General features: G+C 36.0%; 1 protein-coding gene across 3 annotated transcripts; it reads left to right on the top strand.

Moving 5' to 3' along the window:
* Nucleotides 1-20,844: 20,844 nt before the first annotated feature.
* On the top strand, nucleotides 20,845-54,637 carry LOC114721274 (protein SMG9). Of its 3 annotated transcripts, XM_028907105.1 has the most exons (8): nucleotides 20,848-21,168; nucleotides 21,800-21,908; nucleotides 24,038-24,153; nucleotides 39,974-40,093; nucleotides 40,188-40,277; nucleotides 48,078-48,220; nucleotides 53,908-54,133; nucleotides 54,237-54,637. In XM_028907105.1, exons 1-8 carry the CDS (start codon nucleotides 20,959-20,961, stop codon nucleotides 54,387-54,389), a joined length of 1,167 nt encoding a protein of 388 aa, XP_028762938.1. In that variant the 5' UTR covers nucleotides 20,848-20,958; the 3' UTR covers nucleotides 54,390-54,637. The 3 variants fall into 3 exon arrangements, with proteins under 3 accessions (XP_028762940.1, XP_028762939.1, XP_028762938.1); XM_028907106.1 differs by lacking the exon at nucleotides 40,188-40,277 and having other exon boundaries at nucleotides 20,846-21,168; XM_028907107.1 differs by lacking the exons at nucleotides 39,974-40,093; nucleotides 40,188-40,277 and having other exon boundaries at nucleotides 20,845-21,168.
* The last annotated feature ends 17,452 nt before the right edge of the window (nucleotides 54,638-72,089 follow it).

The raw sequence follows: 72,089 nt of genomic DNA, 5'->3' as shown, positions 1-72,089 counted from the left end.
CATATACCTTTGTTGTTGATTAGACCAAGTTCAATTCTATTTTAGTCAACAAGGAAAAGAAAGAGCGGTACAAGTAAAAAAGAATTAAGAGCTGTAAGTTCTGAACATTGTATATTTAGGCAAGCTAAGTATGAAATGAGAGAAAAGGTAGTGAGCCCTCTGATTTAAAGCTGTCAAGGGTGAGAAAAATGGAATAGATACACCCGAGATAGAACAAGAAGGGTCTATGATAACGAGATACGGGAAGTATCTAGTAAGGGTATAGAAAGGGAAACTCGAAATGCCATATGAGAAGGAAAACATGGTGTGAATGCACGACTATAGATAAATATGCCTAAAGAACCAAAAGTATGCTTGTAAACATGGTTTATACCCATGTACATACCCGAGAGACACGAAGAGCCATGCCATAGAAGAATAGAACCCAGAATTAGAATATAGCCAAAAGAAGTGGAAGCAAAATTAGAGCACCAAAACTAAGTATTAAAAAGGATATTCTCCCTAAGAAACCCCTCAAAAAGAGTTGAGCCGGGGTTTAATCTTGAAATTTTGAGGATGAAATTTTTTTTAAGAGGGGAAAATTGTAACATCCTGAATTTTGGACTCTAAAGTACAGGAAGTAGTCTAAGCCAGGAAGGCTATTTGATTCCTTTTGGCAGGACTTCCAAAAGTTCTCTAGAAGGACAAGAGGATTCCTAGGGACCAAACTACAAAGTAAGAACTTTTTAGAATCATGAAGCAGATAAGTTAGAGACCCCAGTGAAGTCTTAAGGACCTGAGTATAGGAATTGGAGATGATTAAGGGCCAAAGGTTATACTGAGAACCTTAGTGAGATGATTCCTAAGGTTAAACTCGAGTAGGGACCTAATAGTAAATTCAGAAAGTTTCAAGCTGAAAAGGGTAGTGATGGAAAGTATGCCCGAAAATGTCAGAAAAATAGGAAATGAGGCTCTAAGGCCTGTATAGGGTTAAAAATGACAAAATACCCTTAGAGCAATTTGATGAAATTCCTAGGGTTTTGGCTAGTTATGAATATTAGCCGAAGTTGAATTACCTAAAATACAAAGAGACCTCAAATAATTAGAGGAAAATAGGGGAAAAAATACTTGAGGAATTATCACAGGTTTTAAAAATAATTTTATCCCTAGAAAGCAAAAAGGTTAGCTTTAACGGAATTTAAAGCCTATTTACACATTATCCAGGAAAGTCAAAATAAACTGTCTAGAGGTTGACTTTTGACTTAAGAAAAATTAAAGAAATTTCCCATGATAAAAAGATAGTATAGACCGATAGAGAGAATTCGATCAAGTTTACTCTGAAATAAATATTATTAAATATTTTAAAGGAAGAATAAGGGAAGAGTATCATGCAATTCTTAGGCATGCTATATAATGCCATATAAGGTTAATTGTGATGGAAAAAGGGTACTAGAATATGTCCTAAGGTTACCGAGTAAGTTAAGACCTGAAAAAGTACCCAATACGACATAAAATTGGAAAATAGGTGGAGGAATGGCCAAGGGTATAATTATACTCAGATTTTCCTTTATTTTCCTCCCTATTTTAGTGCCAAAATGATAAAGGGACATGGATAAAATAATACAAATTGTTAAGGGGCATGCTTTGAAAAAAAATAGAATTATGTAATAAAATATTGCTAATGATCACATATAGGATTATGTGTCCCTTGAGGTGGTACTTATATTGAATAAAGGAGACACTGTAGAGGGTTAGGTGGCAAGAATCAAGATGACAAGGGAAACATGGCAAAGCTATTAAATGGATGGTAATGGCCAATATCAAGCCACACATACGTAAGATCAAGGGTTAGGATTTGAGCAAAATTTTTATAAACACCTCCCCCCCATTTAGACCAAGTTTCGGCCAACATAGAGAAAGGAGAGGGAGAGATTGAAATTGAAGAGGAAGAAGGAGAAGAGAAAGAGCAAGGAAAATGAAGCATGATCAAGCTCCAAGACAAAATATGTTCATGGTTTTTGATGTAGTTTCTATTACCTTTGTTGTTATCAAGCTTGGTAATAGGTTTTGATAAAATTTTAAAGCTTGAAATCCTAGGCTATGATACTGCACAAAATTAACAAGTTTAAGAAAAGATGAAATTGATGATAGAATAAAGCTTAAGAGGTAGAAAAGAGCTATAATAAAGTGGTTGTGTCGAATTTGCAAAAAATCCAACTTCCTCTAACTTGTGTGAATTTTGGCCAGACTTAGAGTTTAAGTTAGGGTTGAATTTCGATGATTTTGATGCTTTCAATGAGTTTATAATGAAAAATTGTGTGGGATAAAGGTAAGAAGGCAAGTTTAGAAGCATTAAAATTGAAAATGAAAATTTTGCCCTAAAACCCTATAGTGTTCGAACAAGTTGAGTTAGGGGAAGGAGTTGGATTTTGTTTAATTTGAGCTTGGAAATGAATTCTATATGTAAAAATTACGAAGGAATAGCATATGGGATAAAATTTAGAAAAATTGGAAACCAAGTTTAAAAGTTAGAAATTAATGTGAAGTTAAAAAGGATTAGGTATGAATGTGCTGATTGGGGTTGTGATTAAGCATGCCTTACTAAATGTTTGATACGCATTTGGCTTTGTCAAGGAGAGAACTCCGAGAGCAAAGGAAGGAGGCAAGAGTTAAGGCTTCAAAGAGGTAGCAAGAACCTATAATTGATATTGACTTGCTTTGTATGTTGTTTGCTATTTATGTTATACCATGAGGTGGTTGAGTTAGATGTGTTATGGTGTGTGAAACTCCTTGCATTTGATGCCTTGGCAATATGCATAGTTGTGAAATGGAATGGTATGATGGCATGCTTCCTTTTCACGGCATGATAATTGTCACACTTGACTTTTGTACCTCATTTTCAAATCATTTGGAACCATTTGGAATCATTTCTTATAGCCTTAAATTGGGAAAACTTGAACTTTAAAATTTCTTAAATTCAAGTTACTATTCATTATAATCCTTACAAAGGCCAAATTTGAAAATTTATAACTAATTCTAGAAAAATCAAAATGAGATGGTTCTAAGTTTTATGAAAAACTATTGACATGCTCTTTAAAGGAAAAATACTCATTGGCATCCAAAACTCATCCATCAATCCCAGATTTTGCTCAAAGTGGTATTATTCATTTGGTCATTTTTTAATTTTCTAGGATTTATGCCTAATTTTGGAAGAGCATAACTTTCTATACAAAACTCCAAATTTAATGAAATAAAACTTGTTTTAAAGATACAAATATGATCTACAAGCCTGTCAAAGTTTAGCTCAAAACTCAACCAATTGCACAAAATTTTATTGGTCAAACTTGATCCTTAAAAAAATCAACTTTTATCCCCTTTCTGCCATTTTTTTCTTTTCTTTTCTTTTCCTTTCACATATCCTTTGTAATTACATAACACATACTTAAACATGATTCTTTGACCATATGCTCACATGTAAATTATCCTTAATTATTAATATAATATTCCAACATAATTCATAAATATACATGACAATACATAATAAATCACATAACATGACTTTAATGGCATCAACCTCAATCTTCTTCCAAAGTGAATTTCTTTCCTTTCTCCTCGCTTGATCCACTCCCTAATTAGTACATAATTTAACATAAGAAGGAATGAGATTTCATAAAAATCTCATTAGCAATGAATCATAGTCATCATGTTAATCAAGCTTTGCATAATGTATTATCTTACAATACTTCCAAGACATCCTCAAATCACATGTCATGCATTATGCCATGAAATAAAGCAAGCTCATAATCATGGTGGCATATCATTATGCATTTAGCCAAAGCATATCAAGCATCATAAAATCAAACATTACCATGACATAATTCAACCATCACAAAACAAGCAACATAAACACATTAAGCAAACAAGAAAAATAATCAAATTATAGATTCAATGCTACCTCTTATACTTAAACCAATTTGGTTTCTTGAAGGTTTCGTGTTCTCCTTGGTTCTTCTCCACAAAACCTATCAATTCAAGTATAATTACAAGCCACATTAACAACCATTCAAGCTTAAACACAAACACTTAACCTTAAACCTACTTAAATCCCCTTTTCTTTTGATTTTTGACATAATTATTTCTCTTTTGATTCTAACAATCTCTTAGCTCATTCCTATATGATTTTTTTAATGTAGAATCCAAATATCAATTCAGACTTAGCAAAATCACACTCTTTCCCTTCCATTTACACTTGGCCGAATAAGGGTAGTATATTTTTCAAAAATTCTATTTTTGATCTCAATGATTTTAAACACTTTTTCTTAGTGTCCCTTTACACAAAAACACCTTTTAAACTCATTGAAATCATCAAATCACATCAAAACAAACTCCTACCTTAAGAACTCCTCTTGGACGAATTGAATGCATTAGGTCCCTAACATGGTTTTCTTCCAAAAATCAATCCAAACACCACTTTAACATGATAATTCCAACTCATTTTTAAGGCTTCTATCCTTCCGTAATGCATATTCATTCCAACCAAAATATGGCAGCAACTTCATCTTGAATTATAATTCAAACTTCTAACCAAAACAAGCATAAATCTTAACCAAAGTAAAGCCCAAACTTACCTTGATGAATCCTTAACCAAAGTTTGGTAATTCCTCCTTCAAATGCACTAATTAAGACTCACTTTCAAGTTTAAGAAATTAGTTTGGCAGCACCTCCCCACTTTTGTCAATTTTTGGCCATTTTAGTGTAATTAGGGGGTATTTATAGAGCAAGAAATCTGAACACTCCCCCTCCATTTAGGCATGTGATTTGGCCACCTAAGAGGCCACTTGGCTGCCATCAAATGCTCCAAATCTCTTGACCATACCATGTGTAAAATTTCAAAAATATTCCATTGATTTTTATGTGAAAATTAGGCTTAATTTCCTCTACATATTTGGGCCAGGTTTTGCACAAATTTTTGGGCTTTCTTGGCCCAATGTAAGGCCCACTTTTGGGCTAAAATAGTCTAAAAAGGGTAGCCCATCATTTAGATATCAATTCCAACCAATATGAAAGTTTATCGGTTACTATTTACTTGTAACTTTTTATAATTTTTTTAGGCCTCCAAAATCATATTTTTCTCTATGAAAAATCCTATTTTAATACAAGAATTCAATCTGAAAAATTTTAGAATTTTTCTCTACCTCTAACTATTTATTTTGAATTTCCTCTAAACCGGGCTTTATTGGTAAGACTTCTAAAAATAAATTTTCTAAAATTAATTTCTGTGCTTTCAGGGCCTAAAATCAATTTTATAAATTCAATCAAAAATTTAGATAATCATTTCACATTTTTTCTGGAATTATTGAGGCCTCAACATATTTAAAATAATTATTTTTCTCCTCAATTTCTATTATTTTTTCTGAAAAACCTCTGTTTTTAGGAAATTCTGTAAATAGCTATTTTCATACCATTTTCACTTTTAGAGCCTCCATTGAGATTCTAAAACCTCTAATTTACCTTTTTACCATGTTTTTAGAATTTTTTTCAAATTTTTCCATTTTGCCCTTCTTAGACCTATAATTTCAAAAATATCGATCCAAACTCTATTCAGATTTTGTCATGCCTGGCTTTGTCAGCCAGTCTACCTTCTATATTGGCTCTTAACTTAATTTTTCATATCCATTGCTAGGGTTAATTTTTACGGGATGTGACAATAATGAAATGATATGCATGAGATATGCATAGTGTATATAATGATGCATAAGATGTGCATTGATAACATGACATGCAATGCATTGTTGACATTTTGTTGTGCTTCATTGCTGTTGAGATTGCTAAGAAATATCACCTCTTTTATATTTAAATTACAATATTTAGGGATTGACTTATCAAGAGGCATGGAAAAGAAAATGGAGTTGGCATGAGAACTGCTTTGATGATGATGAATTATGTACTTGGGACTTGTTTGTCCATTATGAATAGTTATGTATGAATGATCTAATGGCTCTATAGTGATGCAAGCTATGGCTAAGTTATTTTATATGCCATTATGTTTGAGTTATGATTATATTATTTGAGAAAAGCAAGAATATCCAAGAAATGACATAATAAGGGGTAAAAATGACCTAGTAAGGGCCTAATTTGGTCGCCACATAGATCAAGGCAAATCGCGGAGTTGGATCACGAATTTTGGCAAGCTAGTAGAGCTCATTTTGAGTTTTAAAATGATTGGTAATTTGTTAAAATTAGAGTTTTGTGCAAAAAGTTATACAAATCCAAAGTTAGGCTTAAATTCTGAAATATTGAAAAATGACCAAATAAACAATACCATTTTGACTTCAAACCGAAACAGAATGGTGAGATAATGACACCAATGAGTATTTTTCTCATATATATAATTGATAGATCTTCAAATAAAACTTAGAACCATTATTTTTTGATTTTTTTATAATTAGTTATGATTTTTTGAAGTTGGCTAAAATTTTAAGAGTTGTCATGAATAGTAACCCGAGAACAAAATTTTTGAAAACTTGATTTTCTAATCTTATGGTCAACAAATGTGATTCCAAATGCTTCCATTTGATTTGTTATATGGTACAAATATAAGGTGTTACAACTTGCATCTAGGATGCGTGTCACATCCATTTACAAAATCTTGGACATCCTTATGCAGATTCTTCCACCAAAACAATATCTTTACCCTTTAGTAGGTGCCTTGAATTCTAGACTGGCCACTCTAAGGACTTGAATGCAACCATTCAAGCAATTATTGACTCATGGTAGGATTATTTCCCACCACTAATTTGTCTTTCTTCCTTAAGTGATGACAATCTAAAGTATAAGCACCCAGCTTGCCATTTTTGCCCCCTACCTGAATTATTAAGTTTGCTAAGTGCTGATCCTCATTCCAACTTTGCTTAATCTGATCTAACATCTCTGGAGAAATAGTGTTTAGAGCCATTTGCAAAATATCGAGGCCCATGAAGTCCTGATAAAGTGTCTGTAATAGTATTATCATTGTCCTTCTTGTATTAGATCTCATAATTATAACCCATAAGCATAACTATCCAATATATTTGAAAGGGAGTTTTAAGCTTCTGACCAAGCAGATATTTGAGATTTTTCTAGTCAGCTCTTATAATAAACTTGCTTCTTTCCAAATATTGGTGCCAATATTCTATAGCTTGTACCATTTTGATCAACTCTTTTTCATAAATTAAGAGGTTTAAGTATCTAGGAGCTAATGCTTTGCTAAAAAACGCAATAGGCTACCTTTATTGCGTCAACACAGCCCCTATACCAATTCCACAAGCATCAATATCCATAATAAACACCTTAAAAAAATTAGACAAGGCTAAAACAGGAGTTAAGATTCGAGCCTCTTTAAGACTCAAATGCTGCCCTTTCTTTTTTAGACCATACACATGCATTCTTCTCCAATAAAGCTATAAGAGGCTTTGCCAAAAAGCCATAACCTCTTATAAAGTGCCTGTAATAACCAACAAACCACAAAAATGCCTCAAATGCTTCACAAATTTTAGTTTAGGCCAATATGCAATGGCCTGGATCTTTTTTGGATCTGTAGACACCTTTCTACTACTAATTCTGTGGCCCAAACACTCCATCTTAGCTGCTACAAATGTACACCTTACCCTCTTGACATAGTAATGATTATCACTCAAGACTTGTAACACTTATTTAAGATATTAGACATGACCTACAAGAAGGGAACTAAAGATTAGAAATCATCAAAAAGAACTAATACAAACTTATGAAGAAATAGTTGAAAGACACTATTCATAACCTATTAAAATGTGGCAGGGGCATTGGTTAGCCCAAAGGGCATAACTAACCACTCAAAATAAACTGAGTAGGTTTTAAATGTAGTCTTGTAAGTATTCTCGGGCACCATGAGAATTTGGTGGTATCCAGCCCTTATATCCAGCTTGGTGAATAGCTTTACCCTATTTAAATCATCTAGCAAGTCCTCCACTAGTGGAATAGGGTGCTGGTTCTTTATAGTCTTCTTATTAAGCTCATGATAGTCAATACACATGTGCCATGTTCCATCTTTCTTTTTGATTAGGATGATAGGGGCATAAAATGGCAATAAGCTCTCTTAAACCCCTCCAGTCTATAGTAACCAATCAACCAACTTCTCTATTACATCTGTTTAGGAAGCTGGATATTGATATGGCTTAAGGCTAATAGATTCAGTGCCTTGTTAGAGCATGACAGGGTAATTGTGTCCTTTTCTAAGAGGTGGCAGCCCTTCTGGTATGTTAAACACATCCTTAAAGTCTTCACAGTAGCTGTCACTTCTATTAACATCTCCTTAGTCTTTTGTGTGTTGAAGTATTGCTGCCATACTCCTTCCCAAATTTGTAAAAGTTGAGTCAAGAAAGTTTGTTGTGACTTAAGCTCAATTTTTGTTTCAATCTTCTTAGAAGATACTAGCTTTTGAGGGTTAGCAAGTGCTTCTTGCAACTTGTAAAGCTTCATATCGTGCCAAAATTGCATGGACAGGCTCTTATAGTCCCAAAATCTATTCTTTATGAGCCTTAGCCATGCTAATCCTAGAACCATACTAATATAGTTCAATCATCCCAAAATCACGCATAAAGTCCAATCCTTGCATCCTCTGTTACATCCCATAAATTTTATCCCTAAGAATATGAATAATAAATTAGACAGAGGATCAAGTAGTAAAATAGACTCAAAGCCAAAACAACTTTTGAGGTGAGATCTAACTCTTGTCCGAGCTGATATTTTTGAAATAATCGGTCCAAGAAGGGTAAAATGAAAAAATTAGAGAAAAATTCCATAAAATTATAGAAAATAGTAAAAAGATAAATTAGGAGGTTTGGAATCCTATTTGAGGCCTTGGAGGTAGAAGTAGCAAGAAAATAATTTATTACAGAATTTTCTGCAGGCAAAAGTTTTTTTGGTAAAACAGTGAAAAATTAGTCGGAAACAATTATTTTAAATATGTAGAGGCCTCAATAATTTTGAAAAAATATGAGGAAATTATTTGAGGATTTATTTGATTTTATAAAATTATTTTCAAGCCCTGGAAGTAAAAGGATTAATTTTAGAATATTTATTGTCGAAATCTTATCGGTAAAGCTTGATTTTGGAGAAAATTCAATACAGGTAGTTAGAGGTCGAGATAAATTTTAGAAAAGTTCAGATGAACTTTATATATCAAAATATAATTTTAGATAGGTAGAAATAAATTTTTGGAGGTCCAAAAGTATTATTAAAAATTAGACAAGAATTTTAGCCGATACAACAAAATCGGGTGGAAAAATGTTTGGAGATGAAAGGTAATACTCCTTTCTTCTTTCTCCAGCCCATTGGACATTATCTTGGGCCAAAAATAAATAGGAAATTTGTGGCCCAAGTAGCCTACAAGATTAAGGAATAAAATATTACAAATTAACACATGATTTTATCCTAATCATTATTACATATGGGACGCTTGGACACTCCAAGTTTTCTGCAGTTTGAGAAGGGGGACATATGGCCTTATTACCTCAGTTTTTTCAGGGACACATGGAAGCAAGGGAGGCCGAAATTTTACTCTATAAATACCCCTCCCAAGCCTTCATATTTAGTTATTTTGGCACTTAAAGGGGGGAGGTTTTGCTGCAAAAAAACTAAGTTTGGAGAGCTGAAATCAAACAGGAATATGCCAAGAATTATCAAGGCAAAATTAAGGATTAATCAAGTATGTTAAAGCTTTAATTTGATTATGTTTCTAGCTTGTTTCAAGTGAAATTTGGTGACAAAATTCCAAGGTACCATGTAGTTCAATTTTTGAATCAATGAGGAGTGATTAGGAAAGGATAGAAACTATTATTTATAGCTTGGATTGGCTTGCTTGGTTGATGTTTGGATTGATTTTTGGAAGAAACTCCAAGTTCCCTAATTATTGAGACTATTTGGCCAAGCTTGGTTCTGTGGGTTGGAGATTGTTTTAGTTTAATTTGATGATTCCAATGAGTTTAAAATGTGTTTTTGTGAGAGAATATACCAAGAAAAAGTGTTTGAAAGCATTGAAATCAAAAATGAAAATTCTAACCCTAATAAGCATCCTATTTAGCCAAGCTCAATGTAATAGGGAGGAGTTTGATTTTGATAAAACCAAGTTGATATTTGAATTCTACATGAAAAATTATATGGAAATGACCCTTGAGACTTGTCAAAACAAAGATGGAAATTAAAGTCAAAAAGTCAAAGAAAACAGGATTATAGAGTTATCTTGATACCTAACGGTATTTTATGTGTTATGATTGATAATATGACATGTATTTATGCATAAATCGATAGGCATTGAGCAAGAGAACAAGGAGGAATACAAAAGGACCAAAGAGGCTGAAACTTTGAATTAGAAAGAGGTAGCATAGGATTTACAATTTTAATGTTAACTTGTTTGGTTGTTACATAATGTGGTTCCTTGAATATATACCATGTTAGATTTAAATTTATTTGATGATGATGACATGTTGGTTGGTTGCATTGTGTACCTTGGCAATATGCATTAACATGTTGATTTTGAATGGATTGGAATAATACTTGCATGGCATAGAAATAAGTAAATGTTTATGAACTTATTTATGATATACCTTGCTTGTTTGACATTATTATTGTAATTTCTTTGCTATTGAGATTTCTATAAAATCTCATTCCTCTCTATATTTAAATAACACCAATAGGACTCTCAAGTGGTATGGTCAAGGGTAAGGAGGTGGTGTCTCTATGAAGGAAAAATATTAGGGAATTATGTTGGACTTTATGTAGAAACTTTGTAATATTTGTGGATATGTGTTCGGATGGTTTTAAGGGGGTTGTAAATTATGTTAAATGACTTGTTATATGCTATGATATATGGCTAATTTGAACTAGAATGGTCATGATTTTATTTGGATAAGTTATGCGTGAAAAGGATGAAAGTTGACTAAATAAAGGTAAAGTTTGACCATATGAAATTTTGGGCAAATAATAGAGTTTGGATCTAAAACTTAATAGTTTAATAAAATTTAGAGTTTTGTACAAAAAGTTATGTCATTCCAAAGTTGAGCATAAATTTTAGAAAATTGGAAAAATTACCAATTGAATAGTATATCATGTCATTGAAACTGAGCACACATGAGGTGAGTTCATACTCTAAGTAGGACTTGGAATCATATCATTTCATTTTTTTTAAATTAGCTATGATTTTTCAAAGTTTGGTGAAATTAGGGTTACATTAATAGTAACCTGAGAAAGTAAATCTAAAAATTCAAATTTTTCCAACTTAATGACTTGAGAAATGGTTATAAATGCTCCTACTTGATGTAAAATTGGGTAAATAAAGTAAGGTGTTACATACTCTATCTAAACCCATGCCAAACTCCATGAACCTTGAGTCTTCTACATTTTGCCACCATAGCCACACCCCCAAGCTTTAAAGGAAAATTTAAATTAAGAAAATCATGTGAACTCCATTGCCAATTAAGATTTAAATGGAGTGTTTTCTCATAAATCCATAATGCTCATAGCATCTACACAATTGACCCAATTGATGGCATAAAGGGAGAGAAGAGGCAGTGAACTTGAATCCTCCTTGGCCGTAGGTTATGAAATTTTACCGGCTTCTTGATTTTCTTCCAATTCCATAAAGTGAAGCTGCATGTGTTGTCTTTGTGCACAATGATGGTTCTGTGAAAACTTTTCATGATAGTAAAAACAAACATTCTTGGCTTGATGATTTGATTAGTATTCTACATAGGTTTATAACTACTCTGATTATCCTTCTGATACGGCCTAGTGTGTGGTGGATGATTCTTGGTCAAGTTTGACATGGCAGAGAGAGTCAATGCCAATGATGAAGTAGTAGACAGGTGTCTATTTGGTCTGAGGCCCATCGTCTTCGAGTTTCGTTGATTAATCTGGGAACTTCGTTAGTCAGAGTTTAAAACATGATTATAGTATTGTAGCTACCAACCAAGTTTATTTTCTCTCTAATTCAAATAATTATAGCAAACAAAAAATTATAATTATAATATAAATGACTTAAAAATGATAGCAAAATTCCAATCTCTATCTCTCTAGTTTTGTGAGAAGGAAGGTAGAACAAGAAGTAGCATGCGAGTAATGACACATCTAGTTTTGGTTAGGCCATGTGACAGCACTGTGATAGAGAGATTTATTAGTGGTCCAATCCCTCTCTCTCAACCTACTTAGTCAATAAAATAATTAAGTAATTCTCAACTTGACATGTAGGGTGGTCATAAATCTAAGGACATAAGATATTAGTCAGCTAATGATATAAAAAGTTGCAAGGCCGACGTATACAACTAGGTGTTGCCAACTGTAACATCCTAAGTTTTATCGGGTTTTAATAGCCTCTTTTGGGTTGATTTTGAGGATAGATTAGTGATTTAATCTTGATCTTGGTGTTTGGGTTGGATTTGAGGTTGGTTGGAGGCATAGGTGAACGTACCCCTCTCAGGGTATGTTCGCCGCGGCGAAGTTTACTTCGCCGTGGCGCACCGGGAGTTTCAGAGGGGAGTGTCTTCTCGGGAAGGTTTGGCCGCGGCGAAGGTAAGGGCACGCCGCGGCGAAGTTCTTCTGGGCAAGCGAGAGTTTCCTCTCGGGAAGCTTTCGCCGCGGCGAAGATGGGAGTTCGCCGCGGCGAAGTCAGGTTTTCAGGCGAGTAATCCCTCTTGGGATTAGTTCGCCGCGGCGAAGATGGAGTTCGCCGCGGCGAAATGTCGCGATTTTATATAATCGCTGGAGGGTTCAGTTGTGCGAAAATAAGAAAATCTGAAGGAGGAGAGAGAAGCTCTGCTAGGGTTTCGGTTTTGAGGCTTGGGAAAGACATTTCTAAGGATCCATTACCTCAAGTAAGTGATTTTAACCTCTAATCTTCTTTCTTTCTTGGAATTTCTGAGGATTTTTGGTGGAACCCTAGGATTTTCTAGGTTGTGATGGAATTGAGGTTTTTGACCGATTGTTTTGAGTTTAATTGATTGCATTGGGTTAGTTTAAGTATTTAATCGGTGTAGTTTTCTTAGATTTAAAGAATCTTTAGTTTTGGAGTTAGGGTTTATGGAATTGGATGATTTGGGATTGAGGATGATAATGTAGAGATTGATTTTGAGTTTTGTGAATTGGGTTATGTTAAGAAGGGTTAAATTGGAGGTTTAATCGGTTTAGAATTGTTGTTGGAACCTTAATTGCTCAAATGGGATGTTGGAGGTTGAATTCCTATAGTGGGTCCTTGAGGTTTGAACTCTAATTGATGCTTGGAAGGAGACTTGATGTTTTAATAGACTTTGAGGACTTTGGAGTGTTGTTTTGATAGTTATACCCTTTGAGTTGGGTAGAGTTTTGATGGGAGATAGGAATTTTATGTCCCCAAGTGTTGTTTTGGCCACATTATTAGTTTGAGAGCTAATATATGTTGGTTGTGCGTTTGTGTGCTTGTGTAGACCGGTTGTGAGTCTTGGTGGTGCGCGGGGCCACTTTGTTGGTTGTTATTCCTTGCTCAGGCGAGAGGTAACCACTTTCCAATCCTTAGTACTTGCTTATGTGGTATTGTGAGTAGATTTGTGTTTTGTGCTCCAAATAGTAATTGTGTTCAAACTATATGTTGTATATAAAAAGGGAAAACCGTCTTGTGGGGTTTTGATTTATGATGAATGAATTTTGGAATTGTGAAATGAATTTTGGAATTGTGAAAGATATGCCACTGGATGAGGTTAATTGTGAAATGATTATTACTCTTGATTATGATTTGAGCATGATGCATAATTTGGGATTTGGTGAGAGTTTGATAGTTACTACCACGTGGTAAGGCCTCCATTAATGCATGATGGTTGGCTCTTTACGTCCCCCATAGTAAGGGATAGGCCTTCGGGCTCATTACGTCCCCCAGAGTGAGGGATAGGCCTTTATGGCTCCTTACGTCCCCCATAGTGAGGGATAGGCCGGGTTCGGCTCCTGAAAATCCCCCAAAGTGAGGGATTTGATTGATGGGATTGCATCATTGCACTTGCATGAATTGTTGTGGCTATCAATGTATATATATATATATAATTTGTGAACTGCCCCACTTGACATCTCACGAGCACCTATTTAGTAGTACCTAGTATTGGAAAGGTTGGTTACTGGGACTTTGTCTCACCCCGTGGTTTACAATATTTTCAGGTGAAGGTTCTAGGCGTGCGCCTTCGGGAAGAGACGCAGAGGCTTGAGCTTGGTTAGCTTTAGGCCTCTAGCTTTAATTATGTATGGATAGTTGTATATTGCCACGTTTAGGGTCCTTTTAAACTATTTTGATTGCCCGGTTTATTCGTAAACTGGAGGAAGTGTATCTTCTTCTTATTTCAACTGGGCCGGAGGCCCCTTTTCATTGATTTTGTAAACTGGAGAATACATTATCTACTCGTTTTGTTGGCCGGAGGCCATTCCTATTATTTTATGAAACTTTGTTATTCGCGGTTGAGATCTATTGGGATGGGCTGATTTTGATGTATGTCGTTACCCGGGCCGGAGGCTCGGAGGCCCAGTAATTGTGATTGAATGATAATAGTTGCATGCAACTGCATTTGAGATGGAACCAAGTTTTAAATGTTAATTTTTAAAATTACGCAATTTCTTTCTACTATGGTAGTTGTTGTAACATCTTTCTTTTTCTACCATAGTAGTGGTCTTATGACGAGTTATAATGTTTTTGAGGTTAAGGGTCTTACACCAACCATATCCTCTACCTACCCCTAACAATATCACAATCAACTATTTTTTGATATGTTTAAACAAAACATAGGTTTAACTTTTAGGTTATGGACAAAACATATGTTTGATAACACGCATTGCACAATATCAAGACATAAACCTCATCGAACAACTCTAGAAATATTCATTTAACAAATAACATACGTTTTAGCAACATTATTCATTTAACAACTACATAAACCTCAAGCATTAAAATAATTTCACGCAAGTCTTAATATTTTGTTCCATACCAAAATTTAGCTTAAAATTTGTCTTTCAGACATTTCATCAAACACCTAACATGCATTTAATTTAGCAAGTTGCAAGAAAACTGTTCCTCTCAAACTCACAACCCCAAACTTCTCATGTTAGTTTTGATTCAAGCCTATTTAATCACTAAATCTTGATACTTCTCCACCCAAGTACCAGTTGGAGCAAAATCAAATCACAGTAAACTCTAATCTTCAGATTTGGTAGGGGAGAGAGCGAGACGTTGACAGTAGCTGTGAGTATGAGAGGGAGAGATAACAAGAGGGGGCTTAAGAGGGATAGATGTTAGGAGGAGGAGTGATTGCAAGAGACAGTAAGAGGGGGACTAATTGCCAAAGACGATGAGAGACGGAGTGAGTGCAAGAGAGAAAGAAGGCGATGTAGGGTAACTGCGAGAGGGAGAGAGCTCAAGATGGTGAGTGCAAGAGGGAGAGGGAGAGAGGGGGCAAGAGACAGTGCTTGAGTATAAGAGGGAGAGAGCTTGAGCCACTGAGTATGAGAGGCTGACACTGTAAGAGTGAGAGTATGCTTGAGTTTGAATTAGAGATAGGGACAATGATATAATTTCCCATTTATATTATATCACTCTCACGTCCCATAGGACCTCCTATTTATTTTGAGATTATAAGGAACCTTGGATTAATAAATTATGTTACTTAGAACTTGTATGTAATTTTTTTATTAAATTTTGTGTATATTTAGAAGCACCTAATTCTTCATTGTATCCTATACTAACAATGGCTGCTAGGGAAATTTAATAGTTATGTCATTTTTACTCTAATTTTACAAGTTTATAGGTAGTTTTATAGATATTATTTTAGATGCACTTTAGATAAAAAGTTACAAATAATTTTGCCCCTCTACAAACAAAACAAATTTATTACTGAGCTCCATATTTATTCGTCTTTTATATGAGTTATGAGTAGGGGTGTTCAAAGCCAGCCCGTCTTAGTCTTAATCTTATCAAGATGAGAGGGGACAAAAATGGGACCGACACGAGAGGTGTTTGTCCTAGTTACATTTCAATAGTACTATTTTTTTTTTTAATTTTTTTATTATATTATAATTGCTGTTAAGAAGTTGAGTGGATATCATAAACGGCATTTAAGGCATGTGTAATACACAATATTTATATTTATAGCTTTTAGCACATAAGTAGTTGAATGATCATTATTTATTTAGAGCTTTCATAGTTGCTGATGATTTCTAGAATGGTGAAAATGAACTTTCGAGTTATTATGTTATCGATTTTTATTTATTTAGACTTTTGTTTAAGAGGGCTAAGGCAAAAGAAATAAAAAAGAGAGTAAAATATATTAGTCTTCTCTCTATTTAACCTAAATTATAAAGACTTTCCTTAAAATCAAAATATATATTGCACAAATATCTTTTCTAATTTTGAGATTCAACTTTCATTCACCTATTGTTAGTTGACTGTTCAATAATAAGGTTGACCCATCATTTTGAACAAAATGCCCCTCGTTATTGCAAATATTGCTTAATAATGATCATTTAATCACATATGATATATTTTTATTTAAAATTAAAAAATAATTGTAATACATATTTTAATTTTTTTGTTACATTATTAAATCAATGACCATATTATAAATTTAATTAATTTTGCAAATATAATTTTTATTTTATAATAAATTTAAATGTTTAACATTGTTTATTTATTAAAACTTACTTGTGACGTAATTTTCTAAATATATATATTAGCTGACAATATTTTGTAATTATATATATGTATTTTTAATTAAATTATAAATTTATGTCTTAATTTAGTAAATTTAGTAAAAATATTAAATAGATCATTAATAAATATTAATATTAAAAGATAAATTAGAGATGTAATATAATAAGGGTAAAGTAGTAAAGAAGATTTATTTTAGTATTTTTTTAATTAAAAAGTATACTCAAAAATCTTTTTTTTAAGAATATTCTCCGATGGTATTAATGGTTTGGAGTAAAATATATATTATCAAAATAGAAAGGAGGTCTATGTAATCAAAACAAAACAAAATGGTAGTGAGGGTATTTTCCTCAAAGAGAAAACAAAAAGATATTTTTAGAAGGGTTAGGGCCAAAGGACTGTAAATAAAAACAAAAGCAAAGAAAATGAATTCCAATAAAACAAAAAAAAAAGTTTTACCAAAACAACAAAACAGGATGTTTTGGTATCGGGATAACATATGGGACAAATTGTTTGCTCTATCCCTTCTTGTGAATATCACAAACTCTCAATTTGAGAAGGGGGAGAGAGGAGGAAAAAAGATAGGAAAATGACAATTTTTTAGGGAGAATTATAATCAAATCCTAAGAAAGGAAAATAAACACTAAAAAAAATCTCAATAACAATCTAAATAACTAAGCAATGGAAGCAACTTGTATTTTTTTATTTTTATAAAAGCTGGATATTGTCCGATCAAAGTACAACAATATTAAAGCCTAAATAGCTAACCAGGACTAAAAAAAAACAACTCCTCATCCTCCATCCTCCTGCAAAACACAAGGAGGGGGTTGGTCAAAAGTTTTGTAGCTTCCTTCCATCTCATGCACAGCTCTTGCTAAGTGATCTATAGTAGATAACTCCTCCCGATCTCTGTGGCTTATTAAGACCTACCAATCCCTACAAAGCAGCATACGGGCTTCCTCTACTACATCATGATACGGGTGGTTGTTGTCACATCCTCGGACAATGAAATTGAGTGCCTCTATACAATCTGATAGCAGATGAATTCTCCTAAAGCCCTTGGTTGAATTGAGGTAACACTAATAAGTTTTGCAATAGTGGGTGGGACTTTTGAGAGTTTACAACTGAAACCCACAATCCAATTCCCATTTCTATTCGTGATCACCCCTCCACAACCACTATTCTTATTGTTGAGGACTAATCCGTCTATCTCTATAACAATAAATCCTTTAGGTTTCCTCTGATAAGCTGGACCCCTTAAATATCTATTGTTTAGTTTATCACATTTTCTATTGAGGTCAAAATCTAAGCAGGCTCTAAAGAAACTTGCTTCGACATTGTTGTGCTCATAGTTTCCTTCCTCCCTAAATAGCTTCCGGCATCTAAATGTCCATATGTCCCAATAGACATAGCCAAACAGACTGCTCCATTGGACTTTGCGAGTGAACTCCAATCTAGCTTCCTTTTGTAGGTTCCATTCTAGCCATTGTGCACCCTGCAAAGAAAAGAATTCTACCCATAGGGAGGGCAATAATACTGATCTCCATCTTTCTCTTGCATTCGTATAGTCTCGAAGCAGATGCATAACATCTTCCTCCTCCTCACAATCGAATGGGCATGTTGTTGAGTCCCTAATTCCTCTCTTGTTCCTTAAATGGCTTGTGTGTAATTTGTCACGGCAGAACAGCCACATGAAAGACTTGATCCTTTATAGTATTCTCCAGCTCCATAGCCACTTCCATATGCTATCCTCCCTCCTTTGAGTACCTATACAGAGAAACAAATATGTAGATTTAACATAATACTAGAATACAAACCATTTATCAAACCAGAAGGAAGATTTCCTTCTATTTCCTATCTTCATTCCTAGGCTAGTAGTGAAACGATTCCATACTTTGCATATGCTTCTCCACGTGAGGGATGAGTTCTTTCTTTTGTTGTCATGCAATATCTCATCCTATTTTTTCTCTTTTTCTCTATCTCATTTATTAGTTTTTTGGATAGGAGCATTGTTTGCACATGATAGGAAGGTAGTGCTACCATCACCGATTTAACTAGTACTAGCCTCCCTGAAATATTAAGATATTTCCTCTTCCACCCAGCTAATCTACTGTTTGTTTTCCCCAAAATGGGAGTAAATAACCAGTAGGAGGCTCTTTTGTGGATGAGAGGGATGCCCAGGTATCTTCCTAAGTCTCCTGTGATTCTCACTCCCATTTTTTGGCTCAGAGAGATAGCCCTCGAGAAGTGAAAATTTCTTGAGAAGCAAATCTTCTTTTTTCCTTTGTTCATTTACTGTCTAGAAGCTCCACAAAAAATGTCAAGACATTTCATCATCACATCAATCTGTAGCTCCGAAGCTTCACCAAATAGGATTAGATCATCAGCAAAGAATAGGTGGGACAATAGTGGCCCTCTCCTACTAATTTTCATCGGTTTCCCCTCACCTTCTCTTATCAAGTCTGTGATTAAGTGGTTGAGTCGCTCTATACAAAGGTTAAAAATTAAGGGGATATTAGGTCCCCTTGTCGGATCCCTCGAGTACCCTTAAATTGTTGCATGGGAGCTCCATTCCATAGATCTTTATACAAAGGACTTGTAATGCAAGCCATAATAATATTACAGAGTGAAGCTTGTAAGCCCACAGCTACTAAGGTATCGTTGATAAAGCCCCACTCTAGTCTGTCATATGCTTTTTCTAGATCAACCTTCACTGCCAACCAACCCCTCGAACCTTTTTTCTTTTTCATTGAATAGATAACTTCTTGGGCTATGATAATATTATCGCTTCTCTGTCTTCCATTTATGAAGCTACATTGATGGTTACCCACCAACTTACCCATCATGTGCTTGAGTCTTCAGCTAATAATCTTAGTGATCGCCCCATTTTAGCCAAGTATTCCTGGAGTTTTGGAATCACATTAGCTCCTCTTGGGCCAAAATTTTATTATATTTATTCCAAAGTTCTTGCTCTAATTGCCAAAGGTGTTGAGAGTCCCTTCTTCCTCTTGCTCTTCCTATTTTTTCAATCCTATTTAGCAGATTTGTTCTTCTTGCTTTGTAGTTTCCTATTCTCTTTTTATTCCACAAAGTAGCTTCATGCATGAATGAATTGATCTGTTCAGCCTAATTTCTAGTAAACCAGCACTTTTGGATAATATCCACAAAATCACTCTCTAGAACCCACGCTGCTTGGCATCTGAATGGTGGAGCTATTTTCCCCCTGTTTTGTTCAGGTCCACTTTTTAGTAGTAAGGCTCTGTGGGCTGAGCCAAACTTGTTCAAAGTGTAAACTTTGGTTAATGGGAAGAGGTGTAGCCAATCAATATTAGCAAAAGCCCAGTTAATTTTTTCCAAGAGCAAACCTCTTTCCCAAGTGAACTTCTCCCCAACACTTTCCACTTCCACTAATCGTTTCTTGTATGCATTCTTCAAATTGTTTCATGGACGAAATACTGATATTTGCCTCGCCTCTTTTGTCCTCATATCATTGATAAGCATTGAAATCGCCCAGTACAAGCCACGGTTCATCCACATTTCTACTCAAGTCTATAGGGTCTAACCAAAGTTGTCTCCTCATATTACTACAAGGTTCAGCATAAATGCAAGAAAGCAGGGTCAAACAGTTCTGAATTTTATTTCCACGTTGACATGTAGTAATTGGGTTGTGGAAGTAAGTAGCTCCACTCTATTTTCTTCTTCATTCCACAATACCCAAATACCTCTTGCGTAACCCGTGGACTCCAAGTGTATCCAGTTATTGAATCCAGTTGCCTTATAATTCTATCAACCTTTTCCCAACTGACTTGTGTTTCATCAGGATAAGCAGATCAATCTTCTTTCCTCTGGTTAAGTCACCCACTTTATGGGAAGGTTTTGGAGGCAGTTCCTCTACAGTTCCAAGCAATAATATTCATAATACATCAAATGATAAAAAAAACAAACCCACACCTCCTTAGTGGGAGTCGAGGCTTGCTACCAAGTCGTTCATGGCAACTTGTAATTTTTTTCCTTCTTCTGGACCGTAATTCTCCCAATTTTTCAACCCCCCCGGGGGGGTCCTCCTGGCAACCAAACACATCCACCCCTCTTTTTTCCTCTCCCCTTCGCTCTCATGACCTTGTTCGATGCTCGTCTTGTCTCTTCCCCACTCTTTTGACTCTGTAGTACACATTCAGGGAGCTGTATTTAAAATCAAAGGGGAGTATTAACTTCAAACTTTTGACGAAGTAGAAGCAGAATCAACGAAAATCTCCATGGCGGGCTCGTCGGATCCCTCACCTTCTCCCAAGATCCTTTTGGCAAAGCCTGGTCTAGTCAGCGGTGGACCTGTTGCCACGAAATTCGGCCGTGGCAGCAGCGGCGTCGAAGACGAATCGGCGCAGTTCCGCTCTCGTCTTCCTTCAGTGGCTTCCCTAAACCTTCTCTCTGACTCCTGGGAGTTCCATATTGATCGCTTTTTGCCTGTAATCTCTGGTCATCTTTTGTTTTCTCCGATATTTATATTCTATGGTCATTCTTTTGCTTCATTGAAGGAAGAAAGTGAAAAATATGGTCTACTTGGTTGCGTGCTATGTGAAATAACGGCCGACGATTAGATTTAAGGTTAAATGGAACCTTGTTGGAGTGGAATACCGGCTATGGTCTGTAGTTGAAGTTGTTGGATTTTCTGTTTGTCGATATCTGTTTGATCATTTTCAGTGCTTAAATCTGTTTTACTTTCTTGCTTATTTGCGTGGCCTGATATATGTTGAATGCTGGAATGAATATTTTTCTGCCACTATTCCGTAAAAACGGGAAAATAGCTTGCCGTTCTCATTTAGCATTCGTAATACTGTATTTTATATTTTTTTAGGATAATGACAATGACATTTACAATTGGGTTAACCTTCGTCTGTCCGTGGTCTGCAAAACGGGAATTGGGCTGGCCATTTTTTTTAGGATAATGTTATATTGAGTGTGTGTATGTGTTTATAAATCTTGAATTTGAATTTCCAATGTGTTGACATTTACTATTGTGCATTTCCTGCCAATATACATTTGAGCATAGCCAATGAGGTGAAAATTAGTTGTAGTGAGTTGTTTTGAATGTTGCAGTTTCTAACAGAGAATACGGACTTTACCGTGGTTGGAGTGATTGGACCACCCGGGGTTGGCAAGTCAACAATTATGAATGAACTCTATGGGTTTGATTCGAGTTCACCTGGTGAGTCATTTGTGTCATCTGCCTGGTCTGACCATAGAGTTAGAACATTAACTATTAAGTGAATTGGTGGACTGCAATGCTTAAGCCCTTTTATATTTCAAAAAATTGTCCATTTTGTCTTCTCCACTCCAAAGGCAAATAGTTCGAACTATAGATTGTTAGGACCAAAATGCTCACTCCTATTAGCAAAACTGTCTAATTGACTAATGGAGCTCCTCCGTGTCGGAGAAAATGTGCCACAACATTGCTCCACTGTGTATGTGGCATATGATCAAGCAAATAAGAAAAGTAAAAACTTTTTAACCCACACCCCCCCAATCTGTTTCTTCTCTTTTAGTTATTATTATTGTTATTTCTCATGGGATTAAAGATTAGGGCTGTTATTAAAAAGAGGTTTTGTCTCAGTTTTGTGGGTTTCCGAATCTGAGTCTTTATTGTTTGTCCCAATTGATCTAAAACAAGTTTATGTCAGTTTAGTTTGGTGCTTGGCTCAATTTGAATCTCAACTGTCTGAATGAGAATCAAGTTGGGTTGGATAGAGAAATCATAACCTCTGTCAAAAATAGGATTGTCACCTGGCAGTGAGACACTATGCTTTGGAAAGTTAACGTATATATTTTGCCAGAGAAAAGCTAATATCAGTAACAGCATATTTCAAAAACAAAAAGAAAAATATGTGCTTGAAGATGATAGGTTCCCTGTAACATTTACTCCCTACATTATCAAAAAGATAAGGCACAAGTCCATTAATGCATGCAGATCAATGAACACCATTAAAAGTAGTTGGTGCCTGAAAAATTCTTTTAATTTCCCATTTATTTTCTCCACATTGCTCCACATGTACGGGAAAATGTCAAGGTAGGATTGGCTTAGTAGTTTTGTGTATTTATCAAGGGTATTTTTAGAAAGATATCACATATTCATATTGATGGAGACTTGGTAATATGGGATAGTAAGTTTCACATTGAGTAGTGTGGGATGCTCAATAGAGTATTTAGGTAGACTAGTTTTCCTATCTCAACAATTAGCTTTTGGGGTAGGTTACCCATCCCACTTAGTTACCTTGCACATGGATTTTTGCACTGTGCCTTATATTAACAAATAATCTTCCCAAATTGTGCCTTATATTTGATAACGGAGGGAATATTACCTTTTGGGTCATTTGTTCTTCTATTAAACGTCTTGTGTGCAATATAAAAACAGAATGGCAGTGTGATGGGGACTTTTGGATATTAAAATCAGCATCGGTCAGAAATCGTCATGCGAAGCATGTGGAAATATTGTAGCTGAAATAATGAGAGTAGATTGAAAGGATTTGCTACTCAAAATGACCTGTCTGTCCCTTTATGTAGCGATTTTGTACCTTTATTTTCTGCCATGATTCTCTCATTTGTATAAGCGATGGATTTTACTGAGGAATTAGTCATACAATGTGTGGCTCCTAAGTTGAAGACTCAGAAGTCAGAGGAAACTTTGTTTGGTCCATTAAGGATAGAATTAGAGGCATATGAAGATTTTGAAGAGCTGGTTGAGAGCACAAAGGAACAACTACTTGTGGTAGATATTTTGTCCAATGTTCCCATAGATTCTTTAACTTTTCAATCGCCTCTTGAGCTGAAATGAGCAATTGTGGAGGCCTCTTCACTGTTAATGTTAGTCAGCTAGAATTATCAAAACCTAGCTCTATCTAGTTATGGCCTCACGAAGTCCAAAGGATACATTATAACTGCAAGATAATAGGAAACTTTAAAATGTATGATAATAGGGAAATCCTAGTAAAATAGTATGGATTTGACAGATAATTAAATTTATAAAATTGAAATATAATAAAATAATATACATAAAAAATAATAATTACCTGTCTTAATATATTTTTAATTGAATTAATCTTTTTTGAAGTCGTATTTTCTATAATATACATCTATCTGTGTTAATTTACGAATATTTAATATTACTTTTCCTAATTTGTTTTAACCTCCAATAAAAAGACATCTCATTTGCATTAAAGTGCGATGCCATGAAAACATAGAACGTCAAATGTCATGAAATTAGTTAATCTGAAACTGGAAGGCAATTCCTTTTGTGAATGTGGCAATTGCATATGGTAACTTTGATGTCTATGCTTGCAGGGATGCTGCCACCTTTTTCCATAGAGTCCAATGATACTTCAGCAATGGCAAGGCATTGTTCTGTGGGCATTGAGCCAAGGATATCTTCTGAGCGTATTATTCTTCTTGATACCCAGGTATTTCACTGATTATCTTGTTTAGCCATTAAGTTGTGCCATTTTTCTTTTCCGTGGAAGCCATTTGTGTAGAGTTAACGCCTTCACACTCATATTTTGGAATTTGAAATCAGAATCAGATTGCTAATGATCCATTCAGATTATGATCTCAAAATGCATGTTATACCCATTTATAACCCTAAATCTAATTGACGTAGGATGATACAAACTGAGGAATTAAATAATGTTTATTTTGGAGGTTAGAAAATGAAGCCCCAAATGGTGGCTAAATTAGAAGCTTTAGATGGCTTAACTTATAGGATTTGCAGCAAGTGGAAGTTTTGCACACAGCGGCTTAATATTTATTTAGCTGTTTAATGACTTTTCTTCTGATGATACAGCATGAACTCAAGTAAAAATATCAAGAAGATAAAACCCAGTAGTTTTGAAGATGTAAATTATTTGAGACAGGAGTTGTTCATACTTGTCCCAATTTGGTTTAAAGGTTTGGTAACAAGGAGAACATAACATTGCGGTAATTATGTAGTTTTGCTTGGAAAGTAGTGCCCACGTCTTTAGGAACACATCATAGAATTAGGTAGAGGGCTGATGCATAACATTGGAGAGAACAGGGAAAAATTGGGAAAGAAGAGAGAAGAAGGGAATTAGAGGAGAAGATAGAATAGAAAAGAGAGGAAGAGAGACGAGGGAGCTAGAGAAAATAAGGGAACACTATCCATTAGCCAAAGCATATTGCATTTAGTCCCTAATCCCTTTATTTATAGCCATTGGCTACCTAACTAACTTGTAACTGACCTAAGTGCTAATATATATATATTTTAATTACATATCAATACCCCATCCCAAAAGAGCCTTGTCCTTAAGGGTCAAGTACAAGGGATAGAAAAAGAATTGAAACCAAAGGAAGGCTTTGATCTTCTAGGAAAATTTTGTTGGACTGGGTAGGTGTAGAAACAAAGATGGTGGGTCTGCTTTTGATAGCAGAAGAATTAGGGTTTGTTGGGTCATCGATTGATTTTTCATAGGATGATGCCATTGCTGATATTTTGCTTTGATACCAAGAAAAAAAATTGAGAGATCTTGTTGCTTAGAGGATTTTTGAGCGCTATTGATGCTGTATATAATCAGTAAGATAAAATGAGAGTGAGGGACTTATCCTTTCTGAATATTCCAGAATAGAAATACCCTTGTACATGTATATACAACAACAACAAAGCCTTGTCCCACTTGATGGGATTGGCTACATGGATCGCACGACGTTATTGAGCTCTATTCAAAGCCAAATCTTTGGATATATTGTTAATTGAAAGATCTTGCTTAATAACTTCATTAAGTATTGTCTTTGGCCTTCCTCTACTCCTTTTTAGAGGAGTTTGTAATGCTTGATCAACTTTTCTCACTGGCGCATTTAAAGGCCTTCTTTGCATTTGACCAAACCATCTCAAACAGTTTTATACCATTTTCTCATCAATAGCAGCCACTCTGACCTTTCTGCGTATATGTTCACTACAAATCTTATCTTTTTTTGTATGACCATACATCCATCTCAACATTCTCATATCGGCTACTGCCATTTTATGTTCATGTTGTTCCTTTAAAGCCCCAACATTCATTGCCATATAGCATTGCTGGTCTTATAGTAGTGTGATAAAACTTTCTTTTGACCTTATTAGGTACTTTCCGATCACATATACTCCTGTTGCTTTTCTCCATTTAAACTACTTAGCTTGAATTCTATATATCACCATCAATTTCACCATCTTTTGGATAATTGATTCCAAATATTTAAACTTTTCTACTTGTTGAATGACTTAATCTTCCAATCTGACCTCTAAATTTGTTCTAACTTTTCTCTTATAAAAAATGCTATACATATATTCTATCTTGCTTCTACTCAAATAAAACCCTTCGACTCCAAGGTTCTTGTTGACGCTACTGTAATCTCTGTCTATATTTATCATTTATTGCCTTTAATTCAGATGATCTTTACCTGATTTCTCTCCTAGGATCTCGGCAGATCTGTTTGAATTTTAAATTACTTATTTTGAGTTGATTTCCAGCTGATTGTGTAATCAATAGGTTGATCCTAGAATTTGCTAAACTTAGGGATTACTCCTATAAATACTGTACCTATGTTTTGGAGGAAATACACTTTTGTAGTGGCATAAATTATTCATGGTATCAGAGCACAAATGATCCAGTTCGGTTTTAGGCTGGACGGTGAAGGCCAGGGTGGTTCACACCCATCTGGGCACAATACATCAACAACGCCGGTGAACTACCAAGCGCCAAGCGATGCCACATCATCTCAGATCACTATTCACCGCTTAAACGGACAGAACTTCCTACAGTGGGCAGTGGGTGTTCGCCTCTATGTTACTGGAAAGGGCAAATTTGGGTACCTGAATGGTGTGACAGCGAAGCCGGACTTGAAGGACCCAAAGTACTGCATCGGGGAGGCTGAAGAGTCAATGATTCAATCATGGTTGGTCAATTCAATGACCACAGAGATCAGCACTAGCTTCACCCTGTTCAAGTCTGCCCAAGAGGTCTAGGAAGCAACATGATATATGTTCGCCTCCTTGAACAATCGTGCTACAATTCTGGAAATAGAAGCAAACCTGGACAGACTCAATAAAGGTAATTTAAATATGACAGAATATTGGACTAATTTGGTTACCATATGGTAGTAGCTAGACCAGTAGGATACATATGAGTAGTCATGCACTTCAGACACCAAACTATATGCCAAGATAAAAGAGAAGAGGATTTACAAGTTCCTCCTCGGATTACCATCCTCCTATGATGAGATAAGAGGGCGAATCATGAGCCAAGAGAGACTGCTTAGCGTATGAGAAGTGTTTTTCATGGCAAAACAAGAAGAGAGCCGAAAGAAGCTAAATGGTTCGAGGCAACCAGCAACCACTGAAACTGAATCAAGCGCTCTTGTAACCAAGGGCAAGAAGAATGGAAAATGGTGTGAGCACTATCAAAAACCTGACATACTTAGGATATTTGTTGGAAATTACATGGCAAACCACCAAACCAAAAGGGGAAAGGGAAACTTGAAACACGTGCTCATGCAGCAAGCTCAGACTCTAGAGATGAATCAAAGGGTAACCTGAGCAAAGAGGAGCTGGACTTCCTTAGAAAATTGCTAGAGAAACACAACACCAAGTAGGAAATGATAGCTAGCCACTGGTAATGTAGCTTATACAGGTAATGCTATCCTAGCCCTTAAAGCAAATGTTCACTATGATCAAAAGTGGATTGTAGACTCTGGAGCTACTGATCATATGGCTGGTAATATTAACCTCCTCCAAAATGTTAAACCATGTGAATTCCTTATGTTCATAAAGGTGGCAGATGGGAAATTTATTAACGTTCATGGGATTGGTGAGGTGTGCCTATTCGGTGATGTGATACTTAAAAATGTTCCCTGTGCCCCTGATTTAAAATGCAAATTAATCTCTGTGAGCAAAGCTACTGTTTCACGATGCTGTGACATCAATTTTTCTGTCACTCAATGCTTGTTTTAGGACTTGGAGTTGGGGAAGAGGATTGGCACAGCTAGGTTACTGGAGGGGCTTTACTGCATAGACCACCACTTAAGTGATTAGAATTGGGTACATTCCAGGATATATGCAGCAGAAAAAAATTCAGCAACTCAACTTTCCAATAATGAAGCGTTGTTATGGCACTATAGGTTAGGCCATCCTAGTTTTAAATATATGTCCAGATTGTTTCCAAATTTCTATTCTATTCCCTGTGAAATTTGTCAACTCTCTAGACACACCAAGAACAATTACAAGGCTCATTCACATCAGTATACTCACCCTTTCTCTCTCGTGCATAGTGACATCTGGGGTCCTGCCCGTATCCCAACTCTAACAAAGGCCAGGTGGTTTGTCACACTAATAGATGATCACGCACGAGTTACATGGGTTTTTCTTATGAAAGACAAATCTGACCTCACTCAAATCATCATAAACTTCCACAAAATGATTAAAACACAGTTTGACACTTCCATGAAAGTTCTTCGGAGTGACAATGGGAGGGAATATATGAACACTCATCTCCAAACTTACCTTAAACAGCATGTTATTGTGCACCAAACAAGTTGTGTAAACACACCACAGCAAAATGGAATAGCCGAAAGAAAGAACCGCCACCTTCTTGAAGTCACTTGGGCTATAATCATGACTAATAATGTGCCAAAAATCTACTGTGGGGAGGCTCTTGTTACTGCCACACACCTAATAAATCGCCTACCCTCAAAAACATTGAACTTCCATACACCAATTCAGATCCTATCCAAAACCTACCCCAATTCACATATACTCACCCATATCCCTGAAAGAGTGTTTGGTTGTATAGCTTATGTCCACAATGACCATGGCAGCAAACTTGACCCCCCGGTGATTAAATGCATTTTTCTTGGCTATTCCTCCACTCAAAAGGGCTATAAGTGTTACTCTCCAACCCGGAAAAAATACCTTATCTCAATGAATGTAACCTTTGATGAAACTCAAGCCTACTACTCCAAAACACCCATTCAGGGGGAGAGTGAGGAAGAATGGGAGTTTTCCCTACTTGATCATGAGACACAAGAGCAACCTATACCTAAACATGAGCAACTTACATCTACCTCTCCATCCCAACCCGAGCCTACACTAGCCAATCAACCCCAAACTGAGCTAATACCACCCAATTTAGATCTGAATACACCTGAAACAGGTTCCAATAATGATAGCCGAGACAATGTGGAGTTGGAAAGTGAGGAGTCAGACTTTGGAAATGGAGAGGCAGGTCAAAATGCCTCAGCACAAGAGGAGACAGGTGCTGGAACTACACAACAACAGTGAAGTACCCTCTAAGACTGAGCAATACCAAGAATCAACCTCAACTATAGGTCCAGGTGATCTTGGATGGCCTATCGCATTGAGAAAGGGGGTAAGATCTTGTACTAAACATCCTATAAGCAACTTTGTGTCATATGATCATCTATCACCCTCTATGCATAGTTTTGTGACTCGTTTAGCAAACGAACAGCTCCCTACCACCTTCCAAGATGCCATATCTGATTCCAACTGGAAAGGGGCCACTGAGGAAGAACTAAAGGCCCTAAGAAAAAACCAGACTTGGAAGATCACAAAATTACCTATGGGAAAGAAGACAGTAGGGTGCAAGTGGGTGTTCACAAAGAGGTACAACCCTGATAAGACTATAAATAAGTACAAAGCCCGGTTAGTGGCAAAAGGATACTCTCAGACCTATGGCATTGATTATCAGGAGATTTTTGCCCCTGTTGCTAAACTAAACACAATCAGAATACTCTTGTCTTTAGCAGCAAATTTGGATTGGCCACTACATCAACTTGATGTGAAAAATGCCTTCCTAAACGGAGACCTAGAAGAAGTATACATGGATGTTCCTCAAGGTTTGGCAGAACATAATATTCCCGGAATGGTGTGTAGACTCTACAAATCAATCTATGGCCTAAAACAGTCTCCTAGGGTATGGTTTGAGAGATTTACAAAGGCTGTAAAGAATGTAGGATTCTCTCAATGCTAGGCAGATCACACACTACTTGTGAAATACTCAGGTAACAAAATAGCTATCCTAATTGTGTATGTTGATGATATCATTATGACTGGTGATGATACAGAAGAAATAGCCAAGCTTAAGAGATCCCTAGAGAAAGAGTTTGAAGTAAAAGATCTAGGTGGCCTTAGGTTTTTTTTGGGGATGGAGGTGGCACGATCTCGTGATGGAATCTTTGTCTCAAAGGAAATATACTTTAGACTTATTGAAAGAAACCGAATGCTAGGTGCAAAACCTGCAGAAACACCAATGGATCCTACTTGCAAACTTGACAGCAAAGAAGAGGATGAGGAAGATGGAGGAACCACATCGAAAGACCATAATAAGAAAGCAAAACCCAAAAAGGAACCAGTACCTATTGATGCAAAACCAAAAAAGGAACTAGTACCTGTTGATGCTGAAAGGTATAAGAAATTGGTAGGAAAACTACTCTATCTTTCTCATACACTCCCTGATATAAGCTATGCTGTTGGAGTTGTAAGCAGATTCACTAATGAGCCTCTAGAGGAACGCATGAATGTAACATACAGGATTCTGCATTATTTGAAAATGACTCCAGGATGAGGACTCTATTTTGCCAAAGGCACATCTCGAGAAATAATTGTTTATACAGATGTTGATCATGGTAGATTTCTCCCCGATAGGAGGTCCACCTATGGGTACTGTACCATGCTATGGGGGAACCTAGTAACATGGAGAAGTAAGAAACAAAGTGTTGTTTCTAGGAGCAGCGTAGAAGCTGAGTTGCGTGTCGTTGCTCATGGGGTATGTGAAGGATTGTGGATACTGAGAGTGCTAAGGGAGCTGAAATTCACACCAACTACACCTATAAGATTAAGATGTGATGTATGTCTGCCATAGCAATGGTAAGGAACCTGGTTCATCATGAACAAACCAAGCATGTTGATATTGACAAGCACTTCATAAAAGAAAAGGAGGACATAGGAATTATCGAATTAACTCATGTATTATCGCACTGCCAAGTGGGAGATATCTTCACTAAAGCATTAGCAAGGCCACAGTTTGAAGAGCTTAGAAGCAAGCGGGGAATGATAGATATCTATTCACTAGCTTGAGGGGGAGTGTTGACGCCACTCTAATCTCTGTCTATATTTATCATTTATTGCCTTTAATTTAGATGATCTTTACCTAATTTCTCTCCTAGGATCTCGGCAGATCTGTTTGAATTTTAAATTATTATTTTGGGCTGATTTCCAGCTGATTGTGTAATCAATAGGTTGATCCTAGAATCTGCTAAACCTAGGGATCACTCATATAAATATTGTACTATGTTTTGGAAGAAACACTTTTGCAGTGGCATAAATTATTCAGTTCTTCATGTCTCAAGTTTAGCAGTAATCTTTTCTTTTGACACGGCCAACAAAACTATATCATTAGAAAAAAAATGCACTTAGGGACTTTTTTTCTATGTTCAGTCAGAACATTGTGAATTTGGTTAACAGATAATGGCTCAAAAATGATCCTTGATTTAGGCCAATCCTTATAGGGAAGTCCTTCGTCACACTGCCTGATGTTCTAAACTCGTTGTGACTCCATCATACATGTCTTGTATGACTTTGATATAAGCGACATGTGCATCTTTCTTTTTCAAGGCTCTCCAAAGAACTTCTCTTGGGATACAGTCGTAAGTTTTTTCTAAGTCAATAAAAATCATATACAAGTCTCTTCTGTGGTTTTGGTACTTTTCTATTAACCTCCTCAGTAAATAAATCGCCTCTGTTGTCGACTTTTCTGGAATGAATCCAAATTGGTTTTCAGAAATATAAGTCCCTAATTTCAACCTATTTTCTATCACCTTCTCCCACAATTTTATGGCATGGCTCATGAGCTTAACCTCTCTGTAGTTAGCACAGTTCTAGATATCCCATTTATTCTTGTAAATAGGTACTAAAGTACCTTTTTTCCAATCATCAGACATTTTCTTGGAGTGTAATATCCAATTGAATAACTTGGTAAGCCACAACACACCATCTTCACCCAGACATTTCTAAACTTCAATAAGAATACTATCAGGTCCAACTGCTTTATTGTTTTCCATTTTCTTGGGAGCTTCCTTAACTTCAACTCGGATTCTTCGATAAAACGCTAAATTATGCTTCTCTTCTCTAATTGTCAATTCTTCAAGCTCATAACTCAATCTTTCGCCCCCATCATTAAATAGCTTATTAAAGTAGGCTTCTTATTGATTCTTAATATTTTCATTAGTAACTAAAACTCTACTTTCTTCATCCTTTATACATCTTAATTGGTCCTAATTTTTTGTTTTTCTTTTCTTATTCTTTGCGATATTGTAATTCTTGCGTTCCCAAGCCATACTCCCTAAATCCTTATTGAACTCCTCAAAAGCTTTAGAATGAGCTTCATCCATTGCTCTCCTAGTCTCCTTTTTAGTCGAGCAATATCTTTCTCAATTTTTAGCATTATTATACAAGTGTATCGCTTTAAAACAATCTCGCTTATGCCTGATTTTCTCTTGCACCTTTTCATTCCATCACCACGTCTCCTTTTGTCGCCAACTGCTACCTTTTAATTCTCTCAAAATTGTTTTACCAGCCTTCTGAACCTTCTTAGCCTTTTCGGTCCATATAAGATTAGCATTTCTTTGTAGATCCAAAACCCTTTCCTCTAAAAGAGTCCTTTTGAAAGTCTCTCGCTTCTCTCCTTTTAATTGCCACCATTTGACCCTTGGGTTTGACACTTATTGGCGTTTTTGTTTTATACACTTAATAAGCACATCAAGAACCAGGACCCTATGCTGTGCTGTCATGCCATCCCCAGGAATCACTTTACAATTTGTGCATAGTTTTCTATCAGGATTCCTCACCAAAAAGTAGTCAATTTGCTTCTTGAAGGTTCCATTCTTGTATGTGATTAAATGTTCCTCCTATTTCTTAGAGCAAGTGTTAACAATCTTGAGGTTGTATGTGATAGAGAAATCAATAATAGTTTGCCCTTCATTATTAAGCTCTCCAAAATGCAAACCACTGTGAGCCCTTGTATATTGTCTCGCTTCTTTACCAATATGTCCATTAAGATCATTGCAAATAAAACTCTTTCACGAGTGGTATGCTTTGAACCAATCCCCCCATATCGGTCCAAAATTTCTCCTTAAGATGTGCTTCTGCCCCTGCTTGAGTGCTAGCATCCCTCCCCACAATCATTCTTGAAGAAATGATTCTGTCTTCGATCCTTTTGACTTCTACCACATCCTTTTTCCACTTATTACTGCTCCATGCCTTGTGCCTACTTTTCCCGTATACCAAAGTTTGAATCTGTTAGTAAATTCAAAAGCCTTCTCTGAGATGTATTTAGTTTCCTGGAGGCAAAAAATATTAACCTTTCGTTTGTCCATTACTTCTACCTCCTCTCTCAAGTTACCATACAGGAAACAGAAGGGGAGAGAGAGAATAGGAGTTTAGAGATGAGAGAGAGAAATGATCTACTGAATATTATTCATGAATCATTCATCAACAACAACATTAGGCTATCCGAGTAAGAGGCAGCCTGTGGAGTTAACTGTGTAGTGCATCACTAACTAATCCTAAAGCTAATTGCCTAAACTACCCCTTAAGGCCTTATGGACTCGGTAAGCCTTTGTTTAATAAATCCTTGTGGCTCATAGACTTAGTAATACCACTCCTAATCCTGCTATTTATGATTATATAACAATGCACCTTTTTAACTACCCTTGTCCTCAAGGGTCTTAAATCTGAAAAGAGGGAAACTGCTGCTGTAATTGATAAAGCAGAACCCAACTTGTTTCTTCTTTAGGGAGATTCTTCCACTGCACCAATACTTCTGTAACAATTCTTCCTTTCTTCCTACCAATTCTCTTCAATATTCTTTCTGGCTCACGAGTAGGTTGAGGTTCTGACCAGTCTAGAGGAGGATGATGTCGCTTCACATTAGGATTAGGACACAACTTTAGTAAGGAGATGTGAAAAGTAGAATGTATCCTAGAATCTGAAGGTCATTCCAGCTTATATGCCATGGGGCCAATTCTTTGCAACACTCTATAAGGACCAAAATATACAACAACAAGCCTTATCCCACTAGGTGGGATTGGCTATATGAGTCACACGACGCCATCGTGGTTTGTCAACAACCCAGTCCTTAGAGATGTTGTTGACTAGGAGGTCTCGTTCAATGACCTCATTAAGCGTTCTTCTTGGTCTTCCTCTGTTCTTTTTTATGGGACTCCATCTTGTCTGATCCACCCTCCTCACCGGGGCCTCCAATGGCCTTCTCTGCACATGTCCAAACCATCTTAAGCGATTTTCAACCATTTTCTCTTGGAGGTGCCACACCGACTCTTGCTCTGATATTTTCATTTCGAATCCTATCTTTTCTTGTATGACCACACATCAATCTCAACATCCTCATTTCTGCTACCCTAACTTGTGCTCTTGTTTTCTCTTTATTGCCTAACATTCACTACCAACAATATAGCCGGTCTTATAGTAGTCAGATAAAATTTTCCTTTAAGTTTCTTAGGTACCTTCTTATCGTAAATAACTCCGATAGCTTTCCTCCACTTTAACCAGCCAGTTTGTATTCTATGAGAAACGTCTCCATTAATTTCCCCATCCTCCTGTATAATGCATCCTAGGTATTTAAACTTTGATACTTGAGGAATGATTTGCACCCCCATCTTCACCTCCAAATCCCGGTTGCCTTGCCTCCCCCCAAAATCACAATGCATATATTCTGTTTTGTTCCTGCTCAAGCGAAAACCTTTTGACTCCAACGTTCTTCTAATAACTCCAATCTAGTGTTAATCTTTTCTTTTGATTTGATGAAATAATCATTAAGGGTATGGATATCAATCCGCGAAAAGTCATGAGACATGGGGAACATTGTTTGAATATGTTAAAGAGGATCCCTAATGTAGCCAATCTGAATAGAGAAGTTCTTTATGTCACCTCAGGCGTCCTTACATTGGTAGTTATCCCCTCATACATATCTTGTATGGCTTTGATATAAGCAACCCGTACACCTTTTTTTTCCAAAGCCTTCACATTACTTCTCTTGGCATACGATCGTAAGCCTTTTCCAGGTCAATAAAGACCATATGTAAATCCCTTCTTTTACTTCTATATATTTTTCATTAACCTCTTAGTAAATAGACTTCCTTGGATCTTCCGAAGAAATGATCTTGCCTGGAAATATAAATCCAAATGTAGAATTATCCAAAAGAATTCTCCCTGAAAATATATCTCATCATTCCCACAACTTATATGATATGACTCATAAGTAGCTCTGTAGCTTGCACAGTTTTGAATGTCTTTCTTTATTCTTGTAAATAGGAAAAAAATGCTTTCCTCCAATCATCCGCATATTCTTAGAGCGTAAAATTTCATTAAAAAGCTTGGTTAGCCACACCTCACCCTCATCTCCCAGACACTTCCAAACTTAATAGGGATCCATCAGGCCCAACGGCTTTTCCATTGTCCATTCTTGAGAGCTGGAATCTCTCCTCGATACGGCTCCATTATCGATTGAAGCCTATAATCTCGATATGCGGTAGAAAGCCAAATTCTGATCATCTTCGTTAATTAGCAAGTCTTGGGTCGCATAATTGCTTCCCTCATTAAACAACTTGTAAAAATAGGCCTCCCATTTGTCCTTAATATCACCATCAGTAACTAACACTTTATCATCTTCATCCTTTATACACTTTACTTGGTCCAAATTTCTTTCTCCCGTCTTTGTTCCTAACTCCTGATAAAACCCTTCATAAGCTTTAGTACGTGCTCACTGCTTTCTTCGTCTCTTTTTTAGCCAACTGATACTTTTCCCGGTTTTCTATACTATTGCACGAGTGTATGGCCTTAAAACAATCTCTTTTCTGTGTGACTTTCTCTTGCACACTCTTATCCCACCACCAAAATATCTCGGAGCTAATTTTTGTGAGCTCCTAGATGCTAGGGAAATCTGTCTATAGGGCTGTAACTTGAGGAAAACCTATTGCCTCACTTGAAACTCTATCCGTTTTGTGGGCATCCGCTTTTTGCTTCATAAGATTCACAGCATGATGCAAATGATGTTTGGTAATTGATAATGCCTCCTCCCTTGCTGTAAAAGATCTGTCTATAGCTTTCACAACTGCACTTCTAGGTAAATAAGGCACATGTATAGGAGGTTTTTCCCCATATAGTAGTTCATCGGGAGTTACTTTAGTGGAAGTATGATAAGTAGTATTGTACCACCATTCAGCTAGAGGTAACCACTTGCTCCAATCCTTTGGTTTCTTCCAGCACATACATCTCAAATAAGTTTCTAAGCATTTGTTTAATACCTTAGATTGCGCCACCGCTAGTAACTCCTCATATATTGAGAGACTCTGGTGCCTAGGAGCCAAAGCTTTGCTGAAAAACGCAATCGATTCTCCCCCATGCATCAAGACTGCACTAATTCCTATCCCACAAGCATCAGTTTTGCCACAAAAAGGTTTTGAAAAATCTGGAAGGGTTAGAGCAGGGGTTGCCACTAATGTTGCTTTTAATTCCTTAAAGGTAGCTGCTGTGTCGGATGTCCATTTAAAACTGCCTTTCCTTAATAGATTGGTTAGAGGCCTCACCAATTCACCCTAGCCCCTAATAAACTGTCTATAATAACCAGCCAAGCCCAAAAAAGAACGAAGTTGTTTAACTGACTGAGGTTCAGGCCAATCCAACACTGCTTTAATCTTCTTAGGATTTGTAGAGACCCTACCTTTTTTGATAATATGGCCCAAATACTCTACTTGAGTTGCAGCAAAGGTATATTTGTTTTCTTTAACAAAGAAGTGGTTCTCCTTTAATATTTGCAATACCTACCGTAAGTGTTGGAGATGTAGATACATACTGGAGCTGTAGACTAAAATGTCATTAAAAAAAAAAAAAAAACCAGCACAAATTTCCTTAGAAAATTTTTGAAAATACTGTTCATGGCTCCTTGAAAAGTGGCCGGAACATTAGTAAATCCAAAAGGCATCACTAGCCACTCATAGTTACCGGAATGAGCCCTAAAAGCTGTCTTATAAGTGTTACTTGGCTCTATTTGAATTTGGTGATATCCTGCCTACAAATCTAATTTTGTGAACCATCTAGCCTCTTTAAGCTCATCCAACAGCTCTTCCATCAAAGGAATAGGATACTTATTCTTGACAGTCCTTCTATTAAGTTATCGAAAATCAATACACATTCTCCATGAAGCATTCTTCTTCCTTACTAAAACTATGGGTAAAGCAAATGGAGAAGCACTTTCTTGAAAACTCCTTTTTCAGAAGGTCATTTACTTGCCTCTCTATTTCATCTTTCTGGACAGCTGGTTACCTATAGGGTCTTAGATTAATCGGGTCAGATCCTTCTTGTAAAACTATAGGATGATTATGACCCTCTCTCAAAGGAGGGAGTGATTCAGGTTTAGTGAACACATCCCCAAATTCCCTTAATAATTGTCTTACACCATTTCTAGCATCGTTCTTGTCATCATACACCACTCCCAAAGTTTGATCCTTACCCCCTTCTATTGCTTGCAAAAGGAAGAGTTGACCGCCTTTTTCCAATTTATTATCTAAATTGTTTACCAATTGACAATTTCCTTGACAAGTAGGTTGTAGGGTACACAAGTCATCCTTATACCAAAATATCATTGCCATGCTGTTATAATCCCAAGAAGCATGATGAACTACACCCTTCAACCACTTAACCCCTAAAACAATGTCATATGTCTTCATGTCCATGATTTTAAGTTCCCATTCAAATTCCTTCCCCATCATATGCCGTTTGAAGTTCCTCCACCACCCGTAAACCTTCAATCTTCCTCCTTCAGCTACACCAGCCTCTGCAATGAAAGTTTGACTACCCCTCCATCCTAGTTTCCTAGTCAACTGTGCATCAAGATAGTCATGAGTAGCTCCATCATCAATCAAAATTTGAATAGGCCGCTTACCAACACAACCTCATAGTCTCATTGCCTGTCGAAGGACCCTCGGTGCCTTGAATGGCATGTAGAGAAATTTGCAAACACTCAGAATCTTCTGCAAGGTCACCCACTGTCTCCCCTTCCTCTACAATGCAATCACCATCTGAATCTAAATCTAACAGATAGAGCTCTAACTTCTGTTGCTGAGGACAATTGTGGCCTTTGCTAAATTTCTCGTGACAGTAAAAACAGAGTCCTCCACTGTGATGTTCTTCAACCTCATCGAGAGCCAATTTTTGGGAGGTGGTCACCCTGTTCTTGGTAGTGGAAGTGTGAGAGTTTGAGGAAACAGAGGACCTGTGCCTAGCTTTGAAGAAAACGTAGACGTTTTGGTGGCAAGAATGGGTTTCGAGTTAGTAAAGTGGGACCCATTCCAAGAGGAAGTAGTTTTCGACACTTTCCATCTGTCCCATGTTTGCGATGCGTCAGAAGATTTCTTGGAGGGCAATTTCTAGTCGGCCCCATCGTGTAAGTTCATATCATGAATTTTAGCTATACTCCGTGCCTCGTCTATGGATTGGGGGTGTAAAATGCGGACCCCTTGAGCAAAGTCGAGACTTAACCCCTCCACGTAAGTTTGAATTGCATGAGCCTCTGGCAGACGGAGTTTGTAAAGAAGATCGTCAAATGCGTCGTTGTAATCGTCGAAGCTACCTAACTATTTCAAACGCTTCAATTCCGCCATGGGCTCTTCAAAGACCACCGAAGCGTTTCTTGATGGCATTGCGATACTCCGGCCATGTTAACAAAGCTCCCTCGGCGCCTTCTTCCAATGTCAAATGCCAAATGTATGCTTTGTCATCCGAATGTAAGCTTGCGATAGTCACCTTCCATTCTTCGGTGTGTCGTCCAGCTGGAATAATCGATCGCATTTGGCTAACCAACCGATGATATTGTGACGCTGAAAGTGGGGGAAGTCCATCTTTGTAAAACGTGTTGGAGGTTGATAGTCATGCCCCTCAGTTTGTGTTCATGCAACTTGCTGATGACCATTGCATCGAGCCCCATGATTTCTTGACTCATGATCTTGTGGAAGATTAGTGAGTTGGGTGGATAATGCCTTGATAGCACTAGGTAAGACTTTTAATTCTCGTAATTCTTGAAGTTACTTCGATGGCCTGCAACCGATTGTTAGAAGCCTTCGACATTTGATATTTGGCTAACTGAGGACGAGCGATGGGCATAAAGGTCAAGGAAGGACTGGCCCTGGTACCATTGATACACGGTTGTAGAAGTCTTAGGGAGGAGGGAAGGAAACAGAAGCGAGAGAGAGAGAATAGGAGTTTGGAGACGAGAGAGAGAGAGTCTGTTGAATATTATTCATGAATCATTCATCAACAACAACATTAGGCTATTCGAGTCATATATATAAGAGTCAGCCCGTGGATTTAACCATGTAGTGCATCACTAACTAATCCTAAATTTAATTGCCTAAACTACCCCTTAAGGCCTTATGGACTTAGTAAGCCTTTGTTTAATAAATTCCTGTGGCTGATAGACTTAGTAATACCACTCCTAATCCTGCTATTTATGATTATATAACACAGGGTCCCAATATTCCAAGTGCCAAATCTGAGTTTGCTTTCATGAACTAACTTCTTTAACCGCCTCCATCTATAAGAATACAGTACCTCTTGCTCATTTAACACTACATTTGGGCGACAATGCAATGGCTCTTGCTCACTTTTGATTGCACTTGAGCCATACAGCACATTACTTCCGGGCAATGACCTAGCAGTAGCACAATTCCTTCATGGATCCATGTCATAAAAGATTCAATAGAGTTTTATGTTGGCTGTCGGGGGCCTCACACAACCCTCATTTTTTACTTGGGCTTGGACCGGCTATGCAACATAGGCGGAGTTACCTTTATACATGTATATACAAAAGAATAATTAAACCATATAGATACACATGATTAATTTATCTTAACTTTTTTCTCAAGTCTATCTTTCCCTCTCCTCCCTCTCTTTCTTTTTCTTGTTTGACAAATACGGGGGCATAGCAAAGGAGAAGCCAAAAAAAAAAAAAAATGGCAGTGGAAAGTTCTAGCCTTGTGAGTGCTAGTGTCTGACACCCATTTTCATCATTTCTACCCTTCTTCCCATCAAAATATAGTTTTTCTTTTAAAATAAAATTACTGATTACATTGCTCTTTTTTAACAATGAGATTGTCTTATTCAGCTTTACTTGGATCATTTATTTTTTTACTTCTTTTGGTTCGTAGCCTGTCTTCAGTGCACCTGTTTTAGCTGAGATGATGAGACCTGATAGTCCTTCAACAGCTTCGGTTCTAAGTGGAGAGTCCCTGTCAGCTGAGATGGCTCATAAAATTATGGGTATTCAGGTAAACAGTTACTCTAGTTTGATCACAATTAATGTTTTCTGGTGCTGTACATCTGATGCATTGGGACTATGGTTGCCGTAAGGAATCTTTCTAGCTTGCTGTTCTGCTGGCATCCGTTTGCCATATTCTGCTGGTCATGTCAGAGGGAGTTCATGATGCTAGCATGTGGCATTTGATGTTAACGGTATACTCTTGAGTCTTATCTGTTGATTTTATGTGAAGATAGTACAAATTTTGTTCATGATTATGTTGTACTTTGAAATGAGTGTGGTTGTGGGCCAAAGAAAAAGGCGTGTGTGCTTATGTGATTTTTTTTTCCTTTTTTCTTTTTTAGAACTGTTGTGCCATGAGTTTAATCCGTTATTGAATGCTTGAATAATTACCTTATTCCTGAATTATATGTCGCAGAAACAAGATTAGAATTCAATGTGATAGGGAAATAACACCTGAAATCATGCTGTTTAGGATCTATTTCTTTCTGTTATCATTTGCAATGATTAATTGCTATTTAATCACCATTGGCATTACTCTGTTCTTTTCTTCGTTTTTTTTTTTTTTTTGGTAGGCCGATAGATTTTACAATCTCAAAACGGCACCAATTCATATCTTTAGACAACTGTTCCTTGATCACTTCTGGTTTTTCATTACATATCAGCTGTCATGATGCCAGAAGTTTTCTATGTAAAATAACCATTGTTAGGATTATATGAGTGGGATAATTTATCTTTTTATTTAAATAAATTGCTGGATACAATCTGGAATAGGTAATTCAAGCTTATCTTTGTTGGGGTCAAAAGATAAATCATTCGAAACTATTCTTAAGTCTTGACTCTTGAGTATTAGAAGAGAAATATTAGTCTTCTCCTGTTATTCTGTTTGCGTGATCCATCGCGCATACCTTATGTAGCAGCAGCAGCTGCTGCTGTTCTCCTGGGTATATAATCTGGAATAGTTAAATCAACGACTAGCTGCTTCTTGTTTTCTTTCATCTTTTTATGTTGCTTATGGTATCAGTGCAGTAATGGTAAAAACGATTCTCAACATGGACAAGCTATGTCCTCAAACTTTGTGAATGAAGAAATAGTTGCAAATATAGCCGTTAATTCTAGTGGGTTTTGTAATCATTTCATCCATTTGACCTAAAAACTTAATTGTTAAAACTAGTTGATATAGTCTCAGTATATAAAGTGTGATTGATTGGAGGGATTGACTTGGCCCCCCCCCCCCCAAAAAAAAAAAGGGAAACAAAACAAAACGACTTGGAACATGCTCAATATATAAGGTTTATTAAAAGCTAGCCACAATTACTTGGAAGATTGAAAACATTTCAAGGGTTATGATAGGAGTTCTTGAAAAAAAGGTGAACAACTGGAAGGGGGTCATAGTTCATGTGATATAATATCAAGGGACTTTAGAGGAAAGAAAATAGGCCTGCAAATGCTGGATAAAAGTTGCACAGTGCTGAATAAGGACTGGACAGTACTGAAATTGTACCAATAACAGATTTTGAGCATGTATAGCAGCCAATCACAGATAAGTAGATCAGCAAATGCCTAGTAGTTCTCAGAAAGTCAACTAAAAAATGGCAAAAACATCAGCTTAGACAAAGCAACTAGAGCAGGAGAAGAGGGATAAAAACCAACATGCATTGTGAACAGCATTAGTTGTCACCGTCTAATCCTTTCATCAAAGACATTCATTGACTCACGTAGGATTGCTGAATGGAATGATTCCTCCCCCGCCTTCACATGCTGGTGCATGGGATGACAGGTAGAATAGTTCATCATAACACGTGTGAGTGGATGGGAGCTCTGATTATGACTGGACCACTTGCTGGCGTCTTTAGAGCCTTGTGGTGGGTGTATGCAGCCAGAAGTAGTGGTGGAAATCACTGACCCCTACGAAACGGTAGATTTTTTATTTTGAAAAAAATTGAAATGGATGAAAAGGAGAATAAGTGAATGGAAACGATAGCAACTGAAGTGGCACACAGCCACCTGTGGTGCGATACCATGAAGAGTATGCGTGATTATGAGGAAGTATGAGTAAAGAATATAAGGGGAATTAGTCTTGAGTATTTGATCCGCCTGGCTATATTATTTACAGAATATACAGGACAAGCATTGTGGAGTAATCTATATGATAGCTCGATGATCATATTCCTCGGTGTAGTCGGTAATTAAATAGTGTACAAGAGAATCCTCCATATCAAGTGGGATTTGGGAAAATTCAAAAAACGGATAATGGAGATATTCCCTTATATGTGCCGAGATATACTCCTTAGATCCTATCTAATAAACACAAATATTTACAGATATAAATAAACATAAATAATCTATTTACCATACTCCCCCTCAAGTTGATTCATAGATGCTCATCATGTCCAACTTGCTGACAAATTTTTTGAATACATCTTCTGAGAGTCCTTTCGTGAGGATATCCGCAATTTGCATCTTGGTAGGAACATGGGATAGACAGATAATCCCATCTTCTACCTTTTCCCTTATGAAGTGTCGATCTATCTCCACATGTTTGGTTCTGCTGTGTTTGAACTGGATTTAACGCCATACTGAGGCTGCTTTGTTATCACAATAGAACTTCAATGGAGAGTTGATCGCAAAGTATGCCTCTTCAGCTACTCTTCTTATCCATAGACCTTCCATAATACCCTGAGCCAATGCTCTCAATTCTGACTCTGCACTGCTTTTTGCTACAACCCTTTGTTTTTGGCTTTGCCATGTCACTAAGTTGCCCCAAATAAAGGTATAGTATCCTGAAGTTGATCTACTGTTTTCCTGGTCTCCTGCCCAATCAGCATCAGTGTAGATTTCAACAGATCTATCATTGCTCTTCTTAAAGGACAAACCACGACCAGGAGTGCCTTTAAGGTATCTCAGTATTTTGTAGGTTGCATCCATGTGCTTCTTTTTCGGTGAGTGCATATGCTGGCTTGCTACACTCACAGCAAAAGCGATGTCGGGTCTAGTATGTGAGAGTAGATTAACTTCCCAACTAGCCTTTTGATAACATCCCTTATCTGTAGGTGCTTCATCTTTCTCCTGTTTCTTTCTCCTTGCAGCTTCTTTTTCAGTTTTCTGGTTTTTTTTCCCTTTTCCCTTTTCTTTCTTTTTCTTTTTGATATTTATGGGCACTTTACTTGGTTTTGCATCCAAGCATTCTGGTTTCCTTAAGCAAGTTCCAGGATGTATTTTCGTTGGCAGATAGAAATACCCTCTTTTGACCTTGCAACTCCATGCCTAGGAAATACTTCAACAACTTTCCAAGATCCTTTACTTCAAATTCTTTATTCAAGGCTGCCTTTATCCTGTTCATCTCCTCTATATCATTACCAGTAAGAACAATGTCGTCGACATACACAATGAGAATGGTGATGAGATCCCCATTTTTGGAGACAAACATTGTGTGATCTGACAAACTCTGCTTGTATCCCTTAGCTTTAAGAACTTTAGAAAACCTATCAAACCATGCTCTGGGTGACTGCTTTAGCCCATATATAGATTTTTTCAACCTGCATACCTGATTGTTTCTACCTATTTCAAAACCGGGTGGCAAGGACATATACACTTCTTTTAGTTCACTATTAAGGAAGGTGTTCTTGATGTCTAATTGCTGTAAGGGCCAGTCAAGATTCACTGCAATAGACAGAAGGAAGGACCCTGATAGTATTCAGTTTTTGCCATAGGAGCAAACATCTCATTGTAATCCACCCCCATACGTTTGAGTGAATCTTTTGCAAACCAATCTAGCCTGGTGTTTATTGAGAGACCCATCTGCATTGTATTTAGGAGTAAATACCCCCTTGTAGCCTACTGGTTTTCTTACCAATGGTAATTTGGTAATTTCCCATGTACCGTTCTTCTCTAAGGCTCTATTCTCTTCTTCCATGACAGCATCTTTCCACTCTGGGATTTTAAGGGCTTCATGAATATCATTAGGAACTGTAATCTTATCAAGATTAGTTACAAAGGTATAATGACTCTTAAAGAGAGCAGTATAGGTCACAATTCTGGATAGGGTGTTTAGTGCAAGAACGACTTTTTTTTCTCAAAGCAATAGGTAGATCCAGTTCACATACCTCTTTTTGAGCAGTTTCTATACCAGCCTCAACAATGTTAGGATCTGTCACCGGTTCGATAAGTGGCATGGCCTCAGGTATGACAGCCCCATTTGTTTGCTTGTCTCTACGGATATATACCTTATCAAACTTGTTTCTTTCTGCTTCTTGTGAGTCTCACTTATTGCACTAGGCGCACAGTCATAATGGAGGGTGATCCCCAAGGAATCGGAGAAGGATTGGAGGAGATGGGAGGTATAGGTTCTGGAACACTTGTAGTAGGCTGAAATTCACTCCAACTCTCCCACTGAAATGAAGCAGGTGGATAATATGGTTCATTTTCGACAAAGGTGATGTCTCGGCTGACAAACAGCGTTTAGAGACCGGATCATAACATTTATATAACTTTTTTGAAGATTGGAATACCCGAGGATACACTTAACAACTGCCCGAGGGTTAAACTTGGAAGATGGATGGTGAATATGAGTAAAGACAGAACAGCCAAACACACGAAGGGGTAGAGTAGAGTCTAGGTGAGACACTAGATGGGTTTCACGGAGTTTGGCAAGAGGAGGTATAAGAGATGGTACGACTCGGTAGACGATTGATTAAGTGTGTGGCAGCAAGAAGATGGCATCCCCCCAGTAAAACTTAGGTACATGACAAGTGTAGAGAAGTGCACGAGCAACTTCAAGGAGTTGTTTATTTTTTCGTTCAGCAATACCATTCTGTTGAGGGGTGTGAGGGCAGCTACTTTAAGAACAATGCCATTATTTTTTAGAAAGGGGTCAAGGTATTGATTGAAATATTTCGGTAACATTATCAGTATAGAGGACTTTTGGACAGAGGTGTTGTAACTGACTTTTGACATAGTTAAAAAATTCAATAAATGTAGTAGCAACAGCAGATTTTTCTTTAAAAGGTAACCAACAGCATGCGAGTGTGGTCATCGATAAAGGTGACAAAATTTTGAGTTTGATTAGGAATACGCGAAAGACCCCAAACATCACTATGTACAATAAAAAAGGACGAGATGACCGGTAAAACAAAAGGAGAATAAGTGATACGATGGTGTTTGTCTAACTCACAAACATCACAATTATAAACTGTCTTTATTTAAAGATAAATCAGGAAACAATTTTGCATATAAGAAAAAAACTAGGATGACCCATCCTTTGAGCCATAACATGAAATTATTTTCTTTAGGAGTGGAGACAGAGCCACTTATTCTGGAACACAAGGCAGTAACTGTGGAGACATCAAGGTAATAGAGGTCCGTACTCTTCAGCCAGCCAACCAATCATCGTCCTCGAGGAGAGATCCTGAAAAATACAATGACATGAGACAAAAGAAGTGAGCACAACATTTGTGTGTTTAGTCACTTGCTGATAGACAAGATTACAGGCGAGATGGGGAACATGCGCAAAACGATTGAAGCTGAAGTTTATCAATGAGATGGACAGTGCTTGTTCCGGCTATAGGAGAGGGCAAACCAGTGGCTGTTTTAATGGTTTGATTTCCTGCTGAAGGAAGGTAAGAGACAAACATTCTTGCTTCTGATGCCATGTGATCAGAGGCCACCACTATCTACAATCCACTTAGAGGGCATAAATGAGGTTTGAAGGGCAATAGAATTACCTTTCTGAGCAACAGAGGCAGAAGCCACTGGCTTCTTCTGGAGCCGGTAGAGTTTTATATGAAGTCTAATAATTGCCCCAGTTGTTCCTGGCTAATGCTAGGAATCGTGTAGAAGTTAGAGGCAGTCGGCAGTGGTTGCACATTGTTCTTGTATAGCCTGATTTGCACGAGGCTACTCCTTCGTTCGGTTTCCAGTCAGCAAGTTTCCCAACAAGATCCCAGCACACCAGTCACGTGTATGTCTGGTCTTCTTACAGTGATCACAGGTGAGTTTCCCCTTGTTTTGAGAGGAGCCGTGGTTGATATTTTTACTGATAAAGGCAAAAGAGTTTGAGACAGTCATTCTTGGTCCGGGTAGTTACACATTACTACGTCTGAATTCATTCATGGCGAAATTCATATATCTCTCTGGTGGTGTGGTGTAGTAGTATAGTATTTGGCCTAAAATCTGAGCGTGTACATTGTCAAACTCTGGGTTCAGGCCAGCAAGGAACAGTAATACTCGTTTCGTTTCAATATTCTTTTTGTTACAAGCAGCATCAGTAGCGAAAGACCATTCTTCAGTGGTAATCAAATCCAATTCCTGCCAGAGGGCTACGAGTTCAAACCAGTATTTAGTAACACTTTGTGGACCCTTTACACACCTCTAGGTGTTGACTATGCAAGTCAAACGGCCGAGAGTGATCCTTAGCATCAGAGTAGGAATCACAAACAGCTCCCATATTTTCTCGAGCCGTGGGAAGATATACATAAGGTTCGTTTGAGCTGTGGAGACATTGCATTAATCAGCCAGAAGAGACCAAGGCATTATCATCCTCATATCCTGAGCCATCGCAGGAGGAGGTGGGTTTGACGGATAGACGCATCACCACCTTGAGGAACCCAAGTTTGCCACGACCTTCAATGGCAAGCAGGACGGCCTGGGCCCAGTCACAGTAATTGGTAAGAGCTAGTCGTTCAGAGACGATCGAAACAGGGGACCCAAACACAGACGGTCCATCGGCAGCGCTCAATCCATTGGAGTCACTGACCTTCGATGACGCAGACGTGGTCGACCCATCAGGAGAAGTTGCCATAGAAGCAGGCTTCTCAATTGGTGGCCAGAGAGAGCGCCAGAAGAGACTTATCGGGCTGACAGAGAGCGCTACGGCTCTGTACCATGTGGGATACAGAGTATGATAGCTCAATGATCATATTCCTCTCTATGTAGCCAGTAATTAAATAGTGTACAGGAGACAATCCTCACATAATCAGTGGGATTTGGGAAAAATTCAAAAAAACAGATAATGGGATATTCCCTTATATGTGCTGAGATATACTCCTCAGATCCTATCTAATAAACAATATTTACATATATAAATAAACATAAATAACCTATTTACCACAAGAATCAATGACAGATACCTGCAAATCAAATCTGTTTAATCAGAGTCTGGTCAGCTGATGGAACGTGCAAGATGTTTTATTAATGCTGAATAAGCTATGGTATACAGCGTACAAAATTACGCCAGCAAACAGTAAAACCAGGTCTGAAATACTGAATAACCAAATGAGATGAAATAGCAAAAGCAGGGATAAAATGTTTGTTTGATATTAAGAAATGGATCACCCCTTTTGCAGAACCACTTCTTGTTCACCTTAACTTTCATGTACATTGGCCCCAATTAACATCTTGTCTCTCCCGATTATTCCAGCTGAGTAATGCTCAACACGAAATCCACGTTCCCTAGATTGAAGAGGTAAAATGTTGTTTTTGATATTAAGGCCTTGTAATTTTAATTCCACAGTTGGATATTCTCCCTTCGTATAACCTTTCTAGAATAGATTGATGAATTTCTATCCCCATTTCACTCGCTGTCTGTTCATTTGAATTTGGAAAGCAACAAGGGAACTAGTAGCATTAGTAAAAATTTAGGTCTACTTCATTTTTCATTTGAGTGCAGTGACAAAATAATTAGCATGTTGTACGATCTGATTTCTTTTATTTTTCTTTTCTAATGGGATGTGCCTTTTCAGTTTGTTAATAAACTAAGATGATGATTCTCTAATCTCTATTCACCTTTGAGCTTTCTAGAATATAGATATCCATTTAGTTGAAAAGTACATTGTTGATTCAACAACAGGACATATAACAAAACCACTTTATTTATTGCCTATAAATTAGCATGAAGCTTTTTCTTAACCTCCTTTATCAATTTATTATTAATAATCATTTCATTCCGTCAAGGCTCTTGATATTTTCCTGAAGATCATGTTCTTATTATCATGCAGGTTGACTTGTTGAAGCATGGCATATCAAACCCTTTCTCCCTCGCTTCATCTGTATCACAGAGCTCAAGTTCGGGTCTTGAAAAAGATAACAAAGTTGCAGAAAGGGAAGAGTACATGGCTACTCCAGTTTTTGTCCACTCCAAGTAAGTCATGTGCAACGTTTGCATGAGCAAGGAAGAACATACGTAACAATTGTTGTTATTGAGCAATCATTGGGGATAAGTTGCTGCTTTGCTGGCCCAAACAACCCTTTCTCCTGAAATTTCAGTAGAGGGGTCTATCACTACCCAACCATTGACATTGATAATTAAATCAATGCCCTCTTAATTCCTATTGGTTTCTGAATTTGTTGATTTGTGGAATATTTCCTTTGTACTTTCACCCTATATTGGCAAAGCGTTGGATCTTGATAATTTGGCCCACCACAGACTTTCCAACAATGGGACAAAAAGGATTTTGGTTCAACCATTCTTTCTCTTTGTTTGGATTGAGAGAAAAAGATGAGAGGAAAGAAAAGTAGCAGAGAAAATATGAGGGAAAGCAACTTTTCTCCCATTTGGACAAGGAAGGAAAGCTGGGGGAAGGGGAAACACGGGGGAAAATGTGGGGTGGGATTCACCATTTTTTTGCTCCAAATTTTCTTTCCAGGTGACTTTTAGAATAAAATATGGTTATTCCGCCACTGCCCTCATCCGTCTTTTCTCTCTCCCTCATTGTCTTCTCCACTCCTCGCCTTTGCCTCTCTCGCCTTTAGCTCAGTTATTTCTTCACCAATGTCAGTCTTTTTCTCTGTTCACCGCTTCGTTAATTCGCTATTCATCAAATATATTTGCTCCGTACTGATTTATGATATTTCTGGAGGCCACTGGATATTGCGAGTTATTCTGGAGATATTGGCATTTTGATTTTTAAGCTTATATTTTGTTTTTTAAAAGGTGTCCATTTTAATTTTTAAATGGGAAAAATATATTTTTTGCCAAATCATTTGATTTTATAATATAAAGATACAAAAATTTTGTCAAATAATCTGATTTTAAAATATGTTTATGGTAATAACTTGAATATAATTTTTGTTTGGAATTAACTTTAGTAGGAATGATGACATAATATATTTCTACATAGGGAGATTATTGCCCTTGTAACATTTGTCGATTTTATTTCTATTGAGGTTTTTCCTATCCACTCAAACAAAATGATTGATAACTTTCTCTCTCCAGTTTTTTTACCTCCCATTTTCCTCCTCTCTCAATGTTTCATCCCCTCCATACCATTAATGAGTCTTCATCTCTTCACCCAGCCCGTTCGTGGTGTTTAGAGGTTAAGACCTGACACATGAACTTCGACCCTAATATCGTCTAACAACCCTCTCACTAATGCATTCCTAACCTATTCATATAATGTATTTTCATGAATCTGATACAAACAAACAAACAACAAGCCTTATCCCACTAGGTGGGGTCGGCTACATGAATCACACGACGCCATCGTGCTCTGTCAACAACCCAATCCTTAGATATGTTGTTGATTAGGAGGTCTCGTTCAATGACCTCATTCAGCGTTCTTCTCGGTCTTCCCTGCCTCTTTTTATGGGACTCCATCTTGTTTGATCCACCCTCCTCACCGGGGCCTCCAAAGGCCTTCTCTGCACATGTCCAAACCATCTTAAGCGATTTTCAACCATTTTCTCTTGGATAGGTGCCACACCGACTCTTGTCCTGATCTTTTCATTTCGAATCCTATCTTTTCTTGTATGACCACACATCCATCTCAACATCCTCATTTCTGCTACTCCGACTTTGTGCTCTTGTTTTCCCTTTATTGCCCAACATTCACTACCATACATCATAGCTGGTCTTATAGCAGTCCGATAAAATTTTCCTTTAAGTTTCTCAGGTACCTTCTTATCGCAAATAACTCCGGTAGCTTTCCTCCACTTTAACCAGCCAGCTTGTATTCTATGAGAAATGTCTCCATCAATTTCCCATCCTCCTGTATAATGGATCCTAGGTATTTAAACTTTGATACTTGAGGAATAATTTGCTCTCCCATCCTCACCTCCAAATCCCTATTACCTTGCCTCCCTCCAAAATCACAATGCATATATTCTGTTTTGTTCCTGCTCAAACGGAAACCTTTCGACTCCAAAGTCCTTCTCCATAACTCCAAACCAGTGTTAATCTCTTCTTTTGATTCCGCCATAAGAACTATATCATCCGCGAAGAGCATGGACTTAGGGATTCTTTCTTGAACAGGTTTAGTTAGAACATCCAGAACAATGTTGAACAAGTACGGACTCAGAGAGGATCCCTGATGTAGGCCAATCTTAATAGGAAAGTCCTTTGTCTCAGGCGTCCTTACACTGGTAGTTACCGCCTCATACATATCTTGTATGACTTTGATATACGCAACCCGTACATCTTTCTTTTCCAAAGCCTTCCACAATACTTCTCTTGGCACACGATCATAAGCCTTTTCCAGGTCAATAAAAACCATATGTAAGTCTCTTCTTTTACTTCTATATCTCTCCATTAACCCCCTTAGTAAATAGATTGCTTCCGATGTGGATCTCCCTGGCATAAATCCAAATTGGTTTTCCGAAATAGAGGTCTCCAACCTCAATCTATATTCCATCACTTTTTCCCACAACTTCATTGTATGACTCATAAGTTTTATCCCCCTGTAGCTTGCACAGTTTTGAATGTCTCCTTTATTCTTGTAAATAGGAACTAAAATGCTTTTCCTCCACTCATCCGGCATATTTTTAGAGCGTAGAATTTCATTAAAAAGCTTGGTTAGCCATACCTCCCCTCATCGCCCAAACATTTCCAAACTTCAATAGGGATACCATCAGGCCCAACGGCTTTTCCATTGTCCATTTTCTTGAGAGCCGCCTTAACCTCTCCGATACGTATCCTGCGGTAGAAAGCCAAATTCCGATCATCTTCGTTAATTAGCAAGTCCTGCAAGTCCTGAGTCGCATAATTGCTTCCCTCATTAAACAACTTGTAAAAGTAAGCCTCCCATCTGTCCTTAATATCACCATCAGTAACTAACACTTTACCATCTTCATCCTTTATACACTTAACTTGATCCAGATCTCTCTTTTTCCTCTCCCTTTGCTTCGCATCTTGTAAATATTTCTTTCTCCCGTCTTTGTTCCTAACTCCTGATAAAACCCTTCATAAGCTTTAGTACGTGCTTCGCTCACTGCTCTCTTTGTCTCTTTTTTAGCCAACTGATACTTTTCCTGGTTCTCTACACTATTGCACAAATGTATGGCCTTAAAACAATTTTTTTCTGTTTGACTTTCTCTTGCACACTCTTATTCCACCACCAAGTCTCCTTAACTCTTTGACCAGGACTTTTGGATTCTCCCAAAATTGCTTTAGCTACCAAACGAACCCTTGTAGCTATCTCTTCTCACATCATGTTTGCATTTCCCTGCAACTCCCAATTCCCTTCCTTCAAAAGAGTCCTTTTGAATAACTCCCGCTTCTCTCCTTTTAACTGCCACCACTTAATCCTGGGTTTTGCCACTTGATGGTACTTTTGCCTGGTACTCTTAAAACATACATCAAGGATAAGTACTCTATGTTGGGCACTCACCCCGTTTCCTGGAATCACTTTGCAATTAGTACACAATCTTCTGTACGGATTCTTAACCAAAAAGAAATCAATCTGTGATTTTGAGACACCACTTTTGTACGTGATTAAATGCTCCTCTCGCTTCTTAAAACAAGTGTTGACAATCTTAAGATCGTATGCCAGAGAAAAATCGAGAATAGATTGTCCTCCACTGTTAAGCTCCCCAAAACCAAAACCACCATGGGCCCCGCTGAATTGTCCTGCTTCTTTACCAACATGTCCATTAAGGTCCCCACCGATAAAATTTTTTTCTTCGAGTGGTATGCTTTGAACCAAGCCCTCCATATCTTCCCAAAACTTATCTTTAAGGTGTGTCTCTGCTCCAACCTGAGGTGCATAGGCACTAATGATATTGATAGTATCCTTTCCAACAATTACCCTTAACGATATTATTCTGTCCTCAAACCTTTTAACCTCTACCACGTTTTTTTTCCATGTCCCATCAGCGATGATACCAACCCCATTCCTTGTGCTCACCTTTCCTGTGTACCAAAGTTTATACTCTCCAAGTTCCTTGGCAGCTTCTCCGGTCCATTTGGTTTCTTGGAGGCATAAGATATTAATCCTTCTGTCCCTCATAACTCCTGCTACTTCCATAGATTTCTCATTTAACGTCCCAATATTCCAAGTACCAAATCTAATCTCAGTCTCATGAACTAACTTCTTTAGCCGCCTCCGTCCAAGAGAGTGCGGTAGCCCTTGCTCATTTAACACTACATCCGGGCGACGATGCAGCGGCTCTAGCTCATTTCTCACTGTACTCGAGCCATACAGCGTGTCACATCTGGGCAACGACCTAGCATTAGCATAATTACTTCGTTGATCCATGTTCATGAGATTCGACGGGTTTTTACGTTGGCTGTCGAGGGCCTAACACAACCCTCCTCCTTTATCCGGGCTTGGGACCGGCTATACAACATAGGCGGAGTTATTTTCATGAATCTGATATCCACCTAAAAACATTCTCTGTATAACAACTGCATCTCAAGAATGCGTGCCTTATTTGTTCTTATTCATGGCTCCGCAAGTTCCATCTCCAATCTCATATGCTGCTACTTCGGCTTCTCTAAGTTGGGAGCAACGTCATCAATCATTTGTTATGTTCTTCAAGTTGAATGAGAATTTCTTGATTGTTAGCGTGTACTTATGCAATGTTGTTGTGTTTGACTCCAGTTTTCCTAATTTCTGTTAAGTTTCCATGTGCGCACTTTAGAATTGTATGCACATTTATCTATTCTTGGAAGTTGCTGATTCAGATGCCAAGTGATTTGATACAGATTTCTACAACTAATAGGCAGAAACATGTGAGATTTGGATTATGTGACAGCATGCTTCTATTCTTTCCGTCAAAATTTTGCTCTTCCCTACCTTCCCCTTCTTTATCTTCTAACCATTCCCAATGACTGAAAGTCCGAAAATAATTCCCTATCTTCAACCATTTTGTTGTGTAGCCTCTGCAGTTGAAATCCTCTTATTGAACGGCAAAATGTTTTGTTGATAATTCCATAGGGCTATATGGTTATTGTTGGACTCTATTATTACTACCTCTGGTTCTAAATATAAAAGCTAATTTGAGATTCAATTTGATTCTAAATATAAGATTCTAGTCCATTTTATCTCTCATATTTATTTATTTTTTCCTAAAGTAGTTCTCATTGTGATTAAAAATGTTAAAAAGTTTTCATTCTAATGTATATGATTAACAAGGCTATTTTAGGAAAGAATTCATTTATTACAAACAATGAACTTAACTAATTTTCTTACAACAACAACAACAACAAAGCTTTATCCTGCTAGGTGAGGTCGGCTACATGGATCATACAACGCCATTGAGCCTTATCCAAAGCCAAATCCTTGGATAGATTGTTAATTAAAATATCTCTCTTAATGACTTCATTAAGCGTTGTCTTCGGCCTTCCTCTACTCTTTTTTAAAACTAACTTAACTAATTTTCTTAATATACGCAAATTAGTTATCTAGCTTTTATACTAAGGATCGAAAGTAATATTTCAGTTCATCGATATATCATTGAGCAATTTGTTGATATTGTTTTGAAGTTATGGGTTGATTGGTTAATTTCATTCTATGTTAATGTTTCCTCTGTTGCTATTTGTGTGTTGGGGGTGTACCAGATTGTTCAACTCAGGGTGGCAAAAGTTGATGCGTTTCCTTTTGATGTCTCTAGGGTGCAGGATCGGGACGCAACTCCTCAAAATTTTGTATTATTGAAGAAGGCACTTCTGAAGTATTTTGAGACATCTTCATTTGTGAAACATCATTATAATAATAGTCAATTGGATTCTAATGGGCCAAATTTACATTTGCATATGATACCATTGAAGAAAAGAGATGAAAATTTTGGAGCTCAACACGAGAGTTTCATCTCTGCACTATGGAAACTGCGAGAACAGGTCTCTCTCTTAACATGAACATTCATATTTATCAAGTTTTATACTTTCCCAACTTTTTTTTTTCCCCAAACATCCATGAAATTCAAGTGTCTGTCCCTTTCAGATTTTGTCTATGAAGTCTCCCTCTTCCATGAGGCCTGCATCTGAACGTGAATGGTTGAAGCATTCTGCCAAGGTATGGGAACAAGTGAGGAACTCTCCCATAATATTGGAGTATTGCAGAACACTGCAACAATCAGGTCTCTTCAGGAGGTAGAAGGTTTAAAGTCTCCCAAGTAGTATCGTAAAATGTTTTCTTCCCCCAGAAAGGAAGGGGGGCGGGGATATTTGTTGCCGTTGATAATATCCAATGTTAGCAGCGTTTTATGTAAAATTATATTTGCCGGAGTTTACTTCTATTCTTGATCCCAGGATATTTAAAGATTCCGTTTGGTTCGGTTTTGGACAACCACATCGAATAAAATCTATCGGTTCACAAAAGTTGGGGCCTATTCGGTTTTTGAAGGAATTGGTTCGGTTCCGCTTTGGTTGTTTTGAATGATGTTAAAATGACTTTTTATTTGAAAATAGAATTTTTTTAATTTAATTTTGTATACTTTTAAAATGTACGTATGACTATTTTTTCCCCTGCATGTTTCATTGGAATTAAAAAGAATCCCAGGCATCATTTACTTTGCCTTGAAATTTACTTTTTAAATTTTATTCCTATTTAATATATATACTATTGGGAGAATTTCATTAAAAGAAACTATAAATTACTAAATTCTGAATAAAAAATTTCCAGAATAATATATGCACTATTGTTATTATTTGCAGGTTTAGTGTTATTAAAACTTTAATAAATTATTGTCACCAAACTTGATTTGTGATTTGTAATTTCAAGTTTTTTTGTTTGTGGGATTCTTATACTTTTCCACTAAAAATCTGCGCAAGAAAAAATGAATAAAATAATATATTTATATAAAAAATTAGGACAGTGATATAAAAATGATAAATTTCTCTTTGGTCACCTAAATAATAAAAATTCTTGTTTAGTAAAATTTGTTGGAAAGACTAAATTGCCTTTAAAATTTTTTTTAACATGTTTTTAAGGAAATTCAAAAATGGGTATTTTTTAATAATGCGGTTAACAAGTTTTTTCAATGCTATTGACAAGTTTAGTATAGTAGTTTACAATAGGTTTTTTAGGAAATTTAAAAATTAGTATTTTTATAATTTTAGTAATGCAGTTGCAAGTTCTTTAATGCTATTAATAAGTTCATTATAATAGTTAATAATAGGTTTTTTAGAAAATTCAAAAAGTAGCATTTTTAATGATATGAACAACTCCCATTAACAAAATTTCCTATGAAGGTTATTTTCTTTAATATTAGCTCCCTATAAAGATCATGCAACAAAATTTTTTTATTTATGATTGTGAGAGTTGTTAATATCATTACATGACTTTGTATTAGAGTTGTTAATGGCATTATGATAATTGTTAATACCATTGTATGACTTGTTAATCATATTACTGACATTGTAAAAATGTAATCTTTTGAAATTCTGAAAAACCTGTTGTTAACTACTATATTGAATTTGTTAATAGTGTTAAAAAACTTGTTAATTGTGTTACTGAAATTGTAAAAATGCCAGTTTTTGAATTTTTTGAAAAACCTGTTGTTAACTATCATATTGAACTTGTTAATAGTATTAAAGAACTTGTTAACTATGTTACTAAAGTTGTAAAAATCTCAAAAAAATAGTTGTTGATCACCAGAGCTTCGGTGATCGGTTGTCGACCAGCCATGGGAGCTCAGGCGACTAGCTAGTGAGGGTGCTTGATGATTTTTAAAAAAAAAATTAAGGACAATTTCTTCTTTTCAGCAAATTTCAAAATCCCAATTTAGTCATGTGTGACCAAGTGGGAATTTTCATTATTCAAGGGACCAAATGGGGATTTCTAAATTTAAGTATCATTTTTGTGTCATTTTACTTGAAAAATTTAATAAGATGACTTATAAATAGGAAAAAAAAAAATCTCTGCCTTATAGGACGAGAGGATATGTTATATGTGTAATATTCTATATTCTTTGATATTTAATTTTTATTTTTTATAATTCTAAATCAATATTAAAACGACATATTAAAATTTTAAACTAAAAATGTAATTTTGTTTAAATAACATATTTGATGAATTAATTTAAACTCCAAAGGTGACAATTTTAAAGGGGAGAGATCAAAAAACTCTCCCAAGTGTGGAGCCTTTTTAAATAGGACTTCAAATGACATTGAAAGTTTTTAAAAAGCTTAAATAAATATATGGTTAATGTTATGAATATAATAATATTTTTATGAATGTCCATATATTTCTAATTATCTCCAATATCTCTATAATCTCCTATTATCTCTATATCTCATAATTATTTCCTATTATTATGTAATTTGTAGATTTTGTCAAAGATATAAAGCTGTGGCTGTAAATAGAAACCATGTATCATGTATTAAGCATCCTTGAATAGAAACCGATTTTTAAAACAATGATAGATAATCCTTTTAATTCTATATAATGGCTTAGGTTATCTTAGATAAATTGAATAGGGATATGGATACTCTGAAACACTATACATGTGATGCTTGAGATATTTTTATTTGAATAAAGCAAAGTATACTCTAGAAAAACATAGAGTTGATGCTCTAAAATTATGCTGGGTTTGAAAAGTATATCATACGTAAGTTGGGATCGATATTAGATAAGAACCGCCTTATTCTTGTTTGTCTCTAAATGAAACAAAATAATGTTTCTAAAAGAAACTTATGAATTAAGAAGACTTACATTGCATGTTCCCAACATGAGGGGAAGATGCAATTATAGAATGCATTTTTACTATCAAATGTACATCCTCAAATAGGGGTGGAAATAGGCCAGCGGCCTGTCAGGGGCCTATGACCTGGCCTGTAAATGGCCTGGCTTGCCTGGCCTATTTAGATATCAAACCAGGCTCAGGTCTGTAAAAAGGTCTGATAGTCAGGCTCTGATAGTAAGCCTGTTAGGCCTGTCAGCGGCCTGGGCCTGTTATCTTCTTTTTTTTTTTTAGGTTAAAATTGTAAATTGATAGGAGGGAATCTGCTATTCTGATTGGTTAATTGAGAAAATTCTATCCACATAAAAGTGTTATTTAGAGTCTATTGCATGTTTCATTTCATTTCCATTCTCTATAATAAAAATAATTTATGTATGTATAATGACACATATTTGAATAGAGAAAGAAAACATAAGTGCATTAAAAAAAATAAAAACATCATTCATTTATTTGATCCATGCTTTTCATATTAATCTTATATAGAATATATATATATATATAATTGACCTATTATGTTTTAGATTGTATATATGTGCTCAATCTAATTCTTATTATAATAGTTACTTAATTAATTTAAATAAATAAATTATAATAATTGTAACATTTTTTTTTAAAACAACCATGTGTAACAACAGGATCAAATATCATTTTGTGAGTAAATTAGTTTGAATAAATGATAAATTTAAAATATAAAAGGGATTAAGGATGTTTCATATTTTAAACTAGATCTAGTCATCAACTAATATTTATACTAGAGATGGGATGAAGTGATATTTTTATATCAGAGTGAACTTATGTTTTCTAATAATTTTTCATATTAGATTTTTTTTTGGGCATAAGGGGACATGTTTTACAAATTGTGTTAATTTGATAATTTCATATTTTTTGTTTGTATTTTTAGATCAATTAGATTGAATTATTGTTATTTTGAATTGATTTATGTGTGTTTAAAATTTGTTAATAATAAAAAAAAGGCTTCTTAATAAGCCACAGGCCAGGCTCAGGCCGATTAAAAGGCCTTTCACAGGCCGCAGGCCAGGCTCAAGCTAACAGGCCTTACCACAGGCCAGGCTTGTTAAGGGTGAGGCTTAGCTTGGTCTGGCCTGTTTCCACCCCTATCCTCAAATATAGTAGTATGAGCTAGAAGTTCATGAGGTATTGCATTCATAAAATATTATTAATATTTGCCAGATGCAATTACTGACCTAAATAAAAATTCTTAATTCTCATATTCTAGCTAAAAGTACTCATATTGATAAAAGTATAAGTGAATGATCAGTTTCAAAAGAAAAAAAGAAAGGAGCAAATGATCAAGATAATCATACTAAGGAGGCATGAATTGCCAAAGAGTTGAGACACAACTATTTGACCTTTGAAGAGGTTTAAATGTTTGAAAGCAATAAAGAGATCTTGATATGTTATGTCATAAAAGAAAAGGGGACTGATAAAAAACTAAAATTGTTGACAATAGTTTTAGTGATAATATCACGTGATCAAATGAGGATCTTAAATATAAATTTGTCATGAGATATAGATAGAAAGATGGTTGGCCAACAAAAGAGGAAAAGAAGTGCAACATTATAATGAGGATTTGTGTATCTCTAGCCCAAACACTTGAAGTGTAATGTTAGTATTATACAAATGGGCATTTATACAGGTGATTGAACATAATTGTTCTATGTCTTTTCATATCTTTTTCAGGGTTTTTGTCATAGTTAGTGGCTCTTTTTGTGATGATTGTGCTTAATTTAGATTAAGAGTCCTTACTTTGAGTTAGTGTCTTTTTTAGGATAAAATTGTCATAATTGGTCATGAATTGCACTTGATAAATTTCTAAGACAATTAATGCTTCAAATTGTTGTTTTCCATTGTAGGACACTTGAGAATTAGAGCCAAGATTGAAGACCAAGAGATTATACAACATAAGAACTCAAAGTATTGATTCTGGAACCGTTGGCCACAACCAAGAAAATCCTTCACCGTGACACAAGTGTGAAAATGTGCATCAGTGTCTATTCTAGAACAGTTTGACGCAGCAAACATTTTTCTTTGCCGTGGTAAACTTACAAAATTTTGTTGAAGCTCCTTTTGGGAAAGCTTTGCCGCGGCAAACATTTTCCTTCGTTGCAGCAAAGTCCTTATATTAGCAATGACATATTGGGCTCTAGAATGTGAAAATAGACCATCTACTCATATGATCTAACCTAGATCAACCCGTAAAACCCTATTTTTGACCTAACACTCTATTCTCTCATCTCCTATACCTCTCTTCACCTATCTTCTTGCCTCTCTCTCTCTCCACCTTCTTTCCCATCCATTTCCTTCACTTTTTCCTGATTCCATCCTATTTTTCTCCACTCCTGGCTACTATAGCTGACAATTTCACTTCGATTGGAGCTGCTTTTGAAGATATGGAGGCTAGGGTTCCACCCTCTTGAAGATGGATGATGGTGCTTGAGTTCCAATGCTTACTAGGAGAGTTTTCTTGTTTCATCCTTTGTTTAGCTATAGGTTTATGATTTCCTAGGTCTTAGGAATGGTAATTTGTAGTTAAACTTTTTGATTATCATTGTAATCACTGTTGGATGATTAATTTGTATTTTGGATTGGTTAATGAGGATTCGTGCTCTTCAATATATGCGATTGTATATATATTCAGTTTTGACTACTTGCTTGCCTTTCATTCAGCATGATCATGTTAGGTGTTTTGGAAGAAAAAGGTTTTAATTGAATATAACATATTGACTAATCACAAACACACATTAGAAGGACTTCACAATGTCTTAAGGATGGGATTCATGAATCAAGACATTGGACTCCATGATAATTGAGGTTTACTATTTAGGAAGCTTAGTGAAAATAAACTCCCATTATCTTTTGTGAACAATGATTGTTCTAATCCATTTTCAAGAGGCTTACTATCATCCATTTCCATTCTATCATCATTTTATCAAAAATCTAAAAATATAGTAGCTTAGATTTATTTTCATTGCATATGCTTTAGTCACAATTCAAATTAATCCTTAAAATCCAAACCCCTTTCATTTCATTGCATGGCATTTAGTCTAGCTTAGGTCATCAATAAAGGCTCCACACAAACATAACCCGGATTGCATTGCTATACTACATCTCTTGGATCTGGTTATAAATTTCTTGCATTTGACTCCAGGGCATAATGACACGGTCAAATCAACGGCGTCGTTGCTGGGGTGCCAAGAAATTGGTTCCCTAGACTAGTTAATTGTCAACTTTGGTTGATTGGGGATTTATAAGCCTCTTAGGTTACATTTTTACATTGTGTATAATAGGTTTTGCATTGCATAAAAATCTTTGAGATATACAAACAAATATCTTGATTTTGGTTTTCTTTTTGCATATAGTTTCATACATTTTACTCTGCTGCTGTTTTTACTCTTTTGTTCTGATTTTTCATGTTTATGTGTTCTTTGTCACAGCAAAGCTTTTGTCTTGAAATTTTCTTTGCTCTCAAGATAACTTAGCCGCGGCAAACCCTTTCTTTTCATTGTTGTAAAAGGTCACTTGTCTCAAAAAAAAAATCCCTCTTTTTTTGTTTGATTTTGGTATTTGTTCTTTACTTTCTAGGAACTTCTTAAGATTAAGAATTCTTTAGGAATTGATTGTTTTGCTTTCTTATGGCTTGGTTTGATGATAATTTAGATCCATCTTATCCCCTCTTCCTCTTTTGCAAGTGATAACACTAAGATGGGTGGTGATTTCTCTCAAGGACTTAATGCTACATAACAAGAACTAAATCTTCTTCTGGCACGGATGGATCAAAGAGAATATGGTGGGATCTATCAAGGACATGATACCCCTTATCCTAACCATAACCATGGCTATGATTGGATGAATTATCCTCCACATTTCCCTTACCATATCTCTTCATTCCATTCACACCCAAACCAACATCCACCAACAAGACCACATTATGACTTATCACCTCCCCCATACAATCTACACTTTGAACACTTTCTATCACATGAACCCTCCTACCAATACCCTTTCTTATCACACCAACCATTTCATGAACCATCACCATCATTCCATCCATGTCCTACTTCATACTTTGAACTCTTCTCACCATATCATCTCTCTTTTAAACCGCCTCCTTTACCAAATGAATACTACCGCCAACTCTCATCCTAATCCATGTACCAACCTCTCTTCCAATCTTGTGAACCTTAATTCAATAAACCTGACTCACCTTTTTCCATTCCTAAGAATGACTAGATATGATATCTAAAGGAAGCTTATGACCACTTGAATTCATCACGGGTTGCTTGAAAAGGTAAAGATCATCTAGAATCTCTAAGAAATCAGAGGAAGAGTTAGAAGAATGTAAGGGCGCATTGGAAAAGATCTTGAGCGATATAGCACAAATTGAATATGAGATTGGGAAGGATGAACCAAAGTATCCATATTTACTCACACAAGATGCCGAGATGAAGCAAGAATATCTACAAACTCATAAGGACTTGTGCCCTACATTAGGTAATATTGCTCCTCTTCTTGAGGAGATTGACCCTAATGCTATGACTACTATTCCTATTAAAGTTATTGATGATGTGAGTGATAATGAGGTGGATGAGGAAATCATGGTTGAATCCCCTCAAATGTTTAACAATGAAAATTCTCACTTGAACACTTCTAATAGGAGTTGTTTTGTTGATGATGTTGCTTGCACTATCACTGCTTCTTTATGTGAAGAACATGCTTCTCTTTCTAGTACTAGATTGGATGGTGAAATTGATTTTGATTTGAATGAACCTTTATCATTGTATTAATAACAAGTATGATATACTTGTTGAGTAGCAATAGCAGAACTTGGGTAAATTGTGTGCATTGACTTCTAGCACTAAAGGTCCTAAAAATATAAAGCATCATGTTGATGTGAATTTCTTTGATGATGATTCTGTGGAGAAATGTGAACTTAACCATAGCCTTGAAAATTATCTTTCTAAAAATCTCATTGAATTGCATGCTTTTGATAAGTTAGTAGGAAAGATTCAAAAAATTTTCAAAGACAAAATCATAAATAAAAATGAATTGCTTTTCATCTAATTCTTTCTTGTGACTTGCCACCTTATTTAAGTAGTTTTGTAAATAATAATATTGCATTGCATAAGCATATTCTGCATGAATCTTCTTCTTCTTCCACTCTTTTGCCACCCATTTCTTGTGTTAGCAAAAGTGATATGATGTACTCCAACAACTACCAGTTGGATTCTTCATCTTCCACTTTGCATACACAAGACATTTTTAAAAATATTAATGATCGTTTGATTCCTCTGGAAAGGAATCTTGTTGACTTTCTTGGGTGTGATATTTACTTAGAAGATTTTGCTCTTTGCATGTCCTTGTGCTACTCTAGATCTCTCCAAGTCTTTCTTTTTGGACTAGATACTGCTGCTAGTTCAATGTTTCTCTTACAGGAACCCCCACCGCCAAGAAATGTCAATGGAGAAATGAGCATATTGAAGAAATGCATGTTTCTCATTTGGGATGAGAACTTCTCTTACAAGAGTTTGAAGAGATTTTGTTCTCAAGGTTGTCCCTTTCCTTCCTTAACTCTTATCTTTTGAATTAATTGGTTTTTTTGTGAGATAAGTATCAAGGAGGGACATATCTAGTAGTAAAAGTAGTTTGTTTTGTTTTATTTTCCTTCCTTTTTGGTTTTGGTTTCTCTTGTTTAGGGTTGTACTTGAGTTTTGCATTGGGGACAATGCAAAATTTAAGTGTGGGGGAGGAATTGATATTCAATGATTGTGTTTGTATTTTTCTGTGTTTAATGAAAAATCTAGTCTTCTAAAAAAATTTTAAAAATTTTGATTGAACTTTGAACTTAATTTGAAGATTTTGAGTCAAAATTTTTAAAAATTTGTGCTTTATGCTTCAATTAACTTACACTTGAATTTGTGTATTCTTGGACTTTGGTAAATGTTTTTGAACTTGTATTGATACTCATGAGAATTGCTATTTGTTCAAGGTTGATTGTGTTAGTTTCATTAGTCACAATTCCTTAAGCTTGCTTTTATATTGATTGAGTTAATCTATTGTGATTATTTTGGAGTACAATTAATCTTTGTGCATGAGCATTTGAGATTTAGCCGTGTTGGAGTTTAAGCCTAATTTTCATTCACAGTGTGTTGCATTCACTTACATCTTCTACTTTCTAGAACTTGTTTTAGTCCTTATTCAAGACTTAGTTGCATTAATATTATGAGCATGATAGAGGTATTCTTTTCTAAACCCCTACATACTAAACACAAACATGCATGATTTTACCCTTTGCTAGCCATTTGTAACTTGACCCCCTTTCAAGTGCCAAAGCATACATTGTACATTCAAGTTTCCAACACTTTACTATTATATTCATGACATGTTAAACTTTGTCTTTTTGGGTTTGGAATTGCCAAAAAAAAGAGAAGAAAGAAAAAAATGAAAAAAGAAATAGAAATAGGCAAAGAAGTAGAAGAAAATATTGAGAAAAGCCAAAGAAAGAAAGATCAAAATAAAATGGTACCAAAAGAATAAAGGTTTGGAATAAGACAGTTCATTGGTGATTAGAAGAATAAGGTTGTGCTGCAAGAGAAATAGAATAAATGTTAGTTGGAAACCTTTTCTAAAATGCCTGGTGCTTTGTCATTTCATATCTTTTGCCCTTATCTTCATTTAGCTTTTTCAATCATCATAACCTTAGAAGTCCTCTTGATCATTGCATTCATGCATTAAAGTAGAGAGGTAGGATTTTAACAAGCTTATGGTAAAATGGTTGATTAAGTGGATTTGAGAGAGAATTACCCTAGTTTGGTGAGCAGAGTGAAATAGTTTATACCTTGAGAGTTTTTCTCATTTGCTCATTCCTATTGCATTTATTGTACTCTACTTTAATCCCTTCTCATTAACTTGGGTAACTATGATTGCTTGTTTAAAGAGTTGGATTTATGGCACTATTACTCTCTTACTTTGAATTCATGGAGATTCTCATTTATATCAATGTCATTCTCTTCTTTGGTTTTGTGTTATCTTTGTCCAAGAGTACAAAGGTTTAAGTATGGGAGAATTGATTGAACCCAATTCTTTTATGTCTTTTCATATCATTTTTAGGGTTTTTATCATAGTTAGTGGCTCTTTTTATGATGATTGTGCTTAATTTAGATTAGGAGTCCTTGCTTTGAGTTAGTGTCTTTTTAAGGATAAAATTATCATAATTGGTTATTAACTGTATTTGATAAATTTCTAGAACAATTAATGCTTCAAATTGTTGCTTTTCATTATAGGATACTTCAGAATTCGAGCCAAGATTGAAGACCAAGAGATTATACATGAGAACTCAAAGTATTGATTTTGGAGCTGTTGGCTGTAGCTAAGAAAATCCTTCGCCATGGCACAAGTGTGAAAATTTGCATTAGTGTCTATTCTGGAACATTCACAGCGGCAAACATTTTCCTTTGCCGCAGTAAACTCACAGAATTTTGCTGAAGCTCCTTTTGGAAAGCTTTGTTGCGGTAAACATTTTCCTTCGCCACAGTAAAGTGCTTCTATTAGCAACGCTAGACTCAGATCTCGAATGTGAAAATGGAGCATCTACTCATATGATCTGGCCCAGATCAACCCCTTACACCCTTATAACCCTATTTTCGACCTAACATTCCATTCTCTCATCTCCTACACCTCTCTTCACCCATCTTCTTGCCTCTACATCTCCAGCTTCTTCCCTATCTATTTCCTTCACTTTTTCTTCATTCCATCCTATTTTCCTCTACTCCTAGCTACTATGGTTGATGATTCCACTTCAATTGGAGCTGTTCTTGAAGCTATAGAGGCCTAGGGTTCCACCCTCTTGAAGATGAAAGATGGTGCTTGAGTTCTAATGCTTACTAGGGGAGTTTTCTTGTTTCATCCCTTGTTTACTCTAGGTTTATGATTTTCTATGTCTTAGGAATAGTAATTTGTGGTTAAACTCCTTGATTATGATTGTAATTACTATTGGATGATTAATTTGTGTTTTGGATTGGTTAATGAGGATTTATGCTCTTCAATATATACAATTTTACATATATTTAGTTTTGACTACTTGCTTCCCTTTCATTCAGCATGATCATGTTAGTTGGTTTGGAAGAAAAGGGTTTTAATCAAATCTAATGCATTGACTAGTCAAAAGCACACACTAAGAGGACTTTGCAATGTCTTAAGGAATGGATTCATGAATTAAGACACTGGACTCAATGACAATTGAGGTTTACTATTTAGGAAGCTTAGTAAAAATAAACTCCCATTATCTTTTGTGAACAATTATTGCACTAATCCATTTTCAAGAGGCTCACTATCATCCATTTCCATTCATCATTTTATCAAAAATCCAAAAATATAGTAGCTTATATTTATTTTCATTGCATATGCTTTAGTCACAATTTAAATTAATCCTCAAAATCCAAAACCCTTTCATTTCATTGTATGACATTTAGTCTAGCTTAGGTCATCAACAAAGGCTTTATGCGAATATGACCCGGAGTGCACTGTTACACTACATCTATTGGATCCAGTTATAAATTTCTTGCATTTGACCCCCAAGGCATAACGACATGGTAAAATCAACAAGTAAAGAGAAATATAGTCTTGTGGTGGATTAAATTTTTATGTATCTTCTCAATCTGGCAGTTTGATAAATATATGAAAATATTTCATATGCATCTAAGAAATATTGTGACTCACTATATAGTGAAATCATACATGAATCCTAAAATGATTCAAATCCTTGTGTGAACTCAAAAAATCCAAGACATAAATAGTTTCAGATCATAATATTGAAATTCCTTAAATGATTCAAATTTCGAGAAGCAAACAATTATATTCTCAAGAGCACTACACGATTATGTAAAAATATTTCAAATTGCCCATGTGTATGAAAAGATTTGGAAATGGGTTTGTTACCATTGCTATTTGTTGATGATATAAATAGCAATGAAACTTGTGGTTTACAAAAGTTGTGTATTGTTGAAAGAAAGAATTTAAAATGAAAGACTTGGAAAGAATAAATATAAGTCATATCCATTACGTGGATAAGTCACATCTACTGTGTGCTCCAATAGTTTCAAGATATTTAGATGTGGAATAAAGATCTATTTAGATTTCTAGAAGGTAATGAATAAATACTTGACCCAGAAGTATCATATCTTAGTGTTATTGGAGCAGTTATATATCAATCTAACCAAACGAAACCCAATATATCATTCGCTAATTAGCATGATATAGTTCTTCACCAACCTAAAGATGATCAAATGAAGTTAAGAACATTCTTTATTACTTTAAGGGTATTGTGGATGTGATATTATTTTATCTGAATACCCAAGACTAATGTTATTGGCTATGTAGATACAATATTCTTGTTTGATCCTCATGTTGAGAGATCACAGTATGATCCACATGTAGGTAAATCACAAAAGAACTATTTGTCTCATGATTTTTAGAGGATTATGAAATTAATGTTTGATATTTTTATTTCACTATAATATTTGGAAGGCTTATTCATTATATTAGACTTTGCAAGCTCGAAGATGTCAACTAATGTTTTCAAAAGGAAGAGTTGATACACGTTATACTCTTTTTTCCTTGTCTATGGTTTTGTCCTACTGGGTTTTCCCAGTAAGGTTTTTAATAAGCCGGCATTGTATAGTGTATCAATGAATGATGTACTCTTTCTCTTCCACTAGGTTTTTGTCACATCTAGTAATATATTAATTAGGAATAAGAATATTCCTAAAAATTTAAGGGCCAAAAAGGATAAGGAAAATAGAAGAATTATAATGAAAAATAATTAGTATCATTTTCCAAGTCAATTATGAAATGTTTGACTAATTAAGGAAAATTGGTCAAGAATAATTATGAAAAAATATTTTGAAGTCTCAAAAAATAAAGAAAAAATAAGGACAATGTTCTTTGAGAATTATATGAGGTTATATAATTAGTTTTATGACCAAATTACCCTTAGAGAAATTATAAAGGAATTTAAGATTGATTTAGGCCAATTTGAGGCCTTTTATTTGGAAAATTCCAAATAAATAGTTGGAAGGAGAATAAATTCCAAGAAAATTCGTATGATGTTCCCAGGAATTATAAGAGATTATGGGATTAAAAGGAGACTCTCATATTTCCAATATTTTTCCTAATTATTTGGACAAGTGGAAAAATCAATAATGAGAAGGAAAATAGTTTTCCTTTTTTATTTAATTAATGAAAAATTGAGTTTGAGCTAAAGAGGGTATTTTGGGAAGAGAAAAATGAGGAGAATAAATTATGGATCTGACAAAAAATCATTACAAAGGCCAGAGTACTGTAATTATAGAAAAGAAATTAAATCCGGAGTAAAAGTGTACCGATAAAGTGTAAATTAGAATCTTATACTTTACTTAGCCCACAATTTGCCATTTGTCAAGCCCCTAATGGAGAGTAATTAAAGTTGCCAAGTGTCAAGCCTTAAGAGGAGAGGATCTTGACTTTGGAAACTAATTACATTTGGATTTACTTAATTAAGAGAGAAGTTTTAAGGAGTAGTAGGGAAGTGACACTTGGCATAGCATTAATGTTGATCATTGAGATATTTGTTTAGCATTAATGAGAGCTCATCCTCCCCCTTTTCAAGACTCCATTTTCGGCCAAGATAGGAAGAGAGGGAGCAAGAGTGATCTTGAAGTTGAATCAAGGAGAAGCAAGCTACTTTGATCTACTAAGTCAAGATCCAAGGTTAGTAAGTTGTTTCATAATAGTTCTTGGATGTTTTTCTTGAGATTGATAGTTGGAAAAATCAATTCTTGTCCCTTCTTGTGGCTGGCCAAAATGGTTATAGTATAGGGAAGGAGGTTTTGTTGTTAAACATAGTTAGAAACTATGATTTAAGGTGGTTACAAGTGGTTTGGTGTTGTTTTGAAAAGATTTCATGGTTGAACTTTATGGGGGTATGATTTGGCCAAGATAAGAACCCTAACCTAGGATTATTTTTTCAATGTTTTGATGATTCCATTGTGTTCAAAATGAAAAATGGTGTAGGATAAATCTAAAGAACAAGTGTTGGAAGCATTAAAATCAAAGTTGTGATTTTTGGAAAACCTACACCCCTATTCGGCCACTTTGATTCTTGAGGAAGGAAGTTTCTTTTCTTAAATCCAGGAGCATATGTGGATCCTACATGAAAAATCATGTAGGAATGAACCAAGAAAGAATTTTTAGGGCTTAAGGAAACAAAGCTCAAAAATTAAAGATCAAAGGTTAAAGCTTTAAAGGGCAAGGGTTTAATTGAGTTTTGTTATTGATTTTTGATATGGTTTGGTTGGTAATGTTGCTGCCTTTCTTATGATTTGTTATGTTAGGATTTGTTAAATTGTGGGGAAGAGGAAGAAGGTCAAAGAATCAAAGAGCATTGGATTAAGGTAGTAGGATTTAATTAGCCACTAATGTTAACTTTGCATTGTTATTTATGGCATGAATGCTTGCTATTATATAGTTGAACTATGATGTTGGTGATATGGTTGCTCCTTGCATTTTGTTGCCTTAACTATTACATGTTGAGGTTGCCTATTATAAAAAGATTAGTTCTCCTATGATAGCTAATGTTAAAGTGCTTTATAATAATGCATGTTGATCTTTGGTTGATTAATCTTGCTATTGAGATTTCATTGAAATCTCATCTCCCACATGTAATCTAACATTTTAGGGGCTGAATCATCAAAAGGTAAGCTAACAATTCAAGGATAATTGTGGTGGTGAACCATGAGGAAACAATTATATTTTGGTTATGTATAAGTATGTATGTTTGGTGCTGTAACCCCAAGCAAGACGCCAATTTGGAGCTATGTTTTTATTAAGTTCCCAAACGAATTTCTTCATGAAATTTGGTATGCTTAAAGTTCATGCCGTCAGCTTCAAATCCATAGATAGCATGTTAAAAATGGCCAACTATATGATTTTTGGTGATTTTTCAAAGTTAAGGTTCAAAATCTGAAAAAAGATTTTTACCAAAAGGACAGAGGTGAATTTCATAAAAATCTGGAACTTTCTTACAAGGAATTAATTTCCAAGATTATTTTTTCTTAAAAGAGCATTCAAAGAGCTTTCCACAGAATTTTAAACCACCTCGTTTTGATTTTTCTACGAAGTTGGTCCAGAAATCTAGATTTTTACCAAATGAATAGTAAAAATATGAAAATCAGTATTTTTTGAAAAATTTGAGTCCAAGACCATCCAATGTGGTCTAAAATGGTTCTAATTGGACTCAAAGTCATTCTAGAAGTAAGGTATAATAGTTTTTGTCCCATAGAGCTTTTCCTAGTTGAAATTTTTTAACGAGGCACATTCATATATAATGGACATCTAAGGGGGAATGTTATGAATATAATAATATCTTTGTGGATGTCCTTATATCTCCCATTATCTCCAATATCTCCTATAATCTCTAATATTTCCTATTATATCTATATCTCATAATTATTTTCTATTATTATGTAATTTGTAGGTTCTATCAAAGATGTAAAGATATGCTTATAAATATAGACAATGTAACATGTACTGAGCACCTTTGAATAGAATGAGAAATACTCTCTCTTATTGATAATCTCTTCTTTATTATTCTTCTATATTTCTTTTTTATTTATAACAGTTAGTATAATTCTTGATCCCTCAAGTTTGCCCTCACTTTGCTTTAGTTCATCAAAGGGGTAAAATGATCCAAGTTTTTATTGAATTATTAAATAAAAAAAATTTGAGTGAGCAAAACTTAGAATTTAGAACTTGAGGGATCAAAAACAAGATGACGATAAACTTGAAGGACCAAAAATTTTTTTAACCCTTAAATATAATTAAGTTTGATTCCATTTGCTCAGGTTCAAGGTGTGGAAACTTAAACCTAACTAAAATTAATTGGTCTGACAAATTTAAAAACTAAATCAAACCTTATTTTACTTCTTTTTCCCCTCTAAGGTTCAAGAAACTGGACTAGGCAATGAACTAGTCAAGGCCGTAATTCAAGAGTTAGTGGGTCAGACTAGGATCAAGTTGAGATCAAACTGGTCATATTTATGATTCCTCAATAGCTAAAACTAATAATTATTGATGCAAAAATTATCATTAAAAATCATTTAGGTCTACAGTGACTGAGATATTAGGAGTTGAATAAGAAAAAATAGAGTCAATAGCAACATAATAATTCAAATCGGTTTATCACTAGTTCATATTGGTTTTGACCGATTCACCTCTTTTGACCAGGTTGCAGTGGTTCAAACTAGTCCCCAATTTAGGCTATGTACCAAATCAGACTTCTGGCCGGTTCACTATTTTTCAGTTTTTTGTTTCCTATTTCTCTCTCATTACTTCTTTTTCTTATTCCTACCAATTTTCTTACTCTTTTCTTCCCACCCATTTTAAATCATTTGCCCCCCAAAAATGTTCTCGATCTCTTCTCTTTTAATTTTTCTCTAGCTAACTACATCTCTATTCTCTCCGTATGGTTCAAGTGGTGAGTGCTTTGTCTCATCGCTACCCGTCTTCTTATCTAATCTAACTTGCTAGGTGGATGTTGCTCTAATCTGTGCTTATTAGACTTCTCTGCTAATAGTCAAGATAAACCTCTTTTAAACTTAGAGTTAGCCTCCAGCCATATTCCTTTTTCTGCTTCTTCTTGGTTGTGGTTGGATACATTTCTTATTTTATGCCACTATCAACTAAAAACACTTGCAAGAAACTCCTAAGGATGTATCCCAACAAAAGGAGAAAGAAGAATGAAAAAGGAGAGTACATAAAGCACAAATTTCCTTATAAGGAGGTGGTGACTTCTCTACAATCTTCTGAAACCACAGTTGAGAGAGGTGACTTTCCTTGAGAAGCCTTTTCTATTAAAGTTGTGCTATCAAGATTGGCTAAACTCAAGCTACCACCTAAGTTGAGTGCATATGCCTTAGACTCTACACTACTAGAAAAAAAACATTTAACGTCGCACACTAACGGCGGTTCAGCAGAAAAACGAAGTGGAAAAAAACGCGGTGGCATTTTTGTAAATAAGTTGAAGAGGGAATGACTTTCCACGGCGGTTTTTAAGAAAACCGCCGTGGAAAGTGTGTCTTCAAACCCCCACGGCCGCTCGACCCTCTTCACTTTCTTTCTCATTTCTTCAGTGCGCCGTGGTCCCCCTCTGCCCCACCACCGTAAAACTGCCATTACCGGCCATTCCCGCCACTATCCCACCGTTTAAACTCCTCCATTGAGCTCTTGGAGCCTTGCCGCCGTGCGCCGCAGTCCGCCGTGGTCCGTTCTTGCAGTAGACCGCCTCCCATTTCCGTCCGTTCTTGCTCAGCCGTGGTCCACCACCGAAAACCGGTCCTACCCCCCACTATCTAACCGAAAACCAGTGCGTTGCCGCCGTCCGCCGCCGCCTCACTTCGCGTTTGAAGCTTCTCTGCTCTGTGAGTATCCTCTTCTTTCATTCTTTTCAATTTTTCTTGGTTTGTTGAATGTTTTAGCCCTGTTATATATGAAATGGGGTTGTTAGTTTTACATTGTGGTTGGCTTGTATTGTTCATTTTGCATTTTTTATGTGGTTGAACCGTTGATTGGTGTTAATTGGTAGGCATTAGATGTGAGAAAACCTTAATTCCTTTTTATATACTGTATTAGAAATATGTTTAAATGTTTGGAGTTGATTAGTTGTGAAGTTTTTAAATTTTTTTATAATTTTTTTATATTTATTTCGAATTTTTGATAATTTTTTTGTAATAAATATAAGAATTTAGTGATAAATAATCTGTTAGTTATTTTGTGTTTTTTTCCTTCGTTATGAATTTTGATTGATAGTAAAGTATTGTTTAAATAATCTGTAGAACAATGGATCGTAGTTGGATGAAAGCTAAGAGAATTAGCAAGGAATATGAGGATGGGGTTGAAAAGTTTCTTGAGTTTGCTCAGAGAAATGCCCCTAGTAAAAGAGATGGATTGTACTATTGTCCTTGTGTCAAATGTTTAAACAATAGTCGACGGAGTATTTTTGAGATAAAAGGGCATCTTATCTGTGATGGGATAAATTTGAGGTATACAAATTGGATATGGCA

This window comes from Neltuma alba, unplaced genomic scaffold (genome assembly GCF_004799145.2).
Source record: "Neltuma alba isolate B1F8T4 unplaced genomic scaffold, ASM479914v2 tig00012019_pilon, whole genome shotgun sequence".
NCBI lineage: Eukaryota > Viridiplantae > Streptophyta > Magnoliopsida > Fabales > Fabaceae > Neltuma > Neltuma alba.
This window is presented reverse-complemented; position numbering and strand designations above follow the sequence as displayed.

Excerpts from the sequence above, each read along its gene's own strand:
- LOC114721274 (XM_028907105.1), top strand. The coding sequence starts at position 20,959 with ATGGCGGGCTCGTCGGATCCCTCACCTTCTCCCAAGATCCTTTTGGCA. Across the intron at positions 24,154-39,973 it reads TTATTCTTCTTGATACCCAG|CCTGTCTTCAGTGCACCTGT; the intron begins GTATTTCACTGA and ends TTTGGTTCGTAG. Across the intron at positions 48,221-53,907 it reads CCAGTTTTTGTCCACTCCAA|GGTGCAGGATCGGGACGCAA; the intron begins GTAAGTCATGTG and ends TGATGTCTCTAG.